The 64,025-nt window shown below is 43.2% G+C and overlaps 2 protein-coding genes across 3 annotated transcripts in view; both read left to right on the top strand.

Moving 5' to 3' along the window:
• The first annotated feature begins 7,578 nt into the window (after positions 1-7,578).
• LOC124041144 (tau-tubulin kinase 1-like) lies at positions 7,579-50,995 on the top strand. Of its 2 annotated transcripts, none has more exons than XM_046358369.1 (15): positions 7,579-7,943; positions 9,909-10,067; positions 13,456-13,603; positions 14,800-14,873; positions 15,175-15,315; positions 16,644-16,748; positions 18,825-18,890; positions 19,056-19,148; positions 19,490-19,615; positions 19,903-20,060; positions 23,035-23,239; positions 25,850-26,034; positions 27,956-28,505; positions 44,370-46,573; positions 46,830-50,995. In XM_046358369.1, exons 2-15 carry the CDS (start codon positions 9,960-9,962, stop codon positions 47,284-47,286), a joined length of 4,620 nt encoding a protein of 1,539 aa, XP_046214325.1. In that variant the 5' UTR covers positions 7,579-7,943; positions 9,909-9,959; the 3' UTR covers positions 47,287-50,995. The 2 variants fall into 2 exon arrangements, with proteins under 2 accessions (XP_046214325.1, XP_046214324.1); XM_046358368.1 differs by having other exon boundaries at positions 15,172-15,315.
• Positions 50,996-63,139: 12,144 nt separating this feature from the next.
• LOC124041143 (solute carrier family 22 member 7-like) overlaps positions 63,140-64,025 on the top strand; it is a 16,129-nt gene continuing 15,243 nt past the window's right edge. The window contains exon 1 of the mRNA XM_046358366.1: positions 63,140-63,522. The gene's annotated coding sequence lies outside the window, so the exon portion shown is untranslated. The remainder of the gene's footprint in view (positions 63,523-64,025) is intronic.

Raw genomic sequence — 64,025 nt, 5'->3', positions numbered from 1 at the left:
ATGCACTTCTATGAGTAGTGGGTGCGGAGTCAGGCGCAGGGAACAGAGGCGCCGGCGCAGGAAAAACGGTCACGCCAAAACACCGGCGCATAACAAAAACAGGCCCAAAACAGGCCCAAAAAACCCAAGAAAGTCGTACAACCACAAACAGAAACAGAGGAAATAAGCCCGCACAAAAGCAGGCGGGCATCACCGGTTTAAATAGCCGAACTAAAACCTAAACAAGAAACAGGTGTAACCAATAAGACAAAACCAACAGAAAAGGGAAAAGGGATCGGTGGCAGCTAGTAGACCGGTGACGACGACCACCGAGCGCCGTCCGAACAGGAAGAGGAGCCACCTTCGGTGGGAGTCGTGACAGTAAGTGTTTAATGTGTCCACCTGTTTTTCAGACTGCACCTGTTGTCAATCTAAAAACGAGGTTCCCATAAAGGAAGGTGCCACATCCACCAAATAATCTTGCTTTGACAAAGTCGAAACGAGTCAGTTTTTTAAAGAATAAAAGCACCATGCATAGAAAACAATTATTCTTTTGATATTTTTGGGAGATCACCTTTTCGACTCTTCCATTTCTTAAATGATTATTACATGGTCTATGTGCTGCAAATCACACAACAATATGGATTTAAGAGGCCAAATTAAATTAGTTAAGTGAGATTATTGAGAGACCTTCCAGAGATATATTTATTTATTTATTTCACCTTTATTTAACCAGGTAGGCAAGTTGAGAACAAGTTCTCATTTACAATTGTGACCTGGCCAAGATAAAGCAAAGCAGTTTGACACATACAACAACACAGAGTTACACATGGAGTGAAACAAACATACAGTCAATAATACAGTAGAAAAATAAGTCTATATACAATGTGAGCAAAATGAGATGAGATAAGGGAGGAGAAGAAGTAAATACAATATAGCAAGTAAAATACTGGAATGGTTGATTTGCAGTGGAATAATGTGCAAGGTAGAGATAGAAATAATGGGGTGCAAAGGAGCAAAATAAATAAATACAGTAGGGGGAGTGGTAGTTGTCTGGGCTAAATAATGTATCGGCTATGTACAGGTGCAGTAATCTGTGAGCTGCTCTGACAGCTGGTGCTTAAAGCTAGTCAGGGAGATAAGTGTTTCCAGTTTCAGAGATTTTTGTAGTAGATGTTTGTAGATAAAGGTAGGCCTATATCTTTTCAGATTACTGTGACCATGGCCAAGTATAGGTTCCAACTAACACTCACATCTCATATCAATTGTCATTGTTTTACATCGGATTATAGCAGAATTCTAGATGAGTCAGGCCAATGCACCATTACCACAAATCCATAAATGTTTTCCCCATCTGGACAATCCCCCCATACAATCTCTTCAATTCAGTACATGCACATTGCACACAGCATATTGCCAGTGTTCTCTTTCTTGTAATTTTTCTTAAGCGAGCGAGTTAAGCACGTACACGTGGTGACCATCAGGAGGTTAGACATCTCATTAGCAGACATATTGCTGGTGGGCATATTTACATGTCTCTGTACATTTAGATGAGCAATGATAAAAGGTCCATACGCTAAAGCATTCAAAGTACTGTTAGTATCGTTTAAAACTTAGCAGGACTCACTCAATCAAGCTATAACATTATTCTCAGGGCAAAGACAAACTAGTTTGCATAATTGTCAACATTACAAATTAAGAGTTTTGAACAATCACTTGCTCATTTTGGGTTATTGGTAGTTGACAGCATTGCTGGAAAATAGAGATCAATATGTTCTCTTGTTATCAGGGATCAAACTCCTCTTCTTAAACAACACTGTGTAATGAAGGGACAATGGACACCTCTAGGCTTTTCCAATAACTCCAATCACTCAATAGATCTTTATTATGGGTTTAATACAGGTGCATAAGGTAATTGCTGTCCTTGTGCTGACAAGTAATATTTCTTTACAAATGTCTGTACAAACCGAGCTCTTACATAATACAGATTTGATGGCTGAATTCATGAGACGCAAACACCTGTGAAGAGGACCTTCACATTAAGCCAGACTAACATACTGTAAATTAAGTTTCCGAATACAGGTGACTTTCTGTAGGTGCAAGGACTGGATGGAGACTGATAACTATTAAGCAGCTTTATCGGGTCAAAACACATTAAACACCATCAGCCACGGAACTAGAACTGTCTGTCACTTCCTGTATCAATAAAGTTTAACCCCACACAGTCAAAGCATTGGTCAATAGGAAAACAGATCATTTGTATCAGGTAAAGAAATAGGTAAATAAAGTTATTTCCTGTAAAACAGATTCACCACATATTAGCACGGTGTATAACTGACATATAAATGAAATAATTACTCAGGAAATAATCCCACAATACTAACACTGATTTGAAGGGCATGTTGTATTACCAAATGCATCAATACTAGACTTGGAGGTGGTCTTCAGGAGTGTCAAAATACATTGATATAACACATGGACCACTGAAAAAGGAAAAATACTTATTTTAACTTGATACAACAATTTAAGAAATTAGAGGTTTGGAAGCAAACAGAAATGTAATTTTATAATACTGCCTTCTTACAGCTCGGGACTTCAGTAACTATTAGGCTAACTATTTAGCAGTCTTATGGCTTGGGGTACAACGCTGTTCAGGGTCCTGTTGGTTCCATACTTGATGAATCATACCGCTAGCCGTGCTTTAGCAGAGAGAACAGTCTATGAAGTCCCATGCAGATGAATGATGTGCCAACTACTATCCTAAACACTACAGATGGAGGATCTTAATTTGAGCCAGTTTACTACAGCAGGAAAATAATCCTGCAGCAACAGGAAATATAAATTATTATGTGGATTATTATTAATGGACATTTTGTAGAGGTTGTGTCAGGGCCCGGTTACGAACCTGGGTCTCCGGAGTGAGAAACAGTCACTTAACCAACTGAGCCACGAATAGTCGTCAGAACCCAGAAGATGAGGCAGACACAGCAGTACTTGAGACGGTGTATTTAATGAAGTAAAAAGTGAAGTTCTTCAGGAAAACATGTAACTCCACAACCTCAAAAGGAATTCCACAAGAACAAAGGTAATCCTCCAAGACAAAAAAGGTAAATCCACAAGATGGAAGGAATAGCACAAAAAGCCTCAAAAGATACTCAAAAACAAACAAACAAGAACAAAAAACAGAATTCCACAAGAGAGTCCACCGGGATCAACAAGAGTTCACAGAGTACTAGGGCTGGGTGCTAACATACAAACACAGAGCAAAGAACTGAGGAAAACAAAGGGTTTAAATACAATCAGGGGAAACGAGGCACAGGTGCAAATAATAATGGGGATCAAGGGAAAACAAAAGGTCAAAAGGCACAATGGGGGCATCTAGTGACCAAAAACCGGAACAACCCTGGCCAAATCCTGACAGGTTGATACACTTTGCATTAGGTAAAATCAAGTCTCAAATGTCAAAGTGAAAATTACAAATCTTAGAAGCCTTTTAAAACTCAAATACACTACAAGTTTGCATTTACTGCTTTGCAGGAAAATTGACAGCTGCACAGGGACTCTGGTTTCTTATAGGCCTAACTGGAGCCTTTAAAAACAACACACTGAAGTGTAAATACATGAAATGAAAGGAAAGACCCTCCCAAAACATTTATTTTTAAAGAAGAGCACAGACATGTAGTTCCACAACAACAAAAAACCACGAGGGCAACAAATAGGGTGGAGATAAGAAGACGGTGGCCCAGATTAGCCTGGAAATTAACTGCCACCCAGTTTGAGAACAGAGTAGCACCTAAGATGATGAGGCAATTAACCAACATGGAGAGAAGGAAGGCAAAAGAGTAACAAACAAACAGAACAGAACATTCTGTGATGTCATAGTAGCAAATGTTGGGACAATGGATGCAACAGTTTTATTCTAAAAAAGGAGCTGCCAAAAAGGAACATTTTATTCATAAGGTCATTATTATAGAAGTCAATGGGTGCAATAAATTGATGTTTCCTTCAATACTTGCTGGTCAGTTATTGCTGGCTTTTGAAATACAGTGCCTTCGGAAAGTATTTAGACCCCTTGACTTTTTTCACATTTTATTGTGTTACAGCCCAAATCTAAAATTGCTTATATAGTTTTTCCACCCCTCCTTAATCTACACACAATGCCCCAAAACAGTTTTTAGAAAATGTTGCTACTCAGTACTTGAAACACCGTAGGCAGCGATTACATCATCGAGTCTTCCTGGGTATGATGCTACAAGCTTGGCACACCTGTATTTGGGGAATTTCTCTCATTCTTCTCTGTAGATCCTCTCAAGCTCTGTCAGGTTGGCTGAGGAGCGTTGCTGCACAGCTATTTGCAGGTCTTTCTAGAGATGTTCGACCGGGTTCAATTCTGGGCTCTGGCTGGGCCACTCAAATCATTCAGAGACTTGTCCCGAAGCCACTCCTGCGTTGTCTTGGCTGTGTGCTTAGGGTGGTTGTTGTGTTGGAAGGTAAACCTTCACCCCAGTCTGAGGTCCTGAGCGCTATGGAGCAGGTTTTCATCAAGGATCTCTCTGTACTTTGCTCCATTCATATTTGCCTCGATCCTGACTAGTCTCCCAGTCCCTGCTGCTGAAAAACATATCCACAGCATGATGCTTCACCGTAGGGATGGTGCCAGGTTTCCTCCAGACGTGACACTTGGCATTCAGAACAAAGAGCTCAATCTTGGATTCATCAGATGAGAGAACCTTGTTTCTCATGGTCTGAGAGTCATTAGGTGCCTTTTGGCAAACTACAAGCGGGCTGTCATGTGCCTTTTACTAAGGTGTGGCTTTCGTCTGACCACTCTACCACAAAAAGCCTGATTGGTGGAGGGCTGCGGAGATGGTTGTCCTTCTAGAACATTCTCCCATCTCCACAGAGGAACTCTAGACCATTGGGTTCTTGGTCACCTCTCTGACCATGGCCCTTCTCCCCGGATTGCTCAGTCTGGCCGGTGGCCAGCTCTAAGAAGAGTCTTGGTGGTTTCAAACTTCATCCATTTAAGAATTATGGAGGCCAATGTGTTCTTGAACCTTCAATGCTGCAGAAATGTTTTGGTACCCTTCCCCAGATCTGGACAGTTCCTTTGACCTTATGGCGTAGTTTTTGCTCTGATGTGCACTGCCAACTGTGGGACCTTATATAGACAGGTGTGTGCCTTTTCAAGTCATGTCCAATCAATTACATTTATCACAGGTGGACTCCAATCAAGTTGTAGAAACATCTAGGATGATCAATGGAAACAGGATGCACCTGACATCAATTTCGAGTCTAATAACAAAGGGTCTGAATAGTTATGTAAATAAGCTATATCTGTTTTTTTTTTTATATATATATATATACATATAATTTGCAAACATTTCTAAAAGCCTGTTTTTGCTTTGTCATTATTGGGTATTGTGTGTGGATTGCTGAAAAAAAGAATTCAAATAAACCTGTATCGTAAACAACATGTGGAAAAAGTCAAGGGATCTGAATACTTTCCGAAGGCACTGTACCTAAGTCAGTAAGTGTTACATGTTCCAGTCTAGTGTGGTGATACTTCATTATTGTAGCTCCAAGCACACTTGCATTGAATAGCTTTAGAAACTGAGCAGATAGCAGCTGGGAATGGCTTTGGGGGCCAAAAGAGAGATTTCCTGTCGAAACTGTAGGTAATGGAACCTTTGAACTGGGACAGGAACTCCCACCTAGACACAGACAGTCTTAGGAAGACAAAAAAAACATTTAAATCCCTATGTAGACTAACTGCTGCCAGTGTTTCTATAGCTTTCTTGCAACTATGTTAGATGAAACAACACAAAACAAAAAAGACCTAACAAGAGGTAAATTAAAGACGAGGCAGTTGTACAGCATCACCAGTTGTCATCATGGGACAGGGTTTGCAGAAGAAATGGTAGACTTTCTTAGTGAGAAAGGCCGGTATAAAAAACAGAAGTGGACACTTGTACTGTACTCATAGTTCAGCTTTTTAGTGCAGCATCTCGAAACAACCAATGCATCAAGATCATGACGTATGTTGAAAAGCTGACTGAAATACCAAAAGAGCCAATGTTTTTTTAAATACCCCAATTAACCATGTATGATTAAACAAAGTGATGATGAATGTGCCACACTACAAGCAATGTACCACAAGCATCTATCACAACTATCTCGACCAGCTTAAAATCCAAGCTGGTCTAAACTGAATTTTCCAGCAGGGCTCCATATGCAATTATGCAGTCCAATACATTCACAGTGAGGTTTCAACTGATTTTTACTATTTGTCTTTAGTTTAAATGATTTAATAACATTTCAACCTTGTTTAACATTACCTAGTCCAATTGTGGCATAACTGTAGGCCTATTTGTTTGCATCCGTTTCAATGCGGTGCTCATATTTTGAAGGTGAACTGCTGATTCCACTATTGTTGGAATGTTGCTCACTTCCAATATCATTAATGTTGCACACTTCACAGTTGTCACTTACGCAGCCACTCCACTCTCATTACAGTTTCTTCTGTGTTTCTGAGAGCTCATCCTGCAGCCGTTTTTTTCTCCAGTCCAAGAACCTACATCACGCTTGATTGGCCTGCCATCCCGAAAGGAACCTCCTGCGAATTAAATAGTGATTGCAACTTGCAACGTCCTCTCAGAAACGTCCATATGAACACACCATACGGATGATCCTATTGAGAGTCTTGAGCAGATCGACCCCGAGCCTTTTGAAGGCCCTAAGCGAGATTTGGTATAAAAAGTTTTGAGATTTGGTGTTAAAGTAAAAATGTTGCAGTTCTAAAACTAATGTCATGCAATTCTACTCATTTTGCCATGAGGTGGTGATTGTTCTTTTGCAGTTTTATAGCTAATTTCATGCAATTCTGCACATTAAAATCAATTCCTACAATTCTAGGCATTTTGCCTCGACTAATGCCATTTTCATACGATATCTGAGTGAGAGTGACTAACAAAACCAATGCCCTGTGTGCCCAGTCTGTAATTTGATGATGATTAGGCTACTACTTGGTTTAGATAGCTGGCTAGACTACCTTACCTAGCAATATAAAATGTTTTTGCTAACATGGGCTTTGAGTGACTGTCATTGACTGACATAACAAGTGAAAAACTGCTGATGCACTACCAAATGTCCAACTTGTAGCTTGTGTATTCCATCTGTATAACTCTCAACAGTAAGTTGAGTCCGCAACTGAATAAATAAAAAATAAAGTGTGTAAGCTCTGGTCTTGAGGGCCAAATATCAAGGTAAAATGCACGACTGATCATTTTCATTTATCTGTGGGAAAACAGTGCCCTCTTGTGCGTAAAATTAAATATCCACAATAGAGGCCATGGGAGATTCAGTGTGAGATTGTTGTGCATTCGTTAATTGCCCTAATAGTCTACGCAATGGCAGACACACTGTTAATTTGGTACTGCTACTGAAACTGCCACTTCTGGCACATGTGTCAATCCTCAATAGGCGCTTCTCGAGCGCTGCTCATCACGTTGCCACGCAACAACCATCCATGATCACGCAGGACCTAGCGCGTTGCATACTGGGAGTATCTCGGTGATGCTGTTTCAGAGTCGCCAGTAGTTACCGCAGCCACAAAGTCGTAAATCCCGCCTATTTCTACCATTTACATGCTTAAAATCTGATTTTAAACCTAATTCCCTAACCTTAACCACACTGCTAACCTTACGCCCAACCCTAACCTTAAATTAAGACCAAAAAACAACAACAAAATCATGCATTTTTACGATAGCCAGAATTTTTGGCTGTGGTAACTAGTGGAAACTCTGATTCAGAGGAGTAGAACGAAGCGGATAACGGGGAGAATGGAGACTGGTGCAACGACAAACGACACATAGCCTATGTCTTTACCACGACCTCGCTCAAGAAATGATGCACCTCTCAAATTCCTCGCGCACCGAGGCCTTACACCGAAGTCAGAAGATAAGGTCTGGATGCAATGTTTTTCTCTTTGTTGAATTGACGTAAATGATCTTGCGGACATAAAGCACATTCAAAGGCATTGGCACCTTGGCTATAATAATGCTTATACACGGTCGCTCGCTTTGCTATGATAACTTGGGATAGCAAACGCCCCTTTGCTGTTTCTAGAGAAGAAAGACATCTGGAATAGATTATTGGCAATCTACAACACAATTATTGACAACGTTGCCAGATGATGTCAAGAGCTTAAACATGACAATTCGTTTATTTTACATCTATATAACAATAATTATTAATAATTTATAAAAAAAATCACTCTAATGCAGATTTACGTCAGGGATTTGATTCACTCACAACGGGAGATGGAGTCTGTTACAAGCATCTAATCGGGTTCCTTTGCGTGGGCTTTCCCGATTGTAAACGACATTTCCCGTTGTGCCACTTGCGTCCATCCCATGCAGTGGAATGTTGAATCGCGGTTGAAATTTGTGATATTGGTCAATTAGGTGATTCCCGAAATATTTGTTTAGGGGCAGAGTAAAGCTACACAACATACCCATTGGGCCAAGGGCGCAGTGCAATGGTGAATGTGTGCAATGGTGAATTGGAGTTGGAAAACGTCAAGCCTACTCTGGATGGACTGTGCGCCGCCTGACGCTCGAGCCTACCCGTTGAGGGAGCACTGAAACTGCAGTGCGGAGAAAATGTAACAGTAGGAGGAGAATGATAGTAGAGCTTCTGTGCCCGGGGACTGCTGTTAGTTGCGATGAAGAGGTTGTGCCTTATGGAGTTATATCTAAGGAAAGCATATTAGAAACAGAACGAGTCCCTCCCCGTTGTAGCAGTAAGGTGGGAGCGCAAATGGCAATGCATAGGCCCAACCTCAGATAAGTGCAGTGGGCTACTGAAATGGTAGGCTACACCCTTGTTTTACATTTTAGTCGTTTAGCAGACGCTGTTATCCAGATCGACCTACAGCAGTGAGTGAATCCATACATTTTCGGGAATCGAAACCACAATTATCACAATTGTTACAATTGACCGCTGTCATTTTTTAAATGTATTCTTTAAGATTTTGGTTAGTTACAGATTTTGAAGAATATAAAGACATGACTCAAATATATGCCTACTAAAAGGGTTTTGCCAAATCTGGGTGTGTGGTATTGTAGTTGTTCAATCCAAAGTCCCCATTGCAGGTTGCTAAAACCTGGGAGAAGAAAAGGGAGATCAATTTTTCAAAAAAATGTCTGCCAGGTAAATTGAATAATTTTTTCATGTACTTTACTGTAATCAACTAAGTGTAAATTGGCATTATTAAACCTGGAATGAATTACACGACAGAGTTAATTAATGTGTATTTTGCTTTATTCCTTTACACTCCATTCCTCTGACATCTTTGAGAAGATTTGTAGAATCTGCCTGCTTGTTCTTCAAACTTACATGTATTGTTGCATTGAGGGTATCTTCCGCACATTGTCTAGAGCAGTGGGAAGCTTCCACACTGGTGTGAGGCTCAGCATGTTCTCTCATGCTTGTGCATTTGATTTGAGAATGCCTTGACCCCCAGCTGTTCTAATAGGTGTGGTGTCTGGCAGGCAGCACAATCTTAGGGAATGCCAGCAGGTGTGTAAAATTAGGGGGTCTGGGGCGCTATTTTTGGCCTGGATGGTGCTGTAATGAGTGGCGCTGTCCAATGTGCTGAAAAGAGCTTCTGTCACACCTGTGCTTGTGGATTCCGTTTGCAGCGAATTTGTACGCAATCACACGTTTTGGCTCTAACTGTTGCTGTCCCTGGTGCTAAATCTGCGACCAGCACGTTTGTTTTGAACGCAAGGCCGCGGTGCTGTCTGTGGAGCTGAATTGTTTAATTATTAGCCCATAGACACATTTGGGGTTCAGAGGTGTTAGTGAGTGAGATGTCTCCAGTTTACAAGGGGTTTGTAGCCTACATTGTGTTTTTTTCTTCCCAGGTAAATGGCTGAATCGAGTTGGGAGCTACTGTGCCTCTGTCTGGCCGACCAATGCAGTGTGTAGGGACGGTCGCCCAGCCCGACGAAAACATGAACGGAGCGGGGGAGCAGGTGGACATCCTGTCTCCCAACTGCATGGTAAAGGACAGATGGAAAGTGGTGAGTTTATTTATCTTCAGTGCCATTTTGACCATGTAATTGAGTCTCAGCGGAGTGATTGGTTGAATAATTGAGTAATTGATTTAAATTCAATTTAGTTGAGAATCCCTGATTTGGAATATTCCTTACCCTGATGTGAACTAGCCTGGTCACAGCTGTTGGTGCTCGCTTGCCAAATCGTACGGTCAGTATGTTTCATTAACTTGTCGGCATTTAGAAAGTTCCATATACATTAGATGTGACAATTGCCTACTAGGGTCCGTTTACATGTAACTATATTTTGTCAATAAAAACAGCTGGGCGTAATGATGTCACACCAACAAACAATAAAACCATTTTTCACAAAAACCTAGTGTCAAAACAAATGATTGGTTGAAGTGTTTCCATAACCCATTTAGGCAAATTGCTCATGAACAAATTGTCAGCCTGTATACCCTCCCACCTATCTGATTCTTGTCTCAGGTAGCCCGTGAATGACGGCATGGCCAGATTGCAATAATTGACTGATATTTGCCATATTCTAATAATTCTCTGTCATGGTGAAACTTGCACTCCTGTAGATCTGTAATAATTGGATGGTGAAACTTGCCAGCCAACCAGAAAAGCAAGGTGAAGCAATTCTTCAAAGTAAGGACATTCTTGTCCTGCAAAGAAGCATTATTCTTTATTGTTGACAAAATAGATTTAGCCAGCAGTAGGCATTTAGAATGAAATGTGGAGTATTATAGTTACACAGTTGTCATCACGTGCCCTGTGTATCTTCAAAATTATTCGGCAGTCATTTATTCGAAAAACAGTTTCCACCATCATTTGTCGCAAGAAAGTTAGACAAAAACGTTAAATTCATCCCTGACAAATGGATGAAAATGTTATGGATCTTTAGAACATTTCTGCTATATCTGCCTGCGTCACGGCTGAGTTCCTCTTCATCTGAAGAATACAAAATGCAGCGTAGTTCGTGTTTAACATGTTTTAATGAAAGACGATAACGTGAACACTACACAAATACAAAAATAACAAACGTGGCAAAACCGAAACAGTCCTATCTGGTGCAGAGAACACAAACACAGGAAACAGAGACAATGATAGACAGCTGCCTCTAATTGAGAACAAATCTAGGCAACCATAGACATACACTATACCTAGAAAGGAGACAGCCCCATAAACATACAAAGGTGCGGACCCCCGGCCGCACACCTAAACCTATAGGGGAGGGTTTGGGTGGGTGTCTTTCCATGGTGGCGGCTCTGGTGCTGGACCTCACCACACCATAGTCTTTGTCCTCTTAAGTCTCCTCCTAGGAACGGCGACCCTCGTTGTCAACCTATGATTGGCAACCTTACAAAATGGCTCCACCGGACTGAGGGGCGACTCCGGACTGAGGGGCGGATCCCGGCTGACTGGCGGCTGTGGACAGGCGGGAGACTCTAGCAGCCCTGGACAGGCGGGAGACTCTAGCAGCCCTGGACAGGCGGGAGACTCTAGCAGCCCTGGACAGGCGGGAGACTCTAGCAGCCCTGGACAGGCGGGAGACTCTAGCAGCCCTGGACAGGCGGGAGACTCTAGCAGCCCTGGACAGGCGGGAGACTCTAGCAGCCCTGGACAGGCGGGAGACTCTAGCAGCCCTGGACAGGCGGGAGACTCTAGCAGCCCTGGACAGGCGGGAGACTCTAGCAGCCCTGGACAGGCGGGAGACTCTAGCAGCCCTGGACAGGCGGGAGACCTAGCAGCCCTGGACAGGCGGGAGACTCTAGCAGCCCTGGACAGGCGGGAGACTCTAGCAGCCCTGGACAGGCGGGAGACTCTAGCAGCCCTGGACAGGCGGGAGACTCTAGCAGCCCTGGACAGGCGGGAGACTCTAGCAGCCCTGGACAGGCGGGAGACTCTAGCAGCCCTGGACAGGCGGGAGACTCTAGCAGCCCTGGACAGGCGGGGCGCACTGTAGGCGTGGTGCCGGTGCTGATGGTACTGGGCCGAGGACACGCACCTCAGGGCGAGTGCGGGGAGGAGGAACAGGGAGTACTGGGCTCTGTACACGCACAGGAAGCCTGGCGCGGGGGGCTGCCACCGGAGGGCTGGTGCGTGTAGGTGGCACTGGATAGACCAGACCGTGCAGGCGCACTGGAGCTCTTGAGCACCAAGCCTGCCAAACCTTACCTGGTTGAATGCTCCCGGTCGCCCTGCCAGTGCGGCGAGGTGGAATAGCCCGCACTGGGCTGTGCAGGCGAACCGGGGACACCATGCGTAAGGCTGGTGCCATGTACGCCGGCCCAAGGAGACGCACTGGAGACCAGATGCGTAGAGCCGGCTTCATGGCACCTGGCTCGATGCCCACTATGCACCCGCACTGGGGACACCGTGCACTCCACAGCATAACACGGTGCCTGCCCGGTCTCTCTCGCCCTCTGGTAAGCACAGGAAGTTGGCGCAGGTCTCCTACCTGGCTTTGCCACACTTCCTGTGTGCCCCTCCTAAGATATTTTTGGGGCTGACTCTCGTGCTTCCAGCCCTGCTTCCGTGCTGCCTCTTCAAAAGCCGCCTCTCCGCTGTGGCTGCCTCCAGCTCTGTCTTGGGGCGGCGACATTCCCCCGGCTGCGTCCATGGTCCATCTCCATCCAGTATCTCCTCCCAAGTCCAATAGTCCTGACATCGCTGCTCCTCCTGTCGCTGCCTGTCACCACGCTGCTTGGTCCTGTTTTGGTGGGTGATTCTGTCACGGTTTTCTTCCCTTGAAGGAGAGGAGGACCAAAATGCAGTGTAGTTCGTGTTCAACATGTTTTAATGAAAGACGATAACACGACACAAATACAAAAATAACAAACGTGGCAAAACCGAAACAGTCCTATCTGGTGCAGAGAACACAAAGACAGGAAACAATCACCCACAAAGTACCCACAGAATATGGCTGCCTAAATATGGTTCCCAATCAGAGACAACGATAGACAGCTGCCTCTAATTGAGAACCAATCTAGGCAACCATAGACATACACTATACCTAGAAAGGAGACAGCCCCATAAACATACAAAAAACCCTAGACAGGCAAAAAAACACATACATCACCCATGTCACACCCTGACCTAACCAAAACAACAAAGAAAAACAAAGAATACTAAGGTCAGGGTGTGACAGCCTTTCCATTACACATTGCAATAAAACAAACATTTTGTAGAATGAAACCTGGGTCAATGGAAACCTGCCTAGTGCTAGGTGTGACAATGATTATATATGAGTTAGCAAGACAGCACAAACAGTTTTGGGACCAGGCTAGTTGAGAACTAGCATTTTTTTTAATGTTCACTTTAAAGAACAGACAGCAAGCCATAATTAGCAGACATCCACATGACTCAGTTTTTTACAGTGTTTATTCTTCTCTGCCACCACTTCCAGCTGAAGAAGATTGGTGGGGGAGGTTTTGGTGAGATCTATGAAGCATTGGACCTGCTGACCAGGGAGAATGTGGCTCTGAAGGTAGAGTCAGCCCAGCAGCCTAAACAGGTTCTCAAGATGGAGGTGGCCGTCCTCAAGAAACTGCAAGGTAAGGGCCTTTGTGGTTGAGCAGTAACACACATCCACACACATGTTACAGGTGTGGTTAAGCACCTGTAACGCTACCTATACAAAGTACGTATTAAATCCCCAAAGATTGTGGGTTCAGTCCCTGGGACAGCCTTTGCCAGTCTTTCCCTCGTACTGCACTATACTGTTGGAATTCCACTCTCCTGTTATGAAATAGATAGAAAGTGCAAGTTAAGGGCAGGCATCTATCAAGGAGGGATAGGGATCACTAAGGACACGGATCAATCAATGGGAACATCACCGTGTACATGAATAAGCATGGCGAGGTTAATTAAGTTGTCTATCTATGGTCTACTGTGAAGTGAGGTAAACGTTAGTCTGTCTAGCTATTTGATTAGTGTTATTGGCATCTGTCTGGACAAGGTTGAAGGTGTGGTGATTGTTTGTTTTGCTCGGGGGTTGGATGAGTTGGATAGTCAATCGGTTGACATGTCTGTTGCACTGGGGTTTATACTGCTTTGTGCAAAATTATATTTTGGCATTGAGTGTTTCACATTGTTCGAATCCCATAAAAAAACAGCTTGCCACAATCCACCTGAGCATGAGCATATTGTGTTGAAATATGCAGAGATTGTAATTTCTTAGGCAGCATTTATTTTGGGGTATTTCTGTGGCTTGTTCTGCTCTGTAGCCCCAGGAACAGATACAGTACTGTGACTGCTGGCAGGGAGGATTGTTAATGAGCATGAAACTGTGTGAGTGTGTGTCTGCCTGGCTGTGCTTCTGTTAGTGAGCACCCTTCTTCAAATGACTTGGGGAAATACCCTGAATGTTCTCTTACTACTGTTATTGAAATGCAAATCAACCTGAAAGACTAAGGTCATTGGAAATTACTTGCCTGAAGTTAGCATGCCCTAATTGTATTGTATGACTAAATCTAGGGACTACATGACTTTTAATATGTTTATTTCTCTGATAAATGCCTCATTCATATAGGAAGATACCACATTCTGAATGTATCAGGTCCTAGGAAAGCAATCTGATCCCAATTCTTCTAACAATAATGCTAAATGTTTTGAGATTATTCCAAGGGTTGGTCTAACATCCAATTGAATCAGTTGTTTAACTGTGATGGTAGAAGTTGATTTATAGATAGCTAATGTTATACTGACTGTATTGTAACATTTACACTAACCTCTCTCCATTCTTTCACAGGAAAAAATCATGTATGTAAATTCATCGGATGTGGAAGGAACGAGAAGTTTAACTATGTGGTCATGCAACTTCAGGTAACCATCTATCAAAACAGTGATAGAATTGCCTTAGGTAGAGATAATCACAGCCAGGCTACAAATAAGTAGAAAACAATGAATGAAAATTAATTTTCTCTCTCTCACCCCCCCCCCTCTTTCTCCCTCTCCGTCCCCCTCTCCCCTATCTCTCCAACTTCCCCTCCCTCTTTCTCCCCCTCCCCTCTTTCTCCTCCCCCGCTTCCCATTTCCTTCTCTCCTCCATCCCTCTCCCCATCTCTCTCCCTCTCCTCCCCGCCCTCTCCCCCACTCTTTCCCTACGCATTCTCCCCCCCAGCAGGGGAGAAACCTAGCAGACCTGAGGAGGAGTCAGCCTCGCGGCACCTTCACCATGAGCACCACGCTACGCCTGGGCAAACAGATTCTGGAGTCCATAGAGGCCATCCACTCTGTGGGCTTCCTGCACAGAGACATCAAGCCTGTAGGTGGCATTCTCAGTAACTATTAACTTAATGCCTGCAGGTATAAGGCATTATGATGTGTGGTTACAATGCATTGTAAGGGGTAGAAAGAATGGTGGTGAGATAGAGAGAACGAAAGAGAGTGAGAGACCGATTGGGGGTGAGACAGAGCAAGACAGATGGGAGTGTGTGAGAGACAGTGAGAGACCGATTGGGGGTGAGACAGAGCAAGACAGATGGGAGTGTGTGAGAGACAGTGAGAGACTGATTGGGGGTGAGACAGAGCAAGACAGATGGGAGTGTGTGAGAGAGAGTGAGAGACCGATTGGGGGTGAGACAGAGCGAGACAGATGGAAGTGTGTGAGAGAGAGTGAGAGACCAATTGGGGGTGAGACAGAGCAAGACAGATGGGAGTGTGTGAGAGAGAGTGAGAGACCGATTGGGGGTGAGACAGAGCGAGACAGATGGAAGTGTGTGAGAGAGAGTGAGAGACCAATTGGGGGTGAGACAGAGCGAGACAGATGGAAGTGTGTGAGAGAGAGTGAGAGACCAATTGGGGGTGAGACAGAGCAAGACAGATGGAAGTGTGTGAGAGAGACGGAGAAAGAGAGACTAGGACTGCATAATATCGGCAAAATAATTGCGATTACACTTTTTTTACCAAATATTGTGATTGCAATTTGTATCGCAAAATACTGTACAGTAGATCAAAACACTTTGGTGAACTGTTGAAGTCATAGAAATGTAGAATGATTTATATTAAGAAGCAAAGTGGAAAGCAGCATCGTTTTTGTTTGGAACAATCTGTTTGACATAACAGACCAGCATGGGAACGTATAGTGAATCTTAACAGCGGGGAGGAACTGCGAAAGGGGAGCGGGGCCTGGTGTGTGTGTGGGAAGCAGCCGCAAGAGTAGAAAAAAAATAAGTAAAACTATAAAAACTGATGTCATACACGGCTGGGTAGCATTTCAAAATATTGCATGCGATATGGATCTCTTACAATATGGACCTCTTGCGATATGGATCTCTTGCGATATGGATATTGCACATCAATATTTCAATTTTGATCAGAATTTGATTAATTAAGCAGCTGTAAGAGAGACAATGTTGATCTCAGTCTGTGTGCCCAAAATTGGATAGCACTTTGGGTTAGTGAGCCTCAACATAACATCTAGGCTTTATTGGCGCCAATATTGTCAATTAAAACCAGTCTAATTTGTTTAGGTGCTGGGCAAAAGCTAGTCTCACGTCTATGCAATGATAGGGGGAAACACTGCTTTGGGCTTTGCCTGTTTATATTCCTGTGATGTCCTCAACTCAATCTGTTTCTCGTTTTTTTTCCCAGTCTAACTTTGCTATGGGTCGACTCCCCTCCACCTATAGAAAGTGCTTCATGTTAGACTTTGGCCTGGCTCGCCAGTACACCAACACTACCGGAGAGGTTCGACCGGTAAGTAGCCATGGAAGGATTTTGTTAATATCATGTATGTATGTAATGTAATATCATGTATGTTAATATCATGTATGTATGTATGTTAATATTCAAAGCTATTGAATCATTCTAACAACAATATAAATAATATGATATAGGCTAATATACAGTTGGCAGTATTGTAAAGTACTTAAGTAAAATTACTTTAAAGTACTACTTAAGTCGTTTTTTGGGGTATCTGTACTTTCCTTTGTTATTAACATTTTTGACAACTTTTACTTCATTACATTCCTAAAATTTTCCCTGTAAATTATGACTGATAGTTGGATCGTGCCCCTGGCTATCCGTAAATTAAAAAAATAGAAAATGTGGCCGTATGCTTTGCCTAATAAAAGGAATTTGAAATTATTTATACTTTTACTTTTGATACTTAAGTATATTTAAAAACAAATTGTGTACTTTTTCCACCACTGACAGTTGGCAAACAAGATGCAGGCTAATATATAGTTGTCTAGCCTGATGCAGGCTAATATATGGTTGTCTAGCCTCATACGGGCTAATATACAGTTGTCTAGCCTGATACGGGCTAATATACAGTTGTCTAGCCTAATACGGGCTAATATACAGTTGTCTAGCCTGATACGGGCTAATATACAGTTGTCTAGCCTGATACGGGCTAATATACAGTTGTCTAGCCTGATACGGGCTAATATACAGTTGTCTAGCCTGATACGGGCTAATATACAGTTGTCTAGCCTGATACGGGCTAATATACAGTTGTCTAGCCTGATACGGGCTAATATACAGTTGTCTAGCCTGATACGGGCTAATATACAGTTGTCTAGCCTGATAGTTGTCTAGCCTGATACGGGCTAATATACAGTTGTCTAGCCTGATACGGGCTAATATACAGTTGTCTAGCCTGATACGGGCTAATATACAGTTGGCTAGCCTGATAGTTGGCTAGCCTGATACAGGCTAATATACAGTTGTCTAGCCTGATAGCAAGCGGATTGTGACCTGGGAGACACGAGCGGACCAATGAACCGCGGAGTCAACTCAGGACCGTAGAGGAAGGTTGCGGCTAATATACAGTTGTCTAGCCTGATACGGGCTAATATACAGTTGGCTAGCCTGATAGTTGGCTAGCCTGATACAGGCTAATATACAGTTGTCTAGCCTTGGCAACAGGGGAGGTTCTTTCTGTTTTTCTTCTTGCTGACTCAGCCTCCAGTCATCGATTAGATAGGCATGCCAGTACTGCAGATATAGAACAGCGACGGGACCACACACACACTCACGCACACACATGCACGCATACAAACACACTGTTGTAAATTCTAACATTCAGTTTCTGAGGCACTATTCCTGGGACTTCCTTCAGAAGGAATGGGTGTTACTATCAAAATGGTGGTGCACATGCCCAGTTTACAGTTATTGTATCAGAGATGCCAATGACAATTAGAAACTAGAAACATTAGGAAGATGTCCAAGAAGATGATGTCATCTGATTCTGGTACATTTAAGTTATGCCTTAAGCAGTGTAAATTCATTAGTTAATAGTTTGTTAACGTTAACGAACATAATTTATTTGGAAATTGCCTTGTTATATGTTCACATAGCGTTGATGTTAAAGGACAAATCTACTCAAAAACTATCTTTTGGTATTTTTTTCCATTAGGCCACTGTTGATGCAGTCCCCAAAACACATGCAAAACATGGACTAATGAAAAAATACTAAAAGATAGTTTTAAGTTGATTTTTCCTTTAAGGTTTTTACAGATGTTATGCTGCCATGTGATGTGGTTCCTTATTCACCTGTGTGGTTTTATTTTTTTGCAGTTTTGCTGTTCCTTTTTGGGCTTTTCTGTTCGAAGCGCATGCTTGTGATCCGTCTCATCAGTAAGGTGCTTGATCCCATTTAAGTTTCTATTATCTCTCCCTGCCTGAGAAATTTTCCATATCCTTCCTCGTCTCGTTTTAGGTTTTCATTTAAGTACCTTAGTTCCATCAATTGTTTTCTTTCTTGTTGTCTGTGGGAAATTATGTTTCAGGTTTTGTCCTGAAAAGAACTTACCGCATTTTATTTTCCAGCCCAGAACTGTGGCGGGATTTCGGGGAACTGTTCGTTATGCGTCAGTAAATGCTCATAAAAACAAAGTAAGTTATTTTTGGGGTGAAAAAATGAAATGCATTACAAATGAATTCCAACCTGAGGGTTTTGTGTTACATGAGTTTGTCAGGAAATCTAAAATAGCTGTTGTGTATGTACTCCAATAAATCATGAAAATTATTATCTGATTAATCCATTTTTTACCTTCTCAGGAAATGGGTCGTCATGACGATCTATGGTCGCTATTTTACATGTTGGTAGAGTTTGCAGTCGGTCAGTTACCATGGAGAAAAATTAAAGATAAGGTGAGATACTATCTACTGTTGCTATTATAATTATTACAATTCCCAATATCAGTTATTTCCAATATTTCTTCATTCTGGTCTAGGGGACCCAAAGAGATGCACAGTGTTATTTTTTCCCTTAGCGCTACACACCTGATTCCACTAATCAACTCATCATCAAACCATTCACTAGTGGAATCAGGTGTGTGGTGCTTGGGCAAAAATAAAATGTGCACCCTTTGGGGTCTCCAGGACCAGGATGAAGAAACCCTGCAGTAGAGAATGGTTACTAGTGTCTACTGGTGTCTGCTGGGCTCAACTGGTATCTAACGCTTTCTACTGTATCTCTTGTTTGTTACCAGGAGCAAGTGGGTCAGATTAAAGAGCGCTACGACCACAGAATGCTGCTCAAACACATGCCTTCTGAGTTTTACATCTTCCTGGATCATGTTTTAGGCCTTGACTACTTCACCAAACCAGATTACCAGGTACCTACTGTTCACTCCCTGCACGTGCATTCAAATGCTTTATCCCCCATTGAATATTTTTATTCTGGCGTTCATTTCAATAGCAGAGGGAACAAGACATGGAAGTGTGGCAATGTGAGACTAACTCCCATACCAAAGCCTCTCTCTATAATTTTCAGTAATGAAACTATTCAAAAATACATTTTAGTACTTAAAGTAAAGCTTATTATTGTATAGCAGGTTTGGTTGAATTTCAACTTTATACTTTACCTTTTCCGAAAACCTTTTCCCTGTGATCGTCTATGCAGTTGCTGATGTCGGTCTTTGAGAACAGTATGAAGGAACATATCATCACAGAGAACGAGCCTTTTGATTGGGAGAAGGGAGGGACGGATGGAGTGCCTCTGTCCACCAGCACGTCAACGCCCCCTCAACAGAACACACGACAGACTCCCGCCGTGATCGGGTAAGGGAATCAAAATGAGATAATAGCTTTAGCTATTTAGTTTTACGGTCTCCTAACCAATTGTTCTATTATGTGTTTTTTTTGTGCAATATTTGAAAATTATTTTGTACATAATAATCTACAAGACCATGGTGCTTGCCTACGGAGCTGTGAGGGGAACGGCACCTCAGTACCTCCAGGCTCTGATCAGGCCCTACAACCAAATAAGGGCACTGCGTTCATCCACCTCTGGCCTGCTCGCCTCCCTTTCACTGAGGAAGTACAGTTCCCGCTCAGCCCAGTCAAAACTGTTCGCTGCTCTGGCTCCCCAATAGTGGAACAAACTCCCTCACGACACCAGGACAGCGGATTCAATCACCACCTTCCGGAGACACCTGAAACCCCACCTCTTTAAGGAATACCTAGGATAGGATAAAGTAATCCTTCTCACCCCCCTTAAAAGATTTAGATGCACTATTGTAAAGTGGCTGTTCCACTGGATGTCATAAGGTGAATGCACCAATTTGTAAGTCGCTCTGGATAAGAGCGTCTGCTAAATGACTTAAATGTAAATGTAAATCATGTTTCTGCAACCGTAGAAACATACCAGAAGCCATAGATTACAGGCAACATTCGCACTGAGCTAAAGGGTAGAGCTGCCGCTTTCAAGGTGCGGGACTCTAACCCGGAAGCTTACAAGAAATCCCGCTATGCCCTGCGACGAACCATCAAACAGGCAAAGCGTCAATACAGGGCTAAGATTGAATCATACTACACCGGTTCCGACGCTCGTCAGATGTGGCAGCGCTTGCAAACTATTACAGACTACAAAGGGAAACACAGCCGCGAGCTGACCAGTGACACGAGCCTACCAGACGAGCTAAATCACTTCTATGCTCACTTCGAGGCAAGCAACACTGAGGCATGCATGAGAGCATCAGCTGTTCCGGACGAACGCTCTCCGTAGCCGACGTGAGTAAGACCTTTAAACAGGTCAACATACACAAGGCTGTGGGGCCAGACGGATTACCAGGACGTGTGCTCTGGGCATGTGCTGACCAACTGGCAGGTGTCTTCACTGATATTTTCAACATGTCCCTCCCTGATTGAGTCTGTAATACCAATATGTTTCAAGCAGTCCACCATAGTCCCTGTGCCCAAGAACACAAAGCAAACCTGCCTAAATGACGACGTAGCCATGAAGTGCTTTGAAAGGCTGGTAATGGCTCACATCAACCGCATCCTCCCAGAAACCCTAGACCCACTCCAATTTGCATACCATCCAAACAGATCCACAGATGATGCAATCTCTATTGCACTCCACACTGCCCTTTCCCACCTGGACGAAAGGAACACCTATGTGAGAATGCTGTTCATTGACTACAGCTCAGCGTTCAACACCATAGTACCCTCAAAGCTCATCACCAAGCTAAGGATCCTGGGACTAAACACCTTCCTCTGCAACTGGATCCTGGACTTCCTGACAGGCCGCCCCCAGGTGGTGAGGGTAGGTAGCTTGCTGACGACACAACAGTGGTAGGCCTGATCACCGACAACGACGAGATAGCCTATAGGGAGGAGGTCAAAGACCTGGCCGGGTGGTGCCAGAATAACAACAGGAAAAGGAGCACCGAGCACGTCCCCATTCTCATCGACAGGGCTGTAGTGGAGCAGGTTGAGAGATTCAAATTCCTTGGTGTCCACATCAACAACAAACTAGATTGGTCCAAACACACCAAGACAGTCGTGAAGAGGGCACAGCAAAGCCTATTCCCCCTCAGGAAACTATAAAGATTTGGCATGGGTCCTGAGATCCTCAAAAGATTCTACAGCTGCAACAGTTGCGGCCTCCGACCGCAAGGCACTTCAGAGGGTAGTGGGTACAGCCCAGTACATCACTGGGGCAAAGCTGCCTGCCATCCAGGACCTCTACACCAGGCAGTGTCAGAGGAAGGCCCTAAAATTGTCAAAGACCCAAGCCACCCCAGTCATAGACTGTTCTCTCTACTACCGCATGGCAAGTGGTACCAGAGTGCTAAGTCTAGGACAAAAAGGCTTCCCAACAGTTTTTACCCCCAAGCCATAAGACTCCTGAACAGGTAACCAAATGGTTACCCGGAATATCTGCATTGTGTCCCACCACCCGCCAACCCCTCTTTTTACGCTACTGCTACTCTCTGTTCATCATATATGCATAGTCACTTTAACCATATATACATGTACATACTACCTTAATAAGCCTGACTAACCAGTGTCTGTATATAGCCTTGCTACTCTTTTTTTCAAATGTCTTTTTACTGTTGTTTTATTTCTTTACTTACCTACACACACACACATACCTTTTTTCCCCGCACCATTGGTTAGAGCCTGTAAGTAAGCATTTCACTGTAAGGTCAACACCTGTTGTATTCGGCACACGTGACAAATAAACTTTGATTTCATTTATGCAACTGTGAGGATTTGTAACGCACTGTTGTGTAAAATGAAAAGGGAATCAGACTTCAAAACATTAAAAACGCATCCACATGAAGATGTCTATCCACTACTTATTAACAAGATTTAACAGCAGAAAGCAGAAAGGATTTCAAAGGGAATCACACTTCAAAACATTTTGGAGACATCAATATAAAATATGAAAACATCTAGCCAGCCAAGAGATTACACAATTCCCATTTACGTGTAGTCTAATTGACTTAAAGAATCAGGAACAAACAGTCTAATGCTGGGTTGTAACAATTCATTCAGATTTAGAATGCAACTGTGAGGATTTGTAACACACTGTTTGCATTTGAAGTGATATAGGATATTTACAACAACGACACTCATTTAATTAATCGCCTGGTCATTTTGTAAAAGAGAATGTGCTCTCATTAATGTAATAATGTAATAATTGAGAATGTTCTCAATAACTTACCTTGTTAAATACAGGTAATGAAAGAATGAATAAAAAATAAAGAAAATAGTCTATATCAGTCCATGTTCTGTGTTTTCCCAGGGTGGTGAACGTGACTCTGGTTCCTGGGGAGCTGCCGAGGGAGAACACAGATGATGTTCTACAAGACGAGCACCTGAGTGACCAGGAGAACGCTCCACCTGCAGTACCCAGCAGGCCTGGCGAGGGGACACTTCCCCAGATGGAAGCCGAGGCGTGGAACGACACCGACTTAAACCGCAACCAACTCAGGATCAGCATCAGCAAGGTACAGGAGGGACCATCTAATATGTCCTCATTGTATCTCACCGTGGTACCGTCAGCACTATGAAACATTTTCTTACAGTCTTTAAATATATTCAAACGGTAGAAGTACATTAGAAGGGATAGTTTACTTTGTTGTTGGTTTTCAATGACCATCTATTACGTTCAGAGATATAGACCATATAAATAGATGAATAGAATGGGCTTGCAAACTCTAACCCTGACAATTTGACTGGTAAACTCATGGGTGCACTTGCAATGTTTGCCTGGTATTGTGATGCAATCATTTCCATGGTAATGTAAAATGTTCATTCAAATTATATTAACTTATGTGGCTCATGCAATGGAATATGGAATATTTTTTGCAATGTCAGTTGAGTTGAATAAGCATATCACAGCACAGATTGATGGTCATGGCTAGAAGGGATCCAACTTTTGTCAAATTAACATCATATTTTATGTTTTGTAGCAGGTTAGGAGAACTTATTCAGCAGGTTAGGAGAATTAACGTAGCCGTATAGGAGAATTAGGTTAAGGTTAGGAAAAGGGTTAGAGTTAGCAAAAATGCAACAACAAAATTAACTATTGACGTTAATTTGACAAAAGCAGGATCCCTTCCAGCCAAGACACATATTGATGGGTCCACTTCCTGCTTTTACTTCCTGCTTTTACTTCCTCATTTGCTCCTATGGGTACACTTGCAATGGTAGCCAGTCCACTCATTATCATTAACTTGAATTATCATTGACTTATCATTTCAATGATATAGACATACCTGGTTGTAGATAGACCAGGAAATATACAGTTGACATTTACATACACTTAGGTTGGAGTCATTAAAACTTGTTTTTCAACCACTCCACAAATTTCTTGTTAACAAATTATAGTTTTGGCAAGTTGGTTAGGACATCTACTTTCTGCATGACACAAGTCATTTTTCCAACAATTGTTTACAGACAGATTATTTCACTCTGACCCAATTCCAGTGGGTCAGAAGTTTACATACACTAAGTTGACTGTACCTTTAAACAGCTTGGAAAATTCCAGAAAATTATGTCATGGCTTTAGAAGCTTCTGATAGGCTAATTGACATCATTTGAGTCAATTGGAGGTGAACCTGTGGATGTATTTCAAGGCCTACCTTCAAACTCAGTGCCTCTTTGCTTGACATCATGAGAAAATCTAAATTAATCAGCCAAGACCTCAAATTGTAGACCTCCACAAGTCTGGTTCATCCTTGGGAGCAATTTTCAAATGCCTGACGGTACCACGTTCATCTGTACAAACAATAGTACACACGTATAAACACCATGGGACCACGCAACCGTCCTACCGCTCAGGAAGGAGACACGTTCTGTCTCCTAGAGATGAACGTACTTTGGTGCAAAAAGTGCATTATCAAACCCAGAACAACAGCAAAGGATCTTGTGAAGGTGCTGGAGGAAACAGTTACAGAAGTATCTATATCCACAGTAAAACGAGTCCTGTATCAACATAACCTGAAAAGCCGCTCAGCAAGGAAGAAGCCACTGCTCCAAAACCGCCATAAAAAAACAGACTACGGTATGCAACTCCACATGGGGACAAAGCTTGTACTTTTTGGAGAAATGTCCCCTGGTCTGATGAAACGAAATTGAACTGTTTGGTCATAATGGCCATCGTTATGTTTGGAGGAAAAAGGGGGAGTTTTGCAAGCCGAAGAACACCCTCACAACCGTGAGGCACCAGGGTGGCAGCATCATGTTGTGTGGGTGCTTTGCTGCAGGAAGGATTGGTGCACTTCACAAAATAGTTTGCATCATGAGGAAGGAAAATTATGTGGATATATTGGAGCAACATCTCAAGACATCAGTCAGGCAGTTAAAATCTTGGTCGCAAATGGGTCTTCCAAATGGACAATTACCCCAAGCATACTTCCAAAGTTTTGGCAAAATGGCTTAAGGACAACAAAGTCAAGGTATTGGAGTGGCCATCACAAAGCCCTGACCTCAATCCCATAGAAAATTTGTGGGCAGATCTGAAAAAAACATGTGCGAGCAAAGATGTCTACAAACCTGACTCAGTTCCACCAGCTCTGTCAGGAGGAATGGACCAACATTCACCCAACCTATTGTGGGAAGCTTGTGGAAGGCTACCCAAAACGTTTGACCCAAGTTAAACAATTTAAAGGCAATGCTACCAAATGCTAATTGAGTGTATGTAAACTTCTGACCCACTGGGATTGTGATGACAGAAATAAAAGCTGAAATTAATCATTCTCTCTACCATTATTCTGACATTTCACATACTTAAAATAAAGTGGTGATCCTAACTGACCTAAAACAGGAAATGTTTACTTGGATTAAATGTCAGGAATTGTGAAAAACTGAGTTTAAATGTATTTGGCTAAGGTGTATGTATAAATGACTTAAATGTAAATGTATGTAAACTTCCGACTTCAACTGTATTTCAGGTACTGTGTTTACAATGAATTTAAGGTGCTCAAACATGGCAAAGTAAATAATAACACCTTTACAATACAGTTCAAGCTGCTATATACCTGCAGTACACAATAGGTCTAACTCTTGACAGTGATAGTTAACAGTGGTAACCCTAGAAACGCCCTTTCCCCCAGGGGAAGTTGGCTGCGGAGGAAGAGGAGCCTGCTAGAGGGACGTGTCCTGATGCCCTCGTGGGTGGAGCTCCCCCAGAAATGACTGGTGCTCAGGTCTGCGCTCTGCGGTACCGGAGGATCAACAGCCCAGAGTCAGACCGTCTGTCCGCCGCAGACGGGAGACCAGACATCTACGACAAACGAGGGTGAGGGCGCTCTACACTGAGTGTACAAAACATTAGGAACACCAGCTCTTTCCATGACAGACTGACCAGGTGAGTCCAGGTGAAAGATATGATCCCTTATTGATGTCTCTTGTTAAATTCACTTCAATCAGTGTGGATAAAGGGGAGGAGACCCCCCTTTATCCACACAGAAAGATTTTTATTTGTGTATGTCTGCCATTCAGAGGGTGAATGGGCAAGACAAAATATTGAAGTGCTTTTGAACTGCATCACACTGCTGGCTTGCTTTTGAAGCTAAGCAGGGTTGGTCCTGTTTGGGCCCTGGATGGGAGACCAGATGCTGCTGGAAGTGGTGTTGGAGGGCCAATAGGAGGCACTCTTTCCCAAGGCAGTGATTGGGGGCATTTCCCTGTGTAGGTTTCTGTCTTTCGGATGGGATGTCAAACGGTGTCCTGACTCTGTGGTCACTAAAGATCCCATGCACTTATCATAAGAGTAGGGGTATTAACCCTGGTGTCCTGGCTGAATTCCCAATCTGTCCCTCATATCATCACGGTCACCTAATCATCCCCAGGTTACAATTGGCTCATTCCTCTCCCCTGTAACTATTCCCCAGGTCATTGCTGTAAATTAGAATGTGTTCTCAGTCAACTTACCTGGTAAAATAAAATCAATAAATGGTAGTAGGTTCCTGGATCACTGGTTTGAGTCAAGATTTGCAATGCTACTGGTGTTTTCATGCGCAACAGTTTCCTGTGTGTATCAAGAATAGTCCACCATCCAAAGGACATCCAGCCAACTTGACACAACTTTGGGAAGCAATGGAGTCAACATGGGCCAGCATCTCTGTGGAATTCTTTTGACACCTTGTAGAGTCCATGCCCCAATTTCGCTGTTTTCAGTGCAAAAGGGGATTCAGCTCAATATTAGGAAGGTGTTTCTAATGTTTTGTACACTCAGTGTATAGTGCAGACAAGTTAAACACTGTCGTGCATATGTATACTTTATGTACACACCACACATCAATCAATCAAATAGATTTTATAAAGCCCTTTTTGCATCAGCACCAGCGTAAACCCCCAAAGGTCACTCCCAAGAAGATAGGAACCTGGGAACAAACCTAGAGAGGAACCAGGCTGCGAGGGGTGGCCAGTCCTCTGCTGGTTGTATTGGGTAGAGATTATAAGAGTACCATTGCCCATTAGGACCAGATAGTTTTTTCAAGATGTTCAAATGTTCATAGATGACCAACAGGGCCGGATAGTAACCATGGCTATAGAGCAGCCATACTCAACAGGTCGACTGCAGTTCGGATCCGGACCCAGAATGGCGTCAATACGGACCACGGGACCCGAAACAAACAAAACAAGAAAGAGATGGAGTGGGAGCCTAAGATCACGGTACACCAGATAAGACAGGCTGACTCTAGCTCCCCCGGCACATACAAGCTATTGCAGCATAACTACTTGGGACTGAGACACGTGGGTCGGGAGACAGGGTCACCCCTGGACAGGGCTAACCAGGAAGGAGTTAACCCCACCGACCACTTAAGGGATTTCAACAGACCACTAACTTACTACGCTGAGACCAGTGGTGTACCACAGTTTCACAGGGCCCCACTGCAAGGTCTGAGCAAGGGAGAGAAATGTGGCAGAGAGGGAAATTGCAGTTTTATATCTAATCTCCTGTCATTCAAAATATTTTTGCCGTGGCTTGTGATGTGTTTATATTCTATCTGGGGAGTGGGGGGGTGACCTCCAGGGGGCCCCCAACCCCCCCAAAATAATTTAAAAAATACATTTTCAGAGCCCGCTGGCACCCCCGGGGGGGACACACAAACACACACATACACTGAAAACACATTAAAACACAACACACATGCACACAGTCAAAATTAACATTTACCAAGGTTTTTGACAATGATTTTGTGTCTCCCTACCAGGTCTCGTATGGACATCCTGGGATCCCCGTCCCGCCACGTGCAGTCCTCCCAGCCAGCCCAGATGCACTCCCTGGAGGGAGGAGGTGGGGACCGGCAGGGTGGCAGTGGTAGACCAGGTCAAGAGGTCTCCGTAGCCTCTGTGGCCGATCCCGAGGCCCACAGTAACGCGTTCATCCGGTCTGTACCACTCGCCGAGGAGGAAGACTTTGACAGCAAGGAGTGGGTGATCATCGACAAGGAGACTGAGCTCCAGGACTTCCTGGGTCTCCTGGGCCCAGGGGCTGAGCCCACCACCTCGGGGCCCACCACCGACGAGGAGCCTGAGGAGCTGAGGCCCCTAGACGAAATGGAGGAGTGGAGGAGGTTACGGGGAGCTGGAGGTGGAGAGGTGGTGGTGAGGCCAAAGATGCGTGCAGGAGGCATTGGGGCGCAGCCAGAAGGGGAGGGGTCTAATGGGGCCAGTCCTGGGTACCCAGGTTATCACACTCTGCCTCATAGCCGTGGACACAGACCACGGCCACAGTCGGAGTACTTTGGAGCTCACGGACAGGTAAGAGCAATGGGCTGTGGGGTAGAGAGATGGTCTGTGCGTTGGTGTGTGAGTGTTTGTCTGGTTTGGGGTCTATTTGAACTGAATTGACTGTCTTTGTCTGCATCTGTGCTTGTCTTTTTGCGGGTCTATTTCTAGGTTACCCTGTTATTTCCTGTTTCCACAATGTAACTGGATACAATTTGAAAGAATGGTATACTTATTCTTAATCTTCTCAGGCTTTGGTAGTTACTTTTTGAAGGTCCATATGTGTGTATGGAAACACACTGTTCACTTGATCATTTTCAGTGCAGTGCAGAGCTTACTGTATTTCAGCTTCATCTATCCACTGACTAAAGCCTGTATTGACAAAGCTGTCACAAAGTCAATGAATAATATTTGTACTGTATTTATACCGGTAGTGTTGTATTTGGTAAGTCATCCAGTGTATGCAACAACACTGCAGATTCCTATAGCGTATAAAAAATGTACTGCCTCCATCCGGGATACACAGCTGTGCAAACAAACTTCATGAAGCACAGCAGTGTGGATGAACTGTTATCTGCAATGACTGAATTACAGCCGTAGTTTTAATAACATTAATTTGGGCAGTTACATAGATTTACGTCACTAAAATGGGTGCAGTGAAAGTTTGATTTTCTATCTGTAAATGATCTGCAGATGGTCATACTATCAACTATCTGTTGATGAGCAATTGCTTGTTAGGGTTAGGTTTAGAAAAAGGGTAAGGGTTAAGGTCAGGTTTAGAGCTAGGGTTAGGGTAAGTGTGAGGGTTAAGTTTTGCGATAGGATAAGGGTTAAGGTCAGGTTTAGAGCTAGGGTTAGGGTAAGTGTGAGGGTTAAGTTTAGCGATAGGATAAGGGTTAAGGTCAGGTTTAGAGCTAGGGTTAGGGTAAGTGTGAGGGTTAAGTTTAGCGATAGGATAAGGGTTAAGGTCAGGTTTAGAGCTAGGGTTAGGGTAAGTGTGAGGGTTAAGTTTAGCGATAGGATAAGGGTTAAGGTCAGGTTTAGAGCTAGGGTTAGGGTAAGTGTGAGGGTTAAGTTTAGCGATAGGATAAGGGTTAAGGTCAGGTTTAGGGTTAGGGTTAAGTTTAGCGATAGTATAAGGGTTAAGGTCATGTTTAGAGCTAGGGTTAGGGTAAGGGTTAAGTTTAGCGATAGGATAAGGGTTAAGGTCATGTTTAGAGCTAGGGTTAGGGTAAGGGTTAAGTTTAGCGATAGGATAAGGGTTAAGGTCAGGTTTAGAGCTAGGGTTAGGTAAGTGTTAGGGTTAAGTTTAGCGATAGGATAAGGGTTAAGGTCAGGTTTAGAGCTAGGGTTAGGGTAAGGGTTAAGTTTAGCGATAGGATAAGGGTTAAGGTCAGGTTTAGAGCTAGGGTTAGGGTTAAGTTTAGCGATAGGATAAGGGTTAAGGTCAGGTTTAGAGCTAGGGTTAGGGTAAGGGTTAAGTTTAGCGATAGGATAAGGGTTAAGGTCAGGTTTAGAGCTAGGGTTAGGGTAAGGGTTAAGTTTAGCGATAGGATAAGGGTTAAGGTCAGGTTTAGAGCTAGGGTTAGGCAGTGGTGGAAAAAGTACCCAATTGTCATACTTGAGTAAAAGTACAGATATCTTAATAGAAAGTAACTCAAGTAGAGGTGAGTCGGCCAGTAGAGTACTACTTGAGTTAAAGTCTAAAAGTATTTGGTTTTAAATATACTTAAGTATCAAAAGTAAATGTAATTGCTAAAATATACTTCAGTATCAAAAGTAAAAGTATAAATAATTTAAAATTCCTTATATTAAGCAAAGCAGACGGCACCATTTTCTTGTTTTCCAAATGTAGCCATAGCCACTCAGACATCATTTACAAACAAAGCATTCGTGTTTAGTGAGTCCGCCAGGCCAGAGGCAGTAGGGATGACCAGGGATGTTTTCTTGATAAATGAAATTTGACCATTTTCATGTCCTGCTAAGCAGTACATTTTGGTTGTCAGGGAAAATGTATGGTGTTAAAAGTACATTATTTTCTTTAGGAATGAAGTGAAGTAAAATGTAAAAGTTGTCAAAAATATAAATCGTCAAGTAAAGTACAGATACCCCCCAAAAAATATTTTTTACTTAAGTACTTTAAACCACTGGTGTTAGAGTTTGTAGATAGTTGAAATGTAACTGATAGTCTGTAGAGCATCTACAGATAGAATATCCATATAAAGTGTTCCCTTTCGTTTTTATTTGGTTTAAACATTATTATTTTCTCATTGATACAAATATATATTTTGCTAGAGACCTGTTCAAGATAGCAGCCATTTCAACCATGTTGTGCTGATGATGCAGGATGATGCTGTGGTGTCAGTGCATGTTCTGATAGCAAATATGTATCTGATTGACGTGTCAGTCAAAGGAGCATGTACTGTAGGAGTGTTATGGGTCATGATGGTAAACTGTTCCAGTACACAAAAACTGTTCCACAACACAACTAGTGATATGTCTCTCCTCCCTCTCCGCGCCATGTCAATCTCTGCCTCTTCGAAACCCGATTTAAATATCTTGCCAAAATAACATTGGCCTGTACCTGCATATCCATGTCCAGTGACAGTCGGCAAAAACTGAAACACTCGAACAACATCCCCTTTCATCCATCCAAAATAAAAACCCCACCCAAACGATTGTGCATAGGTCTCGTTTATCCCTCCCAAAAAAGAGATTGAAAAAAGAGATCCCTCCCTTTATATTTCTGCTGTCTGTGCGTGTGTGTGGTGGGCTCACTGCAACATGCACCCAGACAGACAGAGACCCAGACATACGGAGACCCAGACATACGGAGACCCACTCACACAGAGACGCAGAGACCCAGACACGCAGAGACCCAGACATACGGAGACTCACTCACACGGAGACCCAGACATATGGAGACCCAGACATACGGAGACCCACTCACACGGAGACACACTCACACAGAGACCCAGACACACGGAGACCCAGACATACGGAGACCCAGACATACGGAGACCCACTCACACAGAGACGCAGACACACGGTGACCCAGACATACGGAGACCCACTCACACAGAGACCCAGACACACGGAGACCCAGACATACGGAGACCCAGACATATGGAGACCCACTCACACAGAGACCCACTCACACGGAGACACACTCACACAGAGACCCAGACACACGGAGACCCAGACACACGGAGACCCAGACATACGGAGACCCACTCACACAGAGACGCAGACACACGGTGACCCAGACATACGGAGACCCACTCACACAGAGACCCAGACACACGGAGACCCAGACATACGGAGACCCAGACATATGGAGACCCACTCACACGGAGACCCACTCACACGGAGACCCAGACATACAGAGACCCACTCACACGGAGACCCACTCACACAGAGACGCAGAGACCCAGACACGCAGAGACCCAGACATACGGAGACTCACTCACACGGAGACCCAGAATTATGGATACCCAGACATACGGAGACCCACTCACACGGAGACCCACTCACACAGAGACCCAGACATACGGAGACCCAGACACACGGAGACCCTGACATATGGAGACCCACTCACACGGAGACCCACTCACATGGAGACCCAGACACACAGAGACGCAGAGACCCAGACACGCGGAGACCCACTCACACGGAGACCCACTCACACGGAGACCCAGACATAGGGAGACCCAGACATACGGAGACCCAGACATATGGAGACCCACTCACACGGAGACACACTCACACGGAGACCTACTCATACAGAGACCCAGACGCGCGGAGACCCAGACGCACAGAGACCCAGACACACATACAGACAGAGACCCAGACACACATACAGACAGAGACCCAGACACACATACAGACAGAGACCCAGACACACAGACAGACAGAGACCCAGACACACATACAAACAGAGACCCAGACACACATACAGACAGAGACCCGGACACACATACAGACAGAGATGCCAGACACACATACAGACAGAGAACCAGACACACATACAGACAGAGACCCAGACACACATACAGACACAGACCCAGACACACATACAGACAGACCCAGACACACATACAGACAGACACGCATACAGACAGAGACTCAGACACACATACAGACAGAGACCCAGACACACATACAGACAGAGACCCCAGACGCGTGGAGACCCAGACATACAGACGCGCAGAGACCCAGACATACAGACATGCAGAGAAACAGACACGCAGAGACCCAGACACACATACACACAGAGACCCAGACACACAGAGACCCAGACACACAGAGACCCAGACACGCATACGAACAGAGGCCCAGACACGCATACGAACAGAGACCCAGACACACAAAGACCCAGACATGCATACAAACAGAGACCCAGACACACAGAGACCCAGATACACAGAGACCCAAACACACAGAGACCCAGACGCACATACAAACGGAGACCCAGACACTCATACAAACAGAGACCCAGACACTCATACAAACAGAGACCCAGACACTCATACAAACAGAGACCCAGACACTGATACACACAGAGACCCAGACATACAGAGACCCAGACGCACATACAAACAGAGACCCAGACGCACACACAAACAGAGACCCAGACACACATACAAACAGAGACCCAGACACACATACAAACAGAGACCCAGAAGTAAACATACAAACAGAGACCCAGACGCACATACAAACAGAGACCCAGAAGTAAACATACAAACAGAGACCCAGACGCACATACAAACAGAGACCCCGACGCACATACAAACAGAGACCCAGACGCACATACAAACAGAGACCCAGACGCACATACAAACAGAGACCCAGACACACATACAAACAGAGACCCAGACGCACATACAAACAGAGACCCAGACGCACATACAAACAGAGACCCAGACGCACATACAAACGGAGACCCAGACACTCATACAAACAGAGACCCAGACACTCATACAAACAGAGACCCAGACACTGATACACACAGAGACCCAGACATACAGAGACCCAGACGCACATACAAACAGAGACCCAGACGCACATACAAACAGAGACCCAGACACACACACAAACAGAGACCCAGACACACATACAAACAGAGACCCAGACACACATACAAACAGAGACCCAGACGCACATACAAACAGAGACCCAGACGCACATACAAACAGAGACCCAGACACACATACAAACAGAGACCCAGACGCACATACAAACAGAGACCCAGACGCACATACAAACAGAGACCCAGACGCACATACAAACAGAGACCCAGACGCACATACAAACGGAGACCCAGACACTCATACAAACAGAGACCCAGACACTCATACAAACAGAGACCCAGACACTGATACACACAGAGACCCAGACATACAGAGACCCAGACGCACATACAAACAGAGACCCAGACGCACATACAAACAGAGACCCAGACACACACACAAACAGAGACCCAGACACACATACAAACAGAGACCCAGACACACATACAAACAGAGACCCAGAGCACATACAAACAGAGTAGACGCACATACAAACAGAGACCCAGACACACACACAAACAGAGACCCAGAAGTAAACATACAAACAGAGACCCAGACGCACATACAAACAGAGACCCAGAAGTAAACATACAAACAGAGACCCAGACGCACATACAAACAGAGACCCCGACGCACATACAAACAGAGACCCAGACGCACATACAAACAGAGACCCAGACGCACATACAAACAGAGACCCAGACGCACATACAAACAGAGACCCAGACGCACATACAAACAGAGACCCAGACGCACATACAAACAGAGACCCAGACGCACATACAAACAGAGACCCAGACGCACATACAAACAGAGACCCAGACGCACATACAAACAGAGACCCAGACGCAGATACAAACAGAGACCCAGACGCACATACAAACAGAGACCCAGATGCACATACAAACAGAGACCCAGACACACAGAGACCCAGATACACATACAAACAGAGACCCAGACGCACATACAAACAGAGACCCAGACACACAGAGACCCAGACACACAGAGACCCAGACACACAGAGACCCAGACACACAGAGACCCAGACGCACATACAAACAGAGACCCAGACACACATACAAACAGAGACCCAGACACTCATACAAACAGAGACCCAGACACACAGAGACCCAGACACACATACAAACAGAGACCCAGACACTCATACAAACAGAGACCCAGACACACATACAAACAGAGACCCAGACACTCATACAAACAGAGACTCAAACACACAGATACCCAGATACACATACAAACAGAGACCCAGATACACAGAGACCCAGATACACATACAAACAGAGACCCAGACACACATACAAACAGAGACCCAGATACACAGAGACCCAGATACACATACAAACAGAGACCCAGATACACATACAAACAGAGACCCAGATACACATACAAACAGAGACCCAGATACACAGAGACCCAGATACACATACAAACAGAGACCCAGATACACATACAAACAGAGACCCAGATACACAGATACCCAGATACACATACAAACAGAGACCCAGATACACAGAGACCCAGATACACATACAAACAGAGACCCAGACACACATACAAACAGAGACCCAGATACACAGAGACCCAGATACACATACAAACAGAGACCCAGATACACATACAAACAGAGACCCAGATGCACATACAAACAGAGACTCAAACACACAGATACCCAGATACACACACAAACAGAGACTCAGACACACAGAGACCCATATACACATACAAACAGAGACCCAGAAGTAAACATACAAACAGAGACCCAGACGCACATACAAACAGAGACCCAGAAGTAAACATACAAACAGAGACCCAGACGCACATACAAACAGAGACCCCGACGCACATACAAACAGAGACCCAGACGCACATACAAACAGAGACCCAGACGCACATACAAACAGAGACCCAGACGCACATACAAACAGAGACCCAGACGCACATACAAACAGAGACCCAGACGCACATACAAACAGAGACCCAGACGCACATACAAACAGAGACCCAGACGCACATACAAACAGAGACCCAGACGCACATACAAACAGAGACCCAGACGCACATACAAACAGAGACCCAGACGCACATACAAACAGAGACCCAGATGCACATACAAACAGAGACCCAGACACACAGAGACCCAGATACACATACAAACAGAGACCCAGACGCACATACAAACAGAGACCCAGACACACAGAGACCCAGACACACAGAGACCCAGACACACAGAGACCCAGACACACAGAGACCCAGACGCACATACAAACAGAGACCCAGACACACATACAAACAGAGACCCAGACACTCATACAAACAGAGACCCAGACACACAGAGACCCAGACACACATACAAACAGAGACCCAGACACTCATACAAACAGAGACCCAGACGCACATACAAACAGAGACCCAGACACTCATACAAACAGAGACTCAAACACACAGATACCCAGATACACATACAAACAGAGACCCAGATACACAGAGACCCAGATACACATACAAACAGAGACCCAGACACACATACAAACAGAGACCCAGATACACATACAAACAGAGACCCAGATGCACATACAAACAGAGACTCAAACACACAGATACCCAGATACACACACAAACAGAGACTCAGACACACAGAGACCCATATACACATACAAACAGAGACCCATATACACATACAAACAGAGACCCATATACACATACAAACAGAGACCCAGATACACATACAAACAGAGACTCAGACACACAGAGACCCATATACACATACAAACAGAGACCCATATACACATACAAACAGAGACCCAGATACACATACAAACAGAGACCCAGACGCACATACAAACAGAGACCCAGACACACAGAGACCCAGACGCACATACAAACAGAGACCCAGACACACAGAGACCCAGACGCACATACAAACAGAGACCCAGACACACAGAGACCCAAACACTCATACAAACAGAGACCCAGACACACAGAGACCCAAACACTCATACAAACAGAGACCCAGACACTCATACAAACAGAGACCCAGACACTGATACACACAGAGACCCAGACACACAGAGACCCAGACGCACATACCCACAGAGACCCAGACGCACATACACACAGAGACCCAGACACTCATACAAACAGAGACCCAGACACTCATACAAACAGAGACCCAGACACTCATACAAACAGAGACCCAGACACACAGAGACCCAGACGGACATACCCACAGAGACCCAGACGCACATACACACAGAGACCCAGACACTCATACAAACAGAGACCCAGACACTCATACAAACAGAGACCTAGACACTCATACACACAGAGACCCAGACACACAGAGACCCAGACACACAGAGACCCAGACGCACATACAAACAGAGACCCAGACGCACATACAAACAGAGACCCAGACGCACATACAGAGACTCAGACGCACATACACACAGAGACCCAGACACACATACAAACAGAGACCCAGACACTCATACAAACAGAGACCCAGACGCACATACACACAGAGACCCAGACGCACATACACACAGAGACCCAGACGCACATACAAACAGAGACCCAGACACACAGAGACCCAGACACACAGAGACCCAGACACACAGAGACCCAGACACACAGAGACCCAGACACTCATACAAACAGAGACCCAGACACACAGAGACCCAGACGCACATACAAACAGAGACCCAGACGCACATACAAACAGAGACCCAGACGCACATACAAACAGAGACCCAGACACACAGAGACCCAGACACTCATACAAACAGAGACCCAGACACACAGAGACCCAGACACTCATACAAACAGAGACCCAGACACACAGAGACCCAGACGCACATACAAACAGAGACCCAGACACACAGAGACCCAGACACACAGAGACCCAGACACACAGAGAACCAAGGAGACCCAGACACACAGAGACCCAGACACACATACAAACAGAGACCCAGACACACATACAAACAGAGACCCAGACGCACATACAAACAGAGACCCAGGCGCACAGAGACCCAGGCGCACAGAGACCCAGGCGCACAGAGACCCAGACGCACAGAGACCCAGATGCACAGTGACCCAGAGACCCAGACACGTAGAGACTCAGACAGACATTTCAATGACAGCAGAGATAGAGAAGAGACGGAGTCTTCTTGGCCACACCCCCACCTGATGCCTTTCTCCTCCACTCTTATTGGTCTTTTTCAGTTGGAGGAGGATAGGCCCCACCCCCACCACCCGCACCACTCTTTCCCGAGGCCCAACCAATTGAGAAGATTGGCGTCGTACGTGTTCTCGTCCTCTACCCTGGAGACGGAGCAGTATCCCCATGGTAACTTGGAAGCTGGGGCGTTGATCCAGAGAAGCCGCTCTGCTGAGAGCAGCCCCGCCCGTCTCCCCTCGCGGCGCCACATGCCCCTGGTACCCGGCAGCCCCGGGGGGTCGCGACCACGACACTCCGTCCTCAACCTGTCCCGACTCCAGATACAACAGATGCTGGCTAAACTAATGAACAAGACGTGATCGGATAAAAAAGCCCAGTAGGGGTTGTATCTGACATTCTGTGTAAACACATGCAGAGCCTTTTCACGAACCACAACAACAACAATATCCCTCCTCCTCCTCACAGAAAACAACACTGTCCTGGCTACATCTAGGGGGATTAGAAGGTTTTAAAAAAGGGAATATTCCAAAATGTTTTTTTTTATTGTGCTGTAAACTGAGGCCCCCCGGCCCGGCCTGTACCCTGTGCTCCGGGTGTGCCTGTGGGTTTGTGGGACCGTGGGCCAGGAATAGTAGGATTGCATTTTGTCCTTCTTGAGGAAGTGCAGGCAAGGTCCCTGGATATCCGAGCCGAACCAGGCCACCCCACGAGGCTTACAGCTCCGTGGAGAGACAGAGAAGGAGAACCAGGAGGGGGAGAGAGAGAACCACATGGTCCAAATCCTTGTACACCACAGACACTGTACACACCACTTTATTGTACACTGATACTCGTTTTTTGAAAGATGCTGTTTTTATTCAAGCACTGAGTACTGTATCTTTCTGTGAGGTAGACTTTTAGGCAAAGAGTCTGGGCTTTGTGTCATTTCTGCTCTGCCCGGGCATTCATCTGCACATGCTTAGAAGTGCTTTAGGACTTGTGCAGGCATGCGTGTGTGTAGATCATCACCACCACCACTATTGCCATCTTCATTCACATGTTGTTCCTGTTTGATCTAGTTTAAAGCCAAAATCTGTTTGTTTTTGTTATTTCAAATAAAGCATAGCAAAATGTTGAATGGTCATTGGAGATGCTGCTTTATCATAGTCAATGTGCCAGGATGTTGAGATGAACAGAGAGACATGATTACTGTCATGGATCAGTATAGGCAATAGCTTGATAGGCAGTAGATTGATAGGCAGTAGATTGATAGGCAGTAGATTGATAGGCAATAGATTGTTAAGCAGTAGATTGATAGGCAGTAGATTGATAGGCAGTAGATTGATAGGCAGTAGATTGATAGGCAATAGATTGATAGGCAATAGATTGATAGGCAGTAGATTGATAGGCAGTAGATTGATAGGCAGTAGATTGATAGGCAATAGATTGATAGGCAATAGATTGATAGGCAATAGATTGATAGGCAGTAGATTGATAGGCAGTAGATTGATAGGCAATAGATTGATAGGCAATAGATTGATAGGCAGTAGATTGATAGGCAGTAGATTGATAGGCAGTAGATTGATAGGCAGTAGATTGATAGGCAATAGATTGATAGGCAATAGATTGATAGGCGGTAGATTGATAGGCAGTAGATTGATAGGCAATAGATTGTCAGGCAATAGATTGACAGGCAATAGATTGATATGCAATAGATTAATAAGCAGTAGATTGATAGGCAATAGATTGATAGGCAGTAGATTGATAGGCAATAGATTGATATGCAATAGATTAATAAGCAGTAGATTGATAGGCAATAGATTGATATGCAATAGATTAATAAGCAGTAGATTGATAGGCAGTAGATTGATAGGCAGTAGATTGATAGGCAGTAGATTGATAGGCAGTAGATTGATAGGCAATAGATTGATAGGCAGTAGATTGATAGGCAGTAGATTGATAGGCAGTAGATTGATAGGCAGTAGATTGATAGGCAGTAGATTGATAGGCAGTAGATTGATAGGCAGTAGATTGATAGGCAGTAGATTGATAGGCAATAGATTAATAAGCAGTAGATTGATAGGCGGTAGATTGATAGGCAGTAGATTAATAGGCAATAGATTGATAGGCAATAGATTAATAGGCAATAGATTAATAGGCAATAGATTCATAAGCAGTAGATTGATAGGCAGTAGATTGATAGGCAGTAGATTGATAGGCAATAGATTGATAGGCAGTAGATTAATAGGCAATAGATTGTCAGGCAATAGATTGATATGCAATAGATTAATAAGCAGTAGATTGATAGGCAGTAGATTGATAGGCAGTAGATTAATAGGCAATAGATTGTCAGGCAATAGATTGACAGGCAATAGATTGATATGCAATAGATTAATAAGCAGTAGATTGATAGGCAATAGATTGATAGGCAGTAGATTGATAGGCAATAGATTGATATGCAATAGATTAATAAGCAGTAGATTGATAGGCAATAGATTGATATGCAATAGATTAATAAGCAGTAGATTGATAGGCAGTAGATTGATAGGCAGTAGATTGATAGGCAGTAGATTGATAGGCAGTAGATTGATAGGCAGTAGATTGATAGGCAGTAGATTGATAGGCAGTAGATTGATAGGCAGTAGATTGATAGGCAGTAGATTGATAGGCAATAGATTAATAAGCAGTAGATTGATAGGCGGTAGATTGATAGGCAGTAGATTAATAGGCAATAGATTCATAAGCAGTAGATTGATAGGCAGTAGATTGATAGGCAGTAGATTGATAGGCAATAGATTGATAGGCAGTAGATTAATAGGCAATAGATTGTCAGGCAATAGATTGATATGCAATAGATTAATAAGCAGTAGATTGATAGGCAGTAGATTGATAGGCAGTAGATTGACAGGCAATAGATTGATATGCAATAGATTAATAAGCAGTAGATTGATAGGCAATAGATTGATAGGCAGTAGATTGATATGCAATAGATTGATATGCAATAGATTAATAAGCAGTAGATTGATCGGCAATAGATTGATATGCAATAGATTAATAAGCAGTAGATTGATAGGCAGTAGATTGATAGGCAGTAGATTGATATGCAATAGATTGATATGCAATAGATTAATAAGCAGTAGATTGATCGGCAATATATTGATATGCAATAGATTAATAAGCAGTAGATTGATAGGCAGTAGATTGATAGGCAGTAGATTGACAGGCAATAGATTGATATGCAATAGATTAATAAGCAGTAGATTGATAGGCAGTAGATTGATAGGCAGTAGATTGACAGGCAATAGATTGATATGCAATAGATTAATAAGCAGTAGATTGATCGGCAATAGATTGATATGCAATAGATTAATAAGCAGTAGATTGATAGGCAATGGTTTCCCTCATTGCAGTGGAATGCTGCCTTCTTACTGCATATAAATGTTTATAAGATGTATATAACACGTTTATAACATGTCTATCATATTGTATTCGGTTTCAGTTGTGACAGTATTACTAGTGTTACCAGCAATAATGATTTATTTTCCATAATTGTATCTAGTTTACTGTTGTGAATTATTTCATTTATCTTGCCTTTGAGTCTGGACAGAGGACACGGCTCTTGTTAAAAACACACCTTCATTTTGATCTTAACTATAGATTTGTGAAATATCCATATTGTCAAAATGTGTTGCTAACTACTGTAATTGTTTTAAAAGGATGGGACTTAGGCTGATATTCAATTGAACCTGGCCTAGTAATGTTTACGCAGTGCCTTTGTTTACAAACTTACCTCTCTACCTAGTACTAGTGCTTTGTATTTTTTTTACAAAGGAGAAGAGAATTTCCAAACTCCTTTTCATAATAATTACTTAATGACAGGATAGGAGCAGCAGGGCTCATGTGGGGTTTGAACCGGGATCCCTGCCGCAAGGGGGAGTAGGCCCATATGGTTCCGGAACTGCTCCCTCTGGGCCAGTTGTAGTAGGACTTATGTCTCTATGGTTAAATCCAGGATTTAACCATAGAGACACTATTTAATTATTAGTAGGCATTGATTTATGTCAATGTGAAATTCAAATCTTCCTACCATCACATCTAAGCCAATATGACGCCAATGTTGATCAAATCAACATGATTGGATGTTTTCCATCACACCACTCCTGTTATGATCCATTCTGATTCCTAATTCTATGGATTTGACCCAACATTCATTTCATTTGACCATGGGAAAAGAAGAGCTATACTGCTTTAACATCACAATGCAGGTTTAATTGAATTGAGGCCATGTCTAGATTGTATAATGGGGGGGGGTATAATACAGTTGCCCAGTTGGTCTTCCATCCATTTCACTGTTTTCAGTGATCCAATAATGACATTCACTGAATGTATTCATCACCCTCTGATGAAGCTTAGTTCTGAGGCTCTATGTCGAGCATCTTAGGGAAGGAGTGCTGATCTCAGATCAGGTATTCCCTGTCCATGTGTCCATGTAATCTAATTCATTATGATCTAAAAGGAAAAATGCATGCTAGATTAGCACTCCTTCTCTTGAGATGCTTTGTGAATATGGGCCCCTTCAGTTCAGTTCGTACAATAAATAATATCGGACGCCACTTCGCTTGAACTAGTAAAGTCTGATGTGATAGGTCCTTGTTTACACTGGTCTACAGTTTATCTGCTGCACTTTGGTTTATTTCCTAACAAGAAAAGTACACCCACGGATCAGTGAATACCTAAGTAGGGTTGGTAGGCATCTGTTAAAAGCACTTGTTAAAAACATTTAGTTTGTCTGGTAATGTTGAAGTGGGTTCTGGGAGTTTTCCTACAGAAGCATTCTCATGTAAAATGGCATGCAATCATATACTGTAATGATGCTGCTTAGTAGCCTGTGTAATGTTGCTCCAGTCCTGTGTGTACTGTCCTGATTGCATGTAGATCTTGGTGACTTATTTGTGCTTGTGGAAAGACCGACGGCAAGAGGAAAAACATTGTCTGGTTTCTGAGTCACTTATTTATTGCCCAGTGTCCCAATCTTGGCCAGGTCGCAGTTGCAAATGAGAACTTGTTCTCAACTGGCCTCCCTAGTTAAATAAAGGAGAAATTAAAAAATACAAATGTTTCTGTGAGTGATACAGATTTAGGATCTTAATTTGATCCAGTTTGCTACAGTAGGAAAATAATCCTTCAGCAACAGGAAATGTGAATTATTATCTGGATTATAATGATTTGACATTTTTGTATGGTTCATACCATACAAATCAAGTCTGAAATTTCAAAGTGGAATCGACAAACACAACTCAAATGCAAGTTTGCATTTCCCGCCGTGCAGGACAATTCTCAGCATCAAAAGAGTGCTCAAATGAAGATCCTACATCTGTTCAGTGAAAGAAGAGACTCTTGTATAAAAGTCCTTCTCGACTCAAATTCTTCAAAGGCTGTCTAATGACTCGCAGTACTGGAAAAACGGAACTATTCTCCTGTTCATTGCACATAATGTATGTGGGAGGTGGGTTGGAATGGGAATATGTAAGATAATACAGTGGCAATCATAGTTTTTTAACACTTTGGAGCGAATGTAAAAGATGTCAACCATTATTTGAACAACATCGTGATCCGTGAGTGTCTCTCGGTAGAGGACAGTACAGTCACTATTCTCTTTTTGTGAATATATTAGAAGCATTTGTTTTTGTATCACAATAACCCTGTAGAGTTATGTATAACATTATGTATTTAAAAGCATGTATATCAGGCCATTTTTGAAAGAAACACACAAAAAATGGATATTAGTACATTGCTGGATCGACATCGTTTCATCACTTTGATGTCATCTCGTCGTGTCATCTTGTATATTTGCTTCACAGCTGTACATATATTTGGCAATGCACTGTTTGTAACCATGGCTACACATGAAATCACACCTGGGTTGAGCAATTTAAAAGAAAACAGAGAACATAACATGTACATATATACAGTATTATATGTATAATGCTGTGCTATGGACTTTCTGTGCCTTTTTTCATCCATGTATGTCAACTATACTAGACATTTCTCAGACGCTTGTATACAACCAAAATATGATTAAAGGATTTGGGAAGTACTTCATTTAGCCTTTGCTGCCTTTTGTGTTTATTCAGTAATGGTTAATGGAAAATGGTTTGATGCTGTGGTAGTCATTTTTAAACATATCCAAAGTTTTCTAATATATTCATGTTTTTAAGGTCATACACTGGTTCTGCTCTGCAACAGTTTGCAGGTGTCTGTGTGTATTTATGTGTACTGAAGTCTTTGTGATGGTGTTCTTCGTATGCTTGTCCTTTTCATTTCATTAACTCATTGTTAGATAATACATCTGATATTTCATTATTATGTCCTACACTCTTAGAAAAAAGGGTTCCAAAAGGGTTCTTCAGCTGTCCCCATAGGAGAGCTCATTTTGGTTCCAGGTAGAACCCTTTTTGGTTCCATGTAGAACCCACTGTGAAAAGGGCTCTACCTGGAAGCAAAAAGGGTTCTCCAAGGGATTATCCCATGAGGACAGCTGAATAACAAAATAACACCTTTTTTCTAAGAGTATGGGGTTCAGGGAAAGTATTTCCTTTTCTTTGATACTTGTGTACTACAGCCTCTCTTTGTGATGTGCTGCAGGCCCTGGAGCAGATCAGCCCATACCAGGGTGGCAGAGGGGAGGACCTCAACTTCCAGGGTGTAGAGAGAGAGAGGCCTAAACTACCCACGCTGGCCCAGCATCGCTTTCGACGGGTGGACTTCCTCTCTGCCATGCTCACCGGCCCCGCCACCCTTCCACCACTCCAAATCTCCTTTGAGGTTGAGCAAGATCAGGATGGGAATGTGGATGCTGTTGAGGTCGGGGCTGGGGCTGGGGCAGTGTCCAGTGGGGATGGGAGCCCCAAGAGCAGCGAGCACAGCCAAGAGGGTGATGATGGAGCTCCCTCTACTCTCCTTGCAGACGAGCCTCCTCGGGAATACCCTCGCCGGGCCTCTTCAGGAGTGGGGTTTGGTGGTGATCCGGACCTGGAGCTGGAGGAAGGCTCCAAGACTCTGGTGCTCTTCTCCCCTGGAGACGTGAGGAGGTCCCTTGCTGTGGTGGGTGATCTGCCCCCGGACGATGCCGGGAGTCACCAGGGGACGCTGGCAGCCATCACACCCCAGTGCGAGAGAGCTCTGGGACCTCTGGGAAGCCTGCTGGACGTGTCTGAGCCAGATACTTTGTTCTCGCAGTTGAAGTCCGAGTCCAAACCGCCTTCGACAGCCATCTCCGCCATCCTGGTCAATGTGGCGCCCAATGTTGTTACTCCCACCAGCACCTCCCCTCCTTTCACCAAAGTAGAGCGGACATTCGTACACATTGCCGAGACTACCCACCATAATGTGATGAGCTCCTCAGGGACTCTGCAGCTCAGGCTGCTGCTCCCTGGGCTGGTTGAGGAGCCCACAGATGAACAGGAGAACCACTCGGAGGAAGAGAAAGAGCAGGATGTCTTGGATGGAGAGAAAGAGAGGAGCAGGGAGAGCAGATCCGATGTGGACCGTTCAGACTTTGAGAAGGAGAGGGAAAGTGGATCTGAGGGCAAGGTTCCAAACAGAGACAGTGACGAGGGGAGGGAGAGTGGATCTGAGGGCGAGGTTCCAAACAGAGACAGTGAAGAGGGGAGGGAGAGTGGATCTGAGGGCAAGGTTTCAAACAGAGACAGTGAAGAGGGGAGGGAGAGTGGATCTGAGGGCAAGGTTCCAAACGGAGACAGTGAAGAAGGGAGGGAGAGTGGATCTGAGGCCAAGGTTCCAAACAGAGACAGTGAAGCGGGGAGGGAGAGTGGATCTGAAGGGGAGTTCCAAAAGACATACGACGTACAGAGGAGGGAGAGTGGATCAGAAAGCAACGTCTTTGAGAAAGACGAGGAAGGGGACGAAGTGAGCATTTTTGAGGAGGAGGAAGAGGAGAAGAGAGAGAGTAGGTCCAAGGAGGAAGATCCCGAGAGAGAAATCCCAGGTTCCCCAGAGAGAGACAAGGCTAAGGAGGAGGAAAAGGATGTTGCAAAGAAAGAGGTTGAGGAGTTAATCCCCCCAGAAAAAGAGATGGAAGAAGAGCCGGAACTTGGGGACGAAGTCCAGCCAGCGATCCAGTCAAACCTCTCCTCTCCCATTCTTGGTGCCCCAGAAGAACCTGAAGCCCAGGATATCCTGGCCATTTCAATAGAAACCAAGTTAGAGTCTGAAACAGAGGACACCCCTATTGTCGTTTTGCCTGAGATGGAGCCTGCCCATGTGATGTTAGCAGAGAAGGAGAGCCAGATCCATCTCGAACAAAACAATGAGGCTTCTCCACAGAAGGAAACCAAGGACCCTGGTGATCCAGAAAAATTGGCAGAGGCCAGCAAACAGACCAGGCCTCAGAAAATGAGCAGAATCCCGGTTCTCTCTCGGTCTGAGGAGGACACCAGCTCGGACCAGGACCAGTCGGCGGCGTCCCAGTCATTCAAGTCTCATCAGAGGGCCAAGCGACCTCACCTAGCCCGGCTGGTCATGGAAAGGAGGCAAGGTCGCATGCTAAGACTGGCTTCTGTTTCCTCTGCGTCCTCTGCGGATGATGGCTGTAAAGTTCCAGCAGAGATCCAGTCAGAGGAAGATACCCATGATGAGGACAACTATCTGCCCAGGAAGGAGAGGGGAATTTGGGGGGAGAGGAGTGAGGGGCGTCAAAGGAGCAGAATACCCCGTCCTGTCACGGCTGTTAAGCTACAGGGATCCTCTGTTACACCATTTCATGCTGTCTCCCAAACTGGCCCCAGTGCTAATCTCCACAAACCCCAACTTTCAACTATATATGCTAGGTAGGTTCAATTAAAAGCGTATTTGACAGGAAACAGATGTTCTTATCAATTCCCGATCTCTAGTGGCTCACACCAAGGCTGCCTTTTATCCACTCTGTTGTTCACCCAGCCCTTTGAATAATATTCTGAATGGATAATAATATTATGTGAAAACCTCCAGATTATGATCTTTAAGCATAATTCTAGAACATAATTCAGAATTCAAAGCATCATTCTACATATATGACTATCTCTGTATTGTATCTCTGTGTTTCAGGCATCAATCTCACAAAACTAGGACCCCAAGAATAAATGTTCCACTGCACCAGAGGTCCCAGACTCTGCAGTCCCGACCCGGACCCGGGACGAACTCCTCCTTCTTATTATCCACCCCCCAGACCCCCCTGCGTGGGGTCATCTCCCGAACCCCTCTCTCTGCATGCCCCTCCCCCCGTAGCCTCAGCACCTCCCCATGTTGCTACTCCACTTCCCGGACCGACAGCCCCTCCCCTCAGCGCCCACGCCGGGGGGCTGCAGTTACAGAAGTCCGGAGGCAGCTCATATCCGTGCGGGCGCAGACTGCACTTCCGCTAAAACCCAGACCGCCTCAAACCGATGATTCCTCAGCCCCTGGGACGCCCAGGAGGCGAGGCAAACTTTACCCGTTGTCATCTACATCCATACCCACCAAGGGGAAGTCAGATGCTTCTGAGAGCAAGACAACCACCAGATAATATAGCCTAGCTTAGTGTATCAGGGCTATCTATCCACCAGAACACCCACACTGCACTTCACACACCCCTTTATCTACTGTATGTCAGACTAACTCCATGACCTCAAACGTGTTTGTGCAAAAACACTATGTTTCAACTCTCAGCTTAAGATAACAAAGAGGGGTCTGCTTCTAATCACAGTTAAGGCCAAGAACAAAACCAGTAATAGAGAGCACCAGGCAGCGGTGAGACCCCCAATGCCACAGACTAGGGAAGTGGGTGTGACCCCCAATGCCACAGACTAGGGAAGTGGGTGAGACCCCCAATGCCACAGACTAGGGAAGTGGGTGAGACCCCCAATGCCACAGACTAGGGAAGTGGGTGAGACCCCCAATGCCACAGACTAGGGAAGTGGGTGAGACCCCCAATGCCACAGACTAGGGAAGTGGGTGAGACCCCCAATGCCACAGACTAGGGAAGTGGGTGTGACCCCCAATGCCACAGACTAGGGAAGTGGGTGTGACCCCCAATGCCACAGACTAGGGAAGTGGGTGTGACCCCCAATGCCACAGACTAGGGAAGTGGGTGTGACCCCCAATGCCACAGACTAGGGAAGTGGGTGTGACCCCCAATGCCACAGACTAGGGAAGTGGATGTGACCCCCCAATGCCACAGACTAGGGAAGTGGGTGTGACCCCCAATGCCACAGACTAGGGAAGTGGGTGTGACCCCCAATGCCACAGACTAGGGAAGTGGGTGTGCCCCAATGCCCCCCCCCAATTCCACATACTAGGGAAGTGGGCGAGACCCCCAATGCCACAGACAAGGGAAGTGGGTGAGACCCCCAATGCCACAGACTAGGGAAGTGGGTGTGACCCCCCAATGCCACAAACTAGGGAAGTGGGTGTGACCCCCCAATGCCACAGACTAGGGAAGTGGGTGTGACCCCCCAATGCCACAGACTAGGGAATTGGGTGTGACCCCCAACGCCACAGACTAGGGAAGTGGGTGTGCCCCCCCCCCAATTCCACATACTAGGGAAGTGGGCGAGACCCCCAATGCCACAGACAAGGGAAGTGGGTGAGACCCCCAATGCCACAGACTAGGGAAGTGGGTGTGACCCCCAATGCCACAGACTATAGAAGTGGGTGTTCGTTACCTCCTTCTGCAGCTGAGGCCTCCCTGCACCTGTCTGGGAACTTGTTCCTTAGCAGGGTTTGAATTACACATTGACTCTTGGGGCTCTGCACGATGATGGTGCCCAATGTCCAAATCGATTGTGTGGTGCCTGATTTGTTATGGGGTTCCACTAGCCTCCCCTAGCCCCCCTGTGATTCTGACTCAGTACAGCAGCCCTCGTATGCCTTAATAAGACCTGTTCTAAGACCAGTTCTTGTCTACTCCTCCCATCACTAACGCTTCCAGGGAAGAAAAAAAACTGCAACAGCAGAGCAGCAGCCTCCTCTGTTCTCACTTACTAGTTTGCTTAAAGAAGTGCTTTAAATTAAAATGATTACGTGGGATATGAAAATAATATATTGCTAAATTATAGGATGAACGTTATTTAGGTCAGACCACGGATAGTAGTTTAGGTAACACTTGACGTTCCTTCTTATGAAGAGTTCTGAACTGTTATATTGCGTTATAAGCGTTCATAGCACCTTATAGAAGTCATGGAGCATTATGAAACTACAATAAAGCAATAAGGTACCAGAGACTGTTATATATTATGAATATCTCTCTCATGCCTTATTACTTGATTGTCAAGTTTCACAATGCTCAATGACTGCATCTATGAGATTATATTAAGGTTTTTAAAGCATTATAACACTTTACAAGGTGCTTTGAGTAAAGTTACCGTCATGTAGATAATAATCAGGGACTGGTAAATCTGCATTTTGGAATGAAAACCTGTGCCCGACCTACTGTATGATAACCTCCATAGAGTAGTATACAGTCTCATAAACCCCTATGAAGGTGTTCATTAGCCAATATCACACTTCGCCAGGAGCTGCTTCAAGTGCTGCTAAATGTTTCATGCAGTAGGCCAATATCTCTGTTTGAAATAAGGGTGACGCTTTAAATTAAGGTACCTTTATTGTAAAGTGTTACCGAAATAAGTGTCATTATTCCTCTGTCTTTTTCATTGAGATAGAAAAGGATTCTGAGGGAATCGAAATGAATGCATAAAGTCGATGTACTTGTGGCTTTGTAATGGTCAGCATGTGTTCTTGTCTACGTTCTTGAAACGGTTCACCCAGAATATGATCATGAGTGGCTTTTATTTTGGAGGAGTTAATTAGATGTACCTGCAGAGTCCCAAATGGCTCTTTATTCCCAATTTAGTGCACTACTTTTGACCAGAGCCCATAGGGAGTAGGTTGTACCTGCAGAGTCCCAAATGGCTCTTTATTCCCAATTTAGTGCACTACTTTTGACCAGAGCCCATAGGGAGTAGGTTGCCATTTGAGGCTCATAGTAAATCAGAAACACATTTAAAGATAGATACTGTGGAATGTGTCCAAATGAACATGATTTCTGTTATTGTTGTATTAGGGAGTGTACTTTATTTATAATGAGGGATACCTGGAGGAAATCAGACCTCTCTGAAAAGAAAATGGATGGCCCTCCCTTCAGTAAAAAATATTGCACACTTGAAAAAACACTAGTGACCTTCCCCTATACCCAAAATAATTATTCAAACAAAGTGGATAGCAGACAACATGCCTAATGTTTACCCTCACTCGTAGACAGATAGCCTTAGATATGCAGTTTTAGAAACTGTAAGCATTACATGAAACCGTTTCGTAAGCATTACATGGCTCAGTAGCAAGGGCGGTGGGCCAGAAGGTTGTGGATTTGCAGACCACTGTGGACAAGAGTAGTGGTGAAAAGCTCTGCTTTATAATAAAAACACTGCATGAATCTATCATCTTATTTGCAGTTCTGAGAAAAAAATAGCCTTTTATCAACTCAGAAGCAGAATTTCGTCTAATACCTCAACAGTGCATGACAACGAATGAGCGCATGCTGCAGCACAGGAGACGCTTTGATTTCTATACGCTATTGTTAAAAAAGAGGATCGTCTTCAGTTTGGAACAGTGCTAAAGTTGTCTATCAACTGTAAACATGTAGAACAACCGAACCAGTTATGACTGAGTATCTGATCATCAATGAATTAGACAAAAATGCATTTGTTTTTTAACACAGCAGCCGCAGATCATCAGGTAGGCCTATATGCACTTGCAACTTTTTTTCAATTGTGAAACTATCATTTTCTAATTCATTCTATTTTATTCCGTTACATTCCTGTTACAAAATAGACATGCATAGCTCACCGCATGATCCTCAAACCAAAGACGGGCCAAACTCATGTTTCTAAAAGTCAATTCAAAGGCACTGTAGAATGACAGTGTAGCCCAATTAGGAATTTTTTGTTTCATTGATATTTCATTCTAAGTAATTATTTTAAACAGCCTTAATGAAAAATGTATAGGCATGTTGTTAAAGTACTGTTGTTGATGTGCTGTTGAAATGCTGACCACTCCTGCCTGCCTGTAGCTTGTCACAAATCCTTCACAATGTATTTCTTAAATAGCATACTAGACCCTTATACAGAAACCCAGGTGAAAACCCCAAACAGTAAGCAATGCAGATGTAAAAGCACGGTAGCTAGGAAAAACTCCTTATAAAGACTGGAACCTATGAAGAAACCTAGAGAGGAATCAGGCTCTGAGGGGTGGTCAGTCCTCTACTGGCCGTGCCGGGTGAAGATTATAAGAGTACATGGCCATTAAGGCCAGATCGTTCTTCAAGATTCTCAAACGTTCATAGATGACCAACAGAGTCAAATAATAATCACAGTGTTTATAGAGGTTGCAACAGGTCAGCACCTCAGGGGTAAATGTCAGTTTGCTTTTCATAACTGAGCATTCAGAGGTTGAGACAGCAGGTGTGGTATAGAGAGAAGGGGACGGAGAGAGAGTGCGAGGGAGCATGTCCAGTGAACGGGTCAGGATTCCATAGCCGCAGGCAGATCAGCAATAATTGAACAGTAGCATGACCAGGTGGACTTGGGAGGGAGAACAGCCAAGAGTTGTCAGGCCAAGTAGTCCTGAGTCATGGTCCAAGGGCTCAGGTCCTCCTGGAGGGGAGAGAGAGTGCAAGTGAGAGATTGGAGAATTAGAGGGCGCATACTTAAGATGACACAGGACATCAGATAAGACATGATAATTACACCAAATAGGACAGACTGACCCTATCCCCCCGGCACATAGACTATTGCGGCATAGATACCGGAGACTGACACAGGGGGGGGGGTCGGGGGACACTGTGGCCCCGTCCAACGATACCCCCGAACATGGTCAACTAGGCAGGATATAACCTAAGCTATTTTGCCAAAGCACAGCCCCCACACCACCACAGGGATATCAACAGACCACCAACATACTACCCTGAGACAAGGTGGATCTCCCCTACCGCACAATCCAGAGGGGGTGCAAAACCGGACAGGAAGATCACGTCAATCACTCAACCCACTCAAGTCGAGTATAGCGGGAATAAAGCCTGGCATGACATGATGCACCCCTCCTAAAGGTCAAGACCGATTCTGCATCTCACATGGATCGGCAAACCATTCCATAAAAATGGGAGTTCTATAGGGGAAAGCCCTCGCTAGCTGCTTACTTAAAAACACTAGGAACAATGAGGCGGCCTGCGTCTTGTGACCGTAGCGTACGTGTAGGTATGTACTGCAGGACCAAATCGGAGAGATAGGTAGGAGCAAGTCCATGTAATGCTTTGTAGGTTAGGTTTTATTTGAGACAACTGTACAACCATCAAGATTAATTGTCAGATTCAACGGAAGATCTCTTTGTTTCTTGGGACCTAGAACAAGCATCTCTCTTTGTCAGAGTTTATAAGTAAAACATTTGCAACCATTCACTTCCTTAGGTCTGAAACACAGGCTTCCAGGGTAGGCAGTTTTGGGGCTTCACCATGTTTCATCAAAATGTACAGCTGTATTGTCTGCATAGCAGTGAAAGTTGACATTGTGTTTCCGAATTACATCCAAAAGAGGTAGAATCTATTGTGAAAAAAATAGTGGTCCTAAAACAGACCTTGAGGAACACCCAAACTTAATTTAGATTTTTCAGAGGACAAACCATCCACAGAGACAGAATGATATAGTTTCGACAGATAAGATCTAAACCACACATAAACGTCTGTGTAAACCACTTACGGTTTCCAATCTCTCCAAAAGCATGTGGTGATCGATGGTGTCAAAAGCGGCACAAATGTCTAGGAGCACAAGGACAGACGCAGAGCTTTGGTCTGACACCATTAAATTGTAATTTGCCTCCTTCACCATCGCGGTCTCTGTACTACGATTGGGTCTAAGACCAGACTGGAGCATTTAGTTTACATTATTTGTCATCAGGAAAGCAGTGAGTTGCTGAGCAACAGCTTTTTAAATAACAATTTCAGAGGAGATTCGATATTGGCAGATAGATTTTTTTTTATCTCTCTCAAGGCTTTTTAAGGAGCGGCTTTATTACTGCCACTTTTAGTGAGTTTGGTACACATCCAGAGTATAGGTAGCCGTTTTATGTTCAACATAGGACGTCCATGCACAGGAAATAGCTCTTACAGTAGTTTAGAGCTGGAAGATTTAGAGGCCATGACTATTATTGTGTCTAGAGATACAGGATTAAAAAACTTCTCCATTGATCCGAGGTCCTGGGAGTTCTGTGCAGACTCAGGGCAACTGAGTTTTGTAGAAATAAATACCCATAGTCTTTCATTTGCTTTCTAATGATCATGATCTTTTCATTGAAGAAGTTCATGAATTCATCACTGCTGAAGTGAAGGCCATCCTCACTTGGGGAATGCTGCTTTTTAGTATCAAAAATACATTTAGGATATTTTTTCTTCTCAATCAGGGTGGGAAAGTAGGCAATGAAGGCTTTTCAATATTGCATGGTACTGTCTTTCCAAGCTAATCTGAAGACTTCCAATTTGGTGGGGCGCAATTTCCCTTCCTTCAGGGCTCTGGTAATTTCTGTATGCCAGGAAGACAGTTTCTTGTAACAAATATGTTTTATCTTTAGCGGTGCGACTGCATCTATGGTATTACTCAAGGTTAAGTTTAGCAGCTTGGTTAGGTGGTTAACATGTTTTTGTACCCCAGTGTGAAAGGGAAGTCTGGAAGAGCATCAAGGAATCTTTAGGTTGTCATAGAATTTATAGCGCGGCTTTTGATATCCTTGGTTGGGGTCTGAGCTAATTATTTGTTGCGATTGAAAACGTAATAAAATGGTGGTCCAATATTCCAGGATTATGAAGAAAAACATTTAGATCCACAATATCTATTCCACGGGATAAAACTAGAACCAGGGTATGATTGTGGCAATGCGTAGGTCCCGAGACATGTTGGACAAAACCCACTGAGACAAATAAAAATATTATCTGGCATGACTACGAGATCCGATAGGAATTCAGGGAACTCAGTGAGGAATTCTGTATATAGCCCAGGAGGCCCGAAAACAGCATCTATAAAAGTGACTGAGTAGGCTGCATAAATTTCATGACTAGAAGCCAAAAGACGAAAACGTCGTAAATTGAAAATTGCTGTCATAAATGTTAGCAACATCTCCGCCTTTGCAGGATGTGTGGGGATATGGTCACTAGTGTAACCAGAAGGAGAGGCCTCATGTAACGCGGTAAATTCATCAGGTTTGAGCCATGTTTCATCAAGCCAATCACATCAATCACAAGCCCTATCTCAAATATGAAGACCTACCTCCTGTCAAACAGGAAGGCCTAGCTCGTATTTCTTAAATATGAAGACATAGTCTTCAACACAAAACGCTCTTGTTGTTAGTAGCCTAAAGTCAAATTAAAATTAAGACCGTTTAAATGAATTAAGCCTTCTCAAATATCTGTGGCTCGTGCTTTATAGTAATGTTGGTTGTGTAAATTACTAGCATCTGGCTTATTGTGAGGTCAATAAGTCTGAGAAATATATTCATTATGGGCAGCGAAACATATCGTGTTTATTCAAATCAATTAAAGCAGTAGCAAGCTTACCACCGGTCCTCCTTTTCATCGCCACGCTTTCCCTCTCAAACTGAACAGGACATGAACAGGCCCAGTCCGAACGCACAGGAATTGTAAAAAATAAAATAAAAAATGTCAACATTATTTTCAAAAGAAGCCATTCACTCATCTCCTGAAGTGCCAACGTATACAGCACAGTCATTGGTTAGGCAGCACAAAAGGGTTTACATCAGCAAGAGCAGGGCAGGCCGGGGCTCATGATTGGGAACGCCTATCCATTGAAGTGTATAATGCTGTGTAGCCTAGTTTTATATACACCATCCCAGCAGCGCAAAAAGACGGGAAGTACATTTTCTTGGAAATATAACTTTGCCCTGTGCTTCTCCGAGCATGCTCTTCATATAACCTAGGCCTATAGCTTATAGAATATGGATCATTTGATTGAGACCACACTAGGAGCACTTAATATTGCGCACCCTGCAGATAATCAGGGATGAGGGACAGCATCGGGCACACATTGAGATGTAATAAGCAACTACTTCTGAAACTCTTGAGCAATATGACATTTAATCGAACCTGGACTAGATACAAAAAAATACTCAACCCCCCCTGACTAAAAATGAAATAGCATGGCCCTACCCCATTTTTCTCCGGTCCCAGTTCTGAACACCTTGAAAAGTCCTTCACTGTTTATACACATGAGGAAGTAGTGCTAGTTATACAGTTTCATAGAATGTTTACTTCAGGTGTAAATCATCAATCATTCCCATTTACGACATTTTGCTAAAACATTTTACCAGTTACAAAATCCTATGATTCTGAACATACCGTGTACCTACTTACATATTAAAAACATCACTGTAGAATTTGATTTATTTTGCACTTTAAATGTCACTATGTTTCTTTGTCTTTTCTCAGTATGTTATTCTGTGCTTCACGTATAATGTGTTACCCTTTTATCTTACAGGAATCATAATTTCTCTCATCAAATGACAAGGATGATACAACTTACAATACAATGAAACATCTACTCTAGTACAATACGTTTTCAAATCCATTTATTTTGCTTCATACAATACCCCAAAAACTTTCTGATGTCACACAAAAATGTCTTGAACAATTTAGTGAGACATGCACTCAGGTAGAGCTGCTATGTGATGCCAATCATTCACAGTTTAATATGAAGCAATTTCATTGGCTCACACTAATAAAAGTTTGCTTTTAATTGGTCCATCTATTTTACTTTTTTACCAATCAGCATTTCTAAGAAATTTGGCATGCCTTGAAATATACTTGCTTCTGGTGTTCCATAATAGTTTATTGTACATAATATAGTTACTTCTTGAGACAAAAGGTAATCTTTATTTTTATTTGATAAATCAAAGAACTGTTGAGAAAAAAATTGTAATTGCATTTGTTTTGTTAACTTTATTTTTCAGAAGTATCAAATTGTTGGATGAGACCTCAAGCTCTAATAATGCTGCTGCATTCAAACTAACAAAAATGTGTTAAATATCTGTGTGTAATTTGACATGATTCAAAAGATTGTTTGGTGAGAGAGATGGAACTTAATATGGAATGTAATCAGGAAAATAAACTTGCAGCGATGACAAACTACAGCTTCATAACTAAATGTACATTGAAATGCGAAAAAATGCTAAACAATCAAGGCTATTACAAACTACATGAACCTACATTTTTAAAAATGTCAAGATAAAGTATCCAATCCAAAGCATTGACTGTTGTACATGTACTTTATGAATGAATACATAATGTGATGTTAGGAAGAGGGAGAAAGATAGTATTCTGTTATGGGTACATTCAATATGTGTTCTGTTCCCCTTCTCTGTGGACTATCCATCTGCCCAATCCAGGATGAACTTTGCATGAATGTGTTTCATGAATTAAATCATTATCCAATTAACTGCTTATTATATGAACTAGCTTGCTGACAAGTTGCCATTTGATCACTGATGATCGACAATAAAGACCTGCTTCATTCATGTTGGGATTGACCATTGACTTGATTTGAATATTTATCTTTGTTTAGCTCACCAACATGAGACCATCCATGTTGAATTGTTGCATTATGTTGACCTATACCATTCATATTGGTTTTCCAAGCTGGTGGAAGCAAAAGAGCCCTGTAACAGCAAAGCTTCCCCACCATAGTAGGTATGAGGTTTTTTTCTGCATATGTATCCTTCTATCTAGGCCAAAGAGCTCTATTTGACCATAGCGCCTGTTCCAATCCAAGTGCCAATGCCGTTTAGCAAACTCCAGGCATTTACATTTGTTGGTTGCTCTCAATGAAAGTGTCTTTCTGGCAACCGCTCCAAAGAGCCTATTGGCAAAGGAAATGGCGTCAAATTGTAGATTTGGAAACTTGGTGACCCGAAGATGTGACCGAGTTCTGTAATTCTCCAGCCGTGGCCCTTGGACATTTCTTTGCCTCCAGAACCATCTTCCTCACTGTGCGTGGGGAAAAGATACACATGCATTCAATATCAGGCAAGATTACCACTGTTCCTCTACCCATTACCTGATTTATGAAGGTCAATAACCATTTGTGAGTTCTTTGCTTTTTCCTATGCGTGTTACTTCATTTTTCTACCCCAGTAAAACAGGAAGCCATGAAAGACCAAAACGCATTCCTTAAGATAAGAATAATTTAAACAAGTAGAATGTTCATGCAGATTTTATTTTGTTTGTTTATATTTATAATAATCTTTAGGGGTGCCAATAATTTTACCCCTATTTATTTGAGAGAGAAATAGCATTACTTTGTTAAACAAAATCAATTTCCTGAACAATTGCTCAGTAGGTCAGTATTTGTATTATTTATTTATGCAGTCTTTTTTACTCATCTTTGTCAAGGGTGCCGTTCATTTTGGACCTGATTGTACATCGATATTCCATGATTTTGATTTGATTGCACAAGATTAAATTAAAAGCGTGGCCAGTGTGCCCCAATGCCCTTCCTTGCTTTCATGCCTCACTTCTCTTTCGGGGCAAAGTGAGTTGGCACATTAGTCTCCTCAGTTACCCATTTCCAAAGGATTAAAGATTAAAATAGCAAACCCAGAGACACTTGTACAAAGTCTACAGTACAGAACAAATGTATTACAGATTTATACAACGGGTGGGTCTAATCCTGAATGCTGATTGGTTAAAAAGTCTATTCCACAAGTTACCACCAGCTAAATCTATGACGTTAAATTCCTATTTTTACTCTGTTCCATTTCTTTTAGACTAAAGTTTTCAATGGGAGATTTGTATAAACCTTGCTGTCTATCTCTCTGACATTTGCAACATTGTTTCAATATTCAAACTCGATGTCCAACTGTCCCATAGTAACGAATGTGTCGGGGCATAGTTATTATGGATATATACAAAGAAATGTAAATTGAAAAAAGGTCATACGAAATCAAGTGCAGCTAGTTTGCAGTCTTTCCAGCTTCAGTTCAAAGTTATTGACTGGGTCGCGTCTATAGATACAGAACAAAAAGAACGAACGACTGGGTCACGTCCATAGATACAGAACAAAAAGAACGAGCGACAGGATCGCGTCTCTAGCAACCCTAGACTTGTGTATGGACTATATCTTGTGGAAGGAGTTGGTTGGTCACATATGTAATATTTAAGTGGTAATGTCCTTGAAGCCGGGGGATTGTTGGATATATTGGCACAATTTGCTGGCACTCGATGAACACTTGTACCAATATATCCAACAAACACCGGCTTCTCCGGCATTACCAGTTAAATATCACATATGTGACCGACCGGCTCGATTCTGTCTTATGTAGCAAAATTTGAAATAGTTTTTTTTACATTGGATAAAAGTAGAGATTCAGAGCTAGAATATTGTATATATGGGAGAGTAATTCTGCTTTCAAAGTTGATAAACTTGTAACCACATTTTTGAGAAAATGGCCCTTGAATATTTAGTGAACCTACTGAGCTCTTCTTTGTCTACACCATCCTTCACACCCTCATAAGCCTTAGCCCTACCCTTCTCTTTAAGGATTCACATGTGAGGCCATATACTAAACAACCAAACATTTCAAGACTCTTTTTTTTTAACTAGGCAAGTCAGTTAATTAAGAACAAATTCTTATTTACAATGACAGCCTAGGAACAGTGGGTTAACTGCCTTGTTCAGGGGCAAAACAACAGATTTCTTACTTTGTCAGCTCAGGGATTCGATCTAGAAACCTTTCAGTTACTGGCCCAACGCTCTAACCACTTGGCTACCTGCTGCCCCGTTTATACTACGGCTATCAACAGTTGTCGCAGTGACATCATGAACATTCTATTGTCGTCCGACATCAAACTTATCGTTTTCATTATGAAAAAGTATAATCACAAAAACTACAGGCTGCATGACATCAGCAGCCTGGTTGTCCAAAATAGCATAACTAGTGTATTTTAACACCAATAAACCCATCTGTTTGGAAATTAATTTAATATAATGTCAATCTAACAAACCAGGTAACTAAAAGCTACTTTCTAAACAATGTTTTTGTTCTTTTATAGCTTGTTAGCTAGCTAATGTTAAGTTAGCTGGCTAGCCAGTTCAAATAATGACCATATCATATAGCTGGCAATGTCTTCACTTTAGTTAATCTGTCTTCATTATTACAGAAAAATAAACTCACAACAAGATCATTGTTTACAAGTTAATGGCGAGCCAATTACAGAAAATAGCTTACGTTTGTGAGTGTGACAAAATAAAAGCAGAGCATTCTAGCAGAGAACTTTTGAACTTGGACACTGTCTCGTTGGCCTAACGTTATGTCCTTATTTGACTTTGGTGCAGGTCATGTTCTTCACATTACCGTCTCTGGTAAACACATACTATATCAAATAAAATCTAAGTTTATCTGTCACATGCACAGGATACAGAAGGTGTAGTGAAATGTTTACTTACATAGTGGAGTCTTTTGTTTAGACATGTAGCTAGCTAGCTAAACAATGAACCATAATCCCAACTCATAACATTACCACCCAGCACAAATCTGCAGGTAGCTAACCAGCCAGGTTCAATGCTAGCTAGCTAGCTTACATTAGCCTATAACTAGCAATGCAAATGGCTCTGAGATACAAATAATATTACTACACAGATCATGCGCTTAACGTTAGCTAGCTAGCTGACTATGCTTTAACTTGAAATGAAAATGACTTTCTGACTAAATTCGAAACGTACAATATCTGAAAATGTAGCTAGCTAGACTATCTAACCCATATACATGGAAGGACGCTTCTCCCTCTCTGTCACAGATGCCATAGTTGCCCTTAGTTTGAAGACATTTTCAGATATTATACGTTTTGAATTTAGTAATCCGTAGACAGGTGTTTTATACAACAGCCTTCTGTGTCTTCCCTTTTTGACTCCCTCTGCATATTTGCAATCAAACGCCAGAATTTTCTCCATCTCCTTAGTTATCATACTCTAATTCCACAGGGCATTCCACTGATTTCAAAACTCAGTCCTCCAGAAAGTGGAGAACAACACTTTTGCAGTTCTACTAAGTGATATCTTTCAAAAATTCTGCGTTAGAAAGGATTACCTACACATACTAACCAGCTCATATTATTGACAGAGGCATGCTATGTCACTGACCAATCCAAACTCATCTCTCAGCATGTCCAGCCCATCCATTATCTCAGCCAGTCATGGCTAGCAGGAAGGTTCCTGACTTTTTCCGTGACTAAACCAACTCGTAATTTAACAATTCTATTTGTATTTGCAGATGGCACACACGTTTGTTATTAAGGCACATGAAAGTTCACGTTCCAGAAGGCATTTCTGACAAACGTTTGTTATTAACATTTTGATACGAACATTTTTAAAATACGTTCAAATGCCTTTCCTGTGAAGTAGTGACGTACGACATTTGCCTACTTCCCTGAAACAAGTCACATATATGTCAACTTGTTGTTCTGTCATACAAACTGGTTGTCTTGAGTGGGTCTATAATAAGACTTGGGTCCGGATTCTATCAAATCTTGCTTAGGAATGTTTACTGTATGTACAGTACATGGCAGTGGGTAGATTCTTTGGGGTGGGGGGGTGCAGGTTTTTTTCATTTTTTTTCTTAGGGGGTGCTGCAGCACCCTCAGCACTCCTACTCCCGGAGGCTACGTGTATGTAGTATTACAGCCTACACAACTAGCCTACATCTGCAGAAATACACAGCTGCCTTGAAAACCGCTGTGCTGCTTTGTTGCCATGTGTGTCTTCAGCTCTGTTCTAAGGAAACATGATTATTATTATTTGTTGTTGTTATTGTTGTTGGACAAAGGAGAATGTAAAACGCCAGGAAATCTGCTCAAGGTGATTTTAATTTAAAAAATCTGAGAAACATGTGTGATCTTATCCAAATGTAATAAAAGTTTGAAATTATTATGTTTTTGTGAAATACTAATTATGTTTGTGCTACTTGCAGTACATTTGCAGTCTACAAATGATTTATAATTATGTTGTGAAAACAATTCGGCCAGCTGCTGAATGTAGTTTGGGCCCCCTGCCCTAAGAGGTACTAATGAAGAGCTTAGGGATGTAACCATGGTGTGCAAGTGGCCATCAACTTCTTTTTTATCTATTTTGGAACTGCTGTCCAAGCAATAAATCCAATCCTTGGCAATGCTTCAGATGATTAATAAAATAGCTAGTTCTAAAGTAACGCACACATCCATCCAAACATTTTATTTGAAGTACAGGAGAGCTGTTTCATTTAGAACTCAAGAATACAGGACCCTTTTACTCTTCTAAAGACAAGTTCTCTTTTGAAGACAAACATGTAATTTGTGTGTGTCCTTGGCTGTGGAACATAAGCAGCATTGATCCAATCCCATAGTCCATGAGCATGTCAAGCGAAATTCACTGAATAAAGCAAACAGTAAACTACTGTTGACCAAATAATGAGACTTGTAAAGGAGTGAGGATACAACTCAAGGAATCTCGGACAGTTCTTCCAGGTTCAACCTCTTTAATGATGCACCAACTGAAGGAGTCAAATGAACACCATACCAAGAGTTCTACATCTCTTATACTGTATTATTTCAACGTACATTAACATGTGCTCTACATTCTCATTGTTTAGCACAGAACCACATCCATTCTCATTGGTCAATAAGGAAACCTCAGTTCAGGTAGACGATTACTTCAGTGTCTGTAGGTCTTGACGTACATTCCATTTTTTTTATTGTCAAACATATTCAATGGAAACGAAAACAGCCTTGATAAATTGGCCCATAGCTTCCTGAGAAGAGCAGAGTTTACGTACACACAGTGCTTGAGATCAAACATACTTTTATCTGATGCGTACTACAGATTCATATTTGTGTGTTAATATATTTGTATAAATTGAATATACACAGAGTGAAACGATGATCCCTTATCGATGTCACTTGTTAAATAAACTTCAATCAGTGAAGATGAAGCAGGGGAGACAAGTTAAAGAAGGATTTTTAAGCCTTGGGACAAGAGACATGGATTGTGTATGTGTGCCATTCAGACGGTGAAGGGGCAAGACAAAAGATTTAAGTGCCTTTGAACTGGGTATGGTAGTAAGTGCCAATCGCACCAGTTTGTGTCAAGAACGACAACACTGCTGGGTTTTTCACGCTCACAGTTCCTTGTGTGTATCAAGAATGGTCCACAACCCAAAGGACATCTAGCCAACTTGACACAACTGTGGGAAGCACTGGAGTCAACGTGGACCAGTATCCCTATGGAACGCTTTCAACACCTTGTAGAGTCCATGACCCGACGAACTCAATGCAAGTCAATATTGCAACTAAATATTAGGAAGGTGTTCTTAATGTTTTGTAAACTCAGTGTATACTTAATTATTTCAATTGAGGATATACAGTACATCTATATATATCTGCATGTTCACACCCTTTAAATCATCCTAGTACCGGCCTCTAAAATCATTGACATATGGCATCAGTAATTGTCTTATTATTTTGAAAGAATATCTGTCAACTAGAAAAGGACATTAACTGAAGTAAATGTGGTGTGCTTGCTAGTCTTGGAGTATGTATGGTTGTGAAATAGTATTAGTTGTGGTATTAGTGGTGTTAACGGCAGTAGTAATGGTAGAAGTAGTAATGGTAGTAATAGGATTTTCATAGGCTTTGTATTAGTATTGTGACCTATTTTGGGGTGGTTTCTAGTCTTGGAGTTATTATAGTGGGTTATAGTGGGCTAGTATAGTACGCTATAGTAAGCACTATATGATCATAAGCCATATGATGGGTTTTTAAGCTCTCAACATTTTTCAGTTTGAACATTCTGTAAGTTTTGTGGCAATGATTTGAGTTTAGAATTTTGAAGTCTGCATCTAAGCCATCTAAGTTGAGTCAGTCCTAATTCATTTGCATGCAAAGAGGCAACAGATAGTCTGGTAACAATGCCAACACGGTGGACACATAAGAAAGACATTTTAATACAATGTGAATATGTGACAAACCTTTATCAGATCGTGATTGGATCATGTTGATCAGATCACGAAACTCACATGTTAGCACAAGGTGTAAAGGAGACTTTAGTGTCAGTACCTACTTTTTTCTGTATCACAGCATATTTATTACAAGAATGTGAAAACACTCAAAAGAAAAACATTGTGTGTGTGTGGACAATGAACCATATTGACTTATGCACAATGTCAGCAGTGTATCAACGTACCAATATGTTGTGACAAAAAATATAATATAAACAAATTATAAAATGTTTGTCACACCTCTCCAATCAGAACAGCTCAGCTCTTGGCCAATGTGCTTGCCTCACACTGGTCCAGCTGTCAGCTAACACAACAGTCTAGTTTCTGAACTCTGCTCCCAGCGCAGGGGTTCAGGAGGTGGGGAGAGAGGGGGAGTGTGATTGAGTCTGGAAGTGGCATAAACTTTGTTTCCCATTTTGGTTATCTGGGGTCTGGGAACATATTTCCTCAAAGCTTATCGAAGGTGACTTAGAGACCTATCTACTTATACTTCTGTTGGAAAGCCAGTGGAGGTGTTTCCACCTGAGAAGGACGTGTTTCCAGTAGAGAGGACATCAGAAGGCAGGCTAGCTCTTAGAACTCAAGACTTCATCCTGTGGGGAGAGTTGTCTGTGGTTCCACTGCTAGAGGGAAGTACTGGCCAGGAGAGTCTCTCGTCCACCCTCTCTGGACGCAAGACCTCTACGAAGTAAGTCCTAAATGATTCAATCCTCTCAAGTTCCATGGATTAATACAGATGTAGAATCTTAATTTGAGCCAGTTTGCTACAGCAGGAAAATAATCCTGCAGCAACAGGAAATGTGAATTATTATGTGGATTCTAATTAAATCCTTAAGAGTGCGTGTGTGTCAATCTAAGTAACATAATAAAATAAACCTCCATCAAAATCTGTCAGTTTAAGCTAAATATATATATTTTTTGCATGGACTACATCTCAATCCATCGCATCCACATTTGTCAGCCTTTCGCATCTGCATGGAAGGAGGCCGAGCTACAGCAATGTTTGTCAGACTGAGAAATCCCGAAAATCGGTCTTCTCACGTCCGAACGGTAAAACCCCCCATAAGCCCACGGAACTCATCTGAAGTCGGTAAAGCTGATGTGCCAACTTCTGTCTGTAGTGTGCGAACCGTTTGGGCTACAAACTAATATGACCTCACTTTTATGATGGTGTTCTCCGTTTTGCTCTAC

The sequence above is a fragment of the Oncorhynchus gorbuscha genome, linkage group LG08, assembly GCF_021184085.1.
Source record: "Oncorhynchus gorbuscha isolate QuinsamMale2020 ecotype Even-year linkage group LG08, OgorEven_v1.0, whole genome shotgun sequence".
Lineage (NCBI taxonomy): Eukaryota > Metazoa > Chordata > Actinopteri > Salmoniformes > Salmonidae > Oncorhynchus > Oncorhynchus gorbuscha.
Note: the sequence above shows the minus strand (reverse complement) of the source record. Positions and strands in the feature narration are given on the sequence as shown.

Bases quoted from the DNA above. Each gene is read 5' to 3' on its own strand.
- LOC124041144 (XM_046358368.1), top strand. From the start codon at position 9,960: ATGCAGTGTGTAGGGACGGTCGCCCAGCCCGACGAAAACATGAACGGA. The intron at 13,604-14,799 runs GTAAGGGCCTTT...ATTCTTTCACAG, and splicing joins CGTCCTCAAGAAACTGCAAG to GAAAAAATCATGTATGTAAA. The intron at 19,616-19,902 runs GTACCTACTGTT...TCGTCTATGCAG, and splicing joins TCACCAAACCAGATTACCAG to TTGCTGATGTCGGTCTTTGA.